Source organism: Electrophorus electricus, chromosome 6 (assembly GCF_041902795.1).
Source record: "Electrophorus electricus isolate QZ-2024a chromosome 6, ASM4190279v1, whole genome shotgun sequence".
Lineage (NCBI taxonomy): Eukaryota > Metazoa > Chordata > Actinopteri > Gymnotiformes > Gymnotidae > Electrophorus > Electrophorus electricus.
Window position 1 is genome coordinate 15719745 of NC_137502.1, and position 72089 is coordinate 15791833.

Genomic DNA, 72089 nt, shown 5'->3' on the forward strand with positions numbered 1-72089 from the left:
GCTGTCTACCAAAAAATCCTGAAGGAGAATGTCCAGCTATCCATTCGTGACCTCAAGCTGAAACGCACTTGGGTTCTGCAGCAGGACAATGATCCAAAACACACCAGCAAGTCCACCTCTGAATGGCTTAAGAAAAACAAAATGAAGACTCTGGAGTGGCCTAGTCAAAGTCCTGACCTGAATCCGATTGAGATGCTGTGGCATGACCTTAAAAAAGCGGTTCATGCTCAAAAACCCTCCAATAAGGCTGAATTACAACAACTCTGCAAAGATGAGTGGCCCAAAATTCCTCCATAGTGCTATAAAAGACTCATTGCCAATTATGATTGCATAACTGAAATGCTTGATTGCAGTTGTTGCTGCTAAGGGTGGCCCAACCAGTTATTAGGTTTGGGGGGCAATCATTTTTTCACACAGGGCCATGTAGGTTTAGATTTTTTCCCCATTAATAATAAAAACCTTCATTTAAAAACTGTATTTTGTGTTTACTTGTGTTGTCTTTGTCTAATATTTAAATTAGTTTGATGATCGGAAACATTAAGTGTGACAAACATGCAAAAAAAGATCAGAAGGGGGCAAACACTTTTTCACACCACTGTATATGTCTTAACCAAAGTCAGCTCCTGAGTTGTCAAACTTCATTCTACACACACTGACATATATATGTACACACTGCAAAGCATGCCCACATGCTAAACTACAGACGGCTGTAAAACACATTTTCCTCTAGCATTACATGCTAATGTTGCTAACACATAAGTGGAACACAACTGCAACCTTGTTACATTTACTCTCACATTATTCACCTGTTGATAAAGTTCATCTGTCACAAATTCAACTAATAAATTGATAGGATTTGTGTTATTGTGGATCCTGCAACAAATAACCCAAGAAACACCAATAATATCTTTAAAATTATATTTATAACCTCAGCGTTAAAGTTAGCTAGTGCTAAATGACCAAAGAAACACATAGCTAGAATAATAATTTTTTAAAATAAGTTACTTACATTTCCCTTATCTGCACTTTAGCTTTGCACAGTTGATATTGATCCCAAAACTTAGCCCTGTATTATACTAACCCAGGCAGGTAAAGCATTTTGACACAAAGTTGTTAGTACACACATACAGGTTTTTGTTGATGGTAGCTGGGACATTGCCATCAAAAATAAACTTTATCCACTCAGATCTTCTGTCCTCTGTTGCTGGGGGCCAGTGTAGCATTTTGTGTCAGCCTGTGTAACAAAGCAAGTCCCGTACTTAGCTCTTAATTTCAATATAATGATATTGGGTCTGGCGTGTGTGACAGAAAAAATGGCTACCTTTGTAAAAGTAGTTCTCAAACCATGGGTAGAGATACTCAGATTGGGGGCAGTATAATACTAATGACTGCCCTCTTGTTATAAAAACGGGAGCCAAATCTGAATGGCTGTTTTAGCCTGTTTTCTGATGTAGGCTGCCTGTAAAGTGGACTTGGTTGTCTTATCTCACAGTTTTTGGTTTGGTAGGCACTCAAAAGATACCCAAACGGATTGTTTAAACATTTTACAGTTTAAATGAAAGTTATTTCTTCATCATATACATTTTTCAAAACATATTATTAAAGATTAAAAAAAACCGTAAACCTCCCTTTTTAATGATCAAACTTTTATTTACTTTCACTTGATAGCATTTAATATGCATGTGGGGGGGGGGGGGGGTGCAATACAGTGACAGTGCTTGTCTATTTGGCCATGCTGGGATCAGACTGGTCATTCTATTTGACTTTTCTTCCTCCTTTCCTTAATTTATGGTGGGTTTCATTTTCTTCATCATTCTGCAGCTCCTTTTCTGCCTTTTTCTTTCTTTTTCATCATTTTCCCTGTTTTTTCAGCTAACCAACTCTTATATGATTTTTTTTTCTTTATTCGCTTTGTGATTTTCATTTGTTTCTCTTCCTCCTTTCTCTTTCTTTCAAGTTCTTTTTCTGCTCACTAAACCTCAGGACAAGTTCACAAAATTGCCTCTTTATCTGCTGAACAAAGTTCTTCTTTTTAAATGTTATCTCATACATCTCTTCTTTGTTCTTCTCTTTGGCCCTCATTATACTTTCATCAACTGTTCTTATTTCTTCTTTCTTCTGCTCCTTCTTACTTTGTATCAAAGCTTGCTTTTGCAATTTTAAGACATTTTCTTCTCTTTTCCCCTCATCCCAAACTGCTTCTTTTTGCTGGTTGTCATGAAGTGATGCATAGGATGTGGAAGGCTTTTCATGATCAATCACTGGGGCTGGGCCCTCTTTACAGTTTAGCAGTGCCCATAGCAAAAGGGAGGCCTTATGCTTTTCTTCTTGTGGTGTCCCAAGATGTAGTGAACTAAGTGAAGAAACACCCATCTTACACAGATTCCTTTTAGGGAGAGCTGAAGACTGATCAGTCTTGGCTTCAGCAGTCTTGGCTTCGACAACTACTTCAACATAATTTTCGCAAGCTGCTTTTTTTTGCTTATTGTCATGAAGTGATGCATAGGATGTGGAAGGCTTTTCATCATCAATTTCATCATCAGTCTTGGCTTCAACAACTGCTTCAACATAAGTTTCCTGTGTCAAATGAGACCAGTAGAGGAAATAATGGACCATTACATTTTCTGCAAGTCAATACAATCAATCAAGGTTTATGAACAAACTGGAAAAAGGTGCATCTATGAATTTGTCAAGGATAATAATAGTTATGTTGAAATAATAATAATAGTATTATTATTATTGCTGTTGTTGTTGTTGTTATTATTATTATTTATATTATTAACAACAACAACCTGAAAGGACACTTGTGAACAAACCACATTTTCTTGACACAGCCTGCTCAAATTAACATAACTGAAAACTTGAATAAGGTACACTAAAAATATTGATGTTATAAAAGGAACAAAAAGGACAAAATGTTGGCTTCGTCAAGTCATCATATGCTGAAAAATACAGGGAAAAAACAATGTTCAAATCAAAAATGACAGAAAAATTTCATGTTTGCACAACCTCTTCAATGGTGCTCAGCGATGTCCTAAACTTTCTCAGTTGATGAGCCGAATGCTTTCTATATTGTTTATGAATCCTCTGGAGAACTGCTCCTTGGTGTGGTGTCCCAATGTGTGAACGCTTTCGGAAGGTTGAAGGTTGACTCTTTATGACAGTTTCTTTGGACTTCATACTTTGGATCAACTTGTTCTTTTGTAACATTGAGTCGTCTTCCACCCAGCTTTTTTTCTGCTTAGTCTTGGCTTTTGCAGGCTTGGTTTCAACAACATTTTCAACATCATTCTCCTGTGTCAAATGAAACCATTAGAGTAAATAATGGAATGTTACATTTTCTGCAAGTCAATGCAATATATCAAAGTTTATGAACAAACTGGAAAAAGTGGCATCTCTTCATTTATCAAGGATAATAATAATTCTGCTGAAATAATAATAAAAAACTATAATAAGAATAATAAGAAGAAGAACAATAATTAGTAAGGGATACTTGTGAACAAACTACATTTTTTTTGACACAGTCTCGTCACATTAACATAACTCAAAACTTGAATAAGGTACACTAAAAATATTGATGTTATAACAAGAAAAAAATGACAAAATGTTGGCTTTGTCAAGTCATCATATGCTGAAGAAATACAGGGGAAATTAGATGTTCAAATAAAAAATGCTAGAAAAAAGTTCATGTTTGCAAAACCTCTTCTATGGTGCTCATCAGTGTCCTGAACTCTCTCAGCAGACCCTCCGAGTCCTTTCCATATTCTTTATAGATCCTCTGGAGAGCTGCCACAATCATCTGACTATGATGCAGTCTCTCTTGACAAGCCTTGAGCTCAGACTGCAGTGACTTCCTTTCTTTCTCCCACTGCTTAATTTGTTCAGTTTCATTTTCTACATTTGATATTTTACATGTATCCATGTTTCCAGTCTGTTCTTGTTACCTAGAGAGAGACATGTTTAAAAGTTTGATTTCAGTCTTTCTTTTTGTAAGAAAGGTCTTATGCATGTAAGAAGAATACAGATCATAAATGAAAACTATTATATTTAATTTGGCCCCTGCTAGCATGCCTGTCTCCCTGTCTCATGTTATTGTTTCATTTTCTGCATTCCTGTTCCAGTCTTGTTAACTGTTCTTTGTTAGCCCTCATGTATATGTGAATTAAAACCCTTGGTTTTCCCCTGTTAGTGCTAGTCTTTGTAATTCCTAGCCTCAGTCTCTTATCCATCCCTCTTTGTTCTCTGTAGTTGTATGTAATAAGCCCTGTCGTGCTTGTTCTGCTCGTGTTTCTTAGCCTGCTCGTGTAGTTTGTGTTCCTTATTGTGGCCTGTTTGCCTATTCTCTATCATGTGTTTTTTCTCGTTTGTTTACTATGTATTCCCGGACTCTCCGCACTGGCTCATTGACCCTGGACTGTGACTATGACTCTGATTATAGATTTGCCCTTAAAATATCTCGCTCTTCTCAGCGTACGCGTCCGCCTCGTGACCGCTCCACGTTACATAATTAAAAAGGTGTTGACCATATATATTATTCATAAATCTTTCTTATAATCATAATCGCTTTAACCGCTTATTGGTAATACATTTTTGTTAACCGAAAGGCTCGTGATAGGTATATTTATTCCTTTTAAATCCTTTTTGAAATGTAAAGAGTTTATGTCAGCATCGTTTGGAACGCTTCCGCACCAGCCGGCAATTTTAAAGACTTACCTTAAGATTCTCTTGAGATATTGTGGAGTCCCTTTTAACGCATTTCAGAAGAGTCTGTAATTGTATTGTTGTCTTCTCGCTAGGTTACATACTTCTTCGCAGCCCCAGTTTATTATCTACCTATTACGACGTAATAATATTGTTTGTTCCATTTAAAATCAGCTCCGCTTAATTCTTAGGCACAGTCCCAATGTTATTTCAAACACCTAGAAACGTTTCTCTTTCACCACGGTGTCTTCTGGTCAGATTTTAGAAAACTTTTTAAAGACTATTATGCTATTATAAATGTAATTTGAGACCATATTTGAGTTGAGAATATATAAAAAAGAAATTATTTTTGAATAACTGAAATATTATTTTGTAAACATGGTCTTTGAGTAACAGATATTTTCAGACTAATGCTGAAGACTCATCATTTTGAAGAATGGTATGTGAACACTGAATAAACTAAGTGGACACTGACACAAAAATCTGACCAAAAAATATAGCTAGCTAGCTAAATTAGGCAGACTCAAAAACACTGAAACAGCAGGGTCTTGAAAACTCACCAGAGCACTGCTATAATTTTTTTTAAATTATAGGCTATTTTTGTTGTTTTGCTTTTTTGTTTATATAGGCATGTGGTTTGGTCAGCCACATGCAGTGGGAGGACCTCCGTTTGTGGCACACACCTGTACCTCGTTTCGTCTGTGTGTATTTAAACTCATGTCAGTCATGTCATGTTTATATATTAATAAATATATATACGCGGACCACCACGCATTACAGAAATCGGCACTCGGGCCACCCCGCATTACAGAAATCATTTGGAAGCCACAAAAGCTAGCTCTTAGTGGTGAGATGAGCTGATTGAAAGCTTTTGTGGAAGCACTAGTTTCTAATGAAAAATACTATTTAAATTTCGAAGTGCAGTGAACCATTTTCTGCTTTCTCCCACATGTTGAATTTTTCTTCTCCATTCAGATGGTTTTTTTTTCACTTTGAAAAACATCCTATACACCTATACACACAGTAGCTATCACTATATATATCCATCCAACATGCATAGGAGCTATCACTTTTTTGCTTGCCCCAGTCTGAATTGACATATTTATTTAATTACAAAAAAACAGGGGTTAAACTACACTAAAATCACTAAACATAATTCAGTTCAAATCAAATCAAAGATAATTTGTCACATACATAGTCATACGCAGTATAACTGGCAGTGAAATGCCTTTGGTGACTGCTCTGCCCGTAAACCAAGAAGCGATACAGAAAAATATACAGATCAGTGTAATGTAAGGTTAAACTGAATAAATCCTAAAATGTATTTGTAAAGGAAGGAAAATAAAGCCTAAAATATAAAATAGATTTTGTCTGGGTAAAAAATAAACACGATTATGATTATATACAAATTACAATTTAAAAATTTTCCAGTTCAGTGTGAAGTTGTGCTATATAGCACAGTGCAAATAGCAAAATATGGGTGTGTAAGAGTGTGTATGATGTTATAGTGAACAATGGTCCAGTCCAGTGGGGGAATCCAGTGAATGAAGATTAGTCCCATCAGTTGCCCTGGTTCAGAGCCCGAAAGGCCTGTGGGAAGAAGCTCCTCCTCAGTCTCTCTGTGTTAGTCTTCAGGGAGCGAAAGCACTTCCCTGACCTCAACAGGGAGAAGAGCCTATTGTCAGGATGGGTGGGGTCCTTCATAATCCTCCTGGCCTTGGTCTGGCACCACTTGTAATAGATGGTCTAATTACTAATTGGTATAGATTCATATAATGGGCATTTTTAGAATCATATATATTTAAGAATAAATAATTTAACATCAACATAAATTTCATTTTTATTTGACCCTTAGATTAGGGGAGGCTCTAGGCAACTGCCTCAGTGTTATATTGTAGTGGGTAATGTTTCAGCCTCTCCAGTGTGGGACCGGGATTCAATCCCCATCCCAGCAAGTGCTCTATACTATACCAATTAGAGTTTTTGGACAAGAATACTAACACTACACTTACCTACCTCTGCAACATGATTGAAAATTGTAAATTGCTCTGGATAAAAGTGTCTGTCAAATGCTTAAAAAGTAAAAAAAATTAAATATCAGTAATCGTGATGCTTACTAAACATTCCACAAATTACCTAGAATAGGTTTATAATAGATACAAATGCTGCAAAATAATAATGGAGACCTATTATACCCCTTTATATTCCCTGGGGTCTTAATGAAATATGTATGACGTGATTGGCTAAATACTTCTAGGATCAATCACCACAGCACCCTTCTCAGCCTGTTAAAACAGCCCTGTTAGAACAACCAGTTTGAATGCCTGTGCCTTTAAATGTCAATAAGCCACTGCTCAAACCCACACCTTCCCCCCAGCCCCTCTTCTACTTGAACCCTGAGAGAAAGTCTGTATTCAAAATAGCCTACTGCATACTACTTGCATACTGACCCAAAAGATCTGGTCATGTCCTGGAATATTTGGCCCCAAATTAATATGGTGTATGAATTATGGGACCAAAATACATTTTCCAGTACGCGAAAGATACCTGGATGTCTAATTCCACCAAATATTCCAGGACATGACCAGATCTTTTGGGTGTACTGCATCCAGTCATGCAACAGTGGCGAAAAATCTTACCCAAGTGTATGGAACCATCATACATTAATGTAGCCTTGTAGTATGCTTTGCATTTCTTGCATACTGGATACTATACTGCTTACTACTACAGGGACCAGTATACAGTATATACTGAGTGCAGTATACAGCATGTTGTAGGCTCTTTTGAACAGAACCAAACATTACTGCAAGAGAAATTATAGGGGTGCAGCCATACAGTGATGTGAAAAAGTGTTTGCCCCCTTCCTGATATCTTATTTTTGTACACGTTTGTCACACTTACTGTTTCAGATCATCAAACAAGTTTAAATATTAGCCAAAGATAACACAAGTAAACAGAAAAGGCAGGTTTTAAATGAAGGCTTTTATTATTAAGGGGAAAAAAATCCAAATTTATCCACTGCACACCTCTCTTGCCTCAGTTAAGATCAGTGTTCATGACTCCACCATAAGAAAGAGACTGGGCAAAATGGCCTGCATGGCAGAGTTCCAAGACGAAAACCACTGCTGAGCAAAAAGAATATAAAGGTTTGTCTCAGTTTTGCCAGAAAACATCTTGATGATTGTGGAGGAGATCCCCAAGACTTTTGGGAAAATACTCTGTGGACTGACGAGACAAAAGTTGAACTTTTTGAAAGGTGTATGTCCCATTACATCTGGCGTAAAAGTAACACAGCATTTCAGAAATGGAACATCATACCAACAGTAAAATATGGTGGTGGTAGTGTGATGGTCTGGGGCTGTTTTGCTGCTTCAGGACCTGGAAGACTTGCTGTGGTAAATGGGACCATGAATTCTGCTGTCTACCAAAAAATCCTGAAGGAGAATGTCCAGCTATCCATTCGTGACCTCAAGCTGAAACGCACTTGGGTTCTGCAGCAGGACAATGATCCAAAACACACCAGCAAGTCCACCTCTGAATGGCTTAAGAAAAACAAAATGAAGATTCTGGAGTGGCCTAGTCAAAGTCCTGACCTGAATCCGATTGAGATGCTGTGGCATGACCTTAAAAAAGCGGTTCATGCTCAAAAACCCTCCAATAAGGCTGAATTACAACAACTCTGCAAAGATGAGTGGCCCAAAATTCCTCCATAGTGCTATAAAAGACTCATTGCCAATTATGATTGCATAACTGAAATGCTTGATTGCAGTTGTTGCTGCTAAGGGTGGCCCAACCAGTTATTAGGTTTGGGGGGCAATCATTTTTTCACACAGGGCCATGTAGGTTTAGATTTTTTCCCCATTAATAATAAAAACCTTCATTTAAAAACTGTATTTTGTGTTTACTTGTGTTGTCTTTGTCTAATATTTAAATTAGTTTGATGATCGGAAACATTAAGTGTGACAAACATGCAAAAAAAGATCAGAAGGGGGCAAACACTTTTTCACACCACTGTATATGTCTTAACCAAAGTCAGCTCCTGAGTTGTCAAACTTCATTCTACACACACTGACATATATATGTACACACTGCAAAGCATGCCCACATGCTAAACTACAGACGGCTGTAAAACACATTTTCCTCTAGCATTACATGCTAATGTTGCTAACACATAAGTGGAACACAACTGCAACCTTGTTACATTTACTCTCACATTATTCACCTGTTGATAAAGTTCATCTGTCACAAATTCAACTAATAAATTGATAGGATTTGTGTTATTGTGGATCCTGCAACAAATAACCCAAGAAACACCAATAATATCTTTAAAATTATATTTATAACCTCAGCGTTAAAGTTAGCTAGTGCTAAATGACCAAAGAAACACATAGCTAGAATAATAATTTTTTAAAATAAGTTACTTACATTTCCCTTATCTGCACTTTAGCTTTGCACAGTTGATATTGATCCCAAAACTTAGCCCTGTATTATACTAACCCAGGCAGGTAAAGCATTTTGACACAAAGTTGTTAGTACACACATACAGGTTTTTGTTGATGGTAGCTGGGACATTGCCATCAAAAATAAACTTTATCCACTCAGATCTTCTGTCCTCTGTTGCTGGGGGCCAGTGTAGCATTTTGTGTCAGCCTGTGTAACAAAGCAAGTCCCGTACTTAGCTCTTAATTTCAATATAATGATATTGGGTCTGGCGTGTGTGAGAGAAAAAATGGCTACCTTTGTAAAAGTAGTTCTCAAACCATGGGTAGAGATACTCAGATTGGGGGCAGTATAATACTAATGACTGCCCTCTTGTTATAAAAACGGGAGCCAAATCTGAATGGCTGTTTTAGCCTGTTTTCTGATGTAGGCTGCCTGTAAAGTGGACTTGGTTGTCTTATCTCACAGTTTTTGGTTTGGTAGGCACTCAAAAGATACCCAAACGGATTGTTTAAACATTTTACAGTTTAAATGAAAGTTATTTCTTCATCATATACATTTTTCAAAACATATTATTAAAGATTAAAAAAAACCGTAAACCTCCCTTTTTAATGATCAAACTTTTATTTACTTTCACTTGATAGCATTTAATATGCATGTGGGGGGGGGGGGGTGCAATACAGTGACAGTGCTTGTCTATTTGGCCATGCTGGGATCAGACTGGTCATTCTATTTGACTTTTCTTCCTCCTTTCCTTAATTTATGGTGGGTTTCATTTTCTTCATCATTCTGCAGCTCCTTTTCTGCCTTTTTCTTTCTTTTTCATCATTTTCCCTGTTTTTTCAGCTAACCAACTCTTATATGATTTTTTTTTCTTTATTCGCTTTGTGATTTTCATTTGTTTCTCTTCCTCCTTTCTCTTTCTTTCAAGTTCTTTTTCTGCTCACTAAACCTCAGGACAAGTTCACAAAATTGCCTCTTTATCTGCTGAACAAAGTTCTTCTTTTTAAATGTTATCTCATACATCTCTTCTTTGTTCTTCTCTTTGGCCCTCATTATACCTTCATCAACTGTTCTTATTTCTTCTTTCTTCTGCTCCTTCTTACTTTGTATCAAAGCTTGCTTTTGCAATTTTAAGACATTTTCTTCTCTTTTCCCCTCATCCCAAACTGCTTCTTTTTGCTGGTTGTCATGAAGTGATGCATAGGATGTGGAAGGCTTTTCATGATCAATCACTGGGGCTGGGCCCTCTTTACAGTTTAGCAGTGCCCATAGCAAAAGGGAGGCCTTATGCTTTTCTTCTTGTGGTGTCCCAAGATGTAGTGAACTAAGTGAAGAAACACCCATCTTACACAGATTCCTTTTAGGGAGAGCTGAAGACTGATCAGTCTTGGCTTCAGCAGTCTTGGCTTCGACAACTACTTCAACATAATTTTCGCAAGCTGCTTTTTTTTGCTTATTGTCATGAAGTGATGCATAGGATGTGGAAGGCTTTTCATCATCAATTTCATCATCAGTCTTGGCTTCAACAACTGCTTCAACATAAGTTTCCTGTGTCAAATGAGACTAGTAGAGGAAATAATGGACCATTACATTTTCTGCAAGTCAATACAATCAATCAAGGTTTATGAACAAACTGGAAAAAGGTGCATCTATGAATTTGTCAAGGATAATAATAGTTATGTTGAAATAATAATAATAGTATTATTATTATTGCTGTTGTTGTTGTTGTTATTATTATTATTTATATTATTAACAACAACAACCTGAAAGGACACTTGTGAACAAACCACATTTTCTTGACACAGCCTGCTCAAATTAACATAACTGAAAACTTGAATAAGGTACACTAAAAATATTGATGTTATAAAAGGAACAAAAAGGACAAAATGTTGGCTTCGTCAAGTCATCATATGCTGAAAAATACAGGGAAAAAACATAATGTTCAAATCAAAAATGACAGAAAAATTTCATGTTTGCACAACCTCTTCAATGGTGCTCAGCGATGTCCTAAACTTTCTCAGTTGATGAGCCGAATGCTTTCTATATTGTTTATGAATCCTCTGGAGAACTGCTCCTTGGTGTGGTGTCCCAATGTGTGAACGCTTTCGGAAGGTTGAAGGTTGACTCTTTATGACAGTTTCTTTGGACTTCATACTTTGGGTCAACTTGTTCTTTTGTAACACTGAGTCGTCTTCCACCCAGCTTTTTTTCTGCTTAGTCTTGGCTTTTGCAGGCTTGGTTTCAACAACATTTTCAACATCATTCTCCTGTGTCAAATGAAACCATTAGAGTAAATAATGGAATGTTACATTTTCTGCAAGTCAATGCAATATATCAAAGTTTATGAACAAACTGGAAAAAGTGGCATCTCTTCATTTATCAAGGATAATAATAATTCTGCTGAAATAATAATAAAAAACTATAATAAGAATAATAAGAAGAAGAACAATAATTAGTAAGGGATACTTGTGAACAAACTACATTTTTTTTGACACAGTCTCGTCACATTAACATAACTCAAAACTTGAATAAGGTACACTAAAAATATTGATGTTATAACAAGAAAAAAATGATAAAATGTTGGCTTTGTCAAGTCATCATATGCTGAAGAAATACAGGGGAAATTAGATGTTCAAATAAAAAATGCTAGAAAAAAGTTCATGTTTGCAAAACCTCTTCTATGGTGCTCATCAGTGTCCTGAACTCTCTCAGCAGACCCTCCGAGTCCTTTCCATATTCTTTATAGATCCTCTGGAGAGCTGCCACAATCATCTGACTATGATGCAGTCTCTCTTGACAAGCCTTGAGCTCAGACTGCAGTGACTTCCTTTCTTTCTCCCACTGCTTAATTTGTTCAGTTTCATTTTCTACATTTGATATTTTACATGTATCCATGTTTCCAGTCTGTTCTTGTTACCTAGAGAGAGACATGTTTAAAAGTTTGATTTCAGTCTTTCTTTTTGTAAGAAAGGTCTTATGCATGTAAGAAGAATACAGATCATAAATGAAAACTATTATATTTAATTTGGCCCCTGCTAGCATGCCTGTCTCCCTGTCTCATGTTATTGTTTCATTTTCTGCATTCCTGTTCCAGTCTTGTTAACTGTTCTTTGTTAGCCCTCATGTATATGTGAATTAAAACCCTTGGTTTTCCCCTGTTAGTGCTAGTCTTTGTAATTCCTAGCCTCAGTCTCTTATCCATCCCTCTTTGTTCTCTGTAGTTGTATGTAATAAGCCCTGTCGTGCTTGTTCTGCTCGTGTTTCTTAGCCTGCTCGTGTAGTTTGTGTTCCTTATTGTGGCCTGTTTGCCTATTCTCTATCGTGTGTTTTTTCTCGTTTGTTTACTATGTATTCCCGGACTCTCCGCACTGGCTCATTGACCCTGGACTGTGACTATGACTCTGATTATAGATTTGCCCTTAAAATATCTCGCTCTTCTCAGCGTACGCGTCCGCCTCGTGACCGCTCCACGTTACATAATTAAATAGGTGTTGACCATATATATTATTCATAAATCTTTCTTATAATCGTAATCGCTTTAACCGCTTATTGGTAATACATTTTTGTTAACCGAAAGGCTCGTGATAGGTATATTTATTCCTTTTAAATCCTTTTTGAAATGTAAAGAGTTTATGTCAGCATCGTTTGGAACGCTTCCGCACCAGCCGGCAATTTTAAAGACTTACCTTAAGATTCTCTTGAGATATTGTGGAGTCCCTTTTAACGCATTTCAGAAGAGTTGCATTTCAGAAGAGTCTGTAATTGTATTGTTGTCTTCTCGCTAGGTTACATACTTCTTCGCAGCCCCAGTTTATTATCTACCTATTATGACGTAATAATATTGTTTGTTCCATTTAAAATCAGCTCCGCTTAATTCTTAGGCACAGTCCCAATGTTATTTCAAACACCTAGAAACGTTTCTCTTTCACCACGGTGTCTTCTGGTCAGATTTTAGAAAACTTTTTAAAGACTATTATGCTATTTTAAATGTAATTTGAGACCATATTTGAGTTGAGAATATATAAAAAAGAAATTATTTTTGAATAACTGAAATATTATTTTGTAAACATGGTCTTTGAGTAACAGATATTTTCAGACTAATGCTGAAGGCTCATCATTTTGAAGAATGGTATGTGAACACTGAATAAACTAAGTGGACACTGACACAAAAATCTGACCAAAAAATATAGCTAGCTAGCTAAATTAGGCAGACTCAAAGACACTGAAACAGCAGGGTCTTCAAAACTCACCAGAGCACTGCTATAATTTTTTTTAAATTATAGGCTATTTTTGTTGTTTTGCTTTTTTGTTTATATAGGCATGTGGTTTGGCCAGCCACATGCAGTGGGAGGACCTTCGTTTTTGGCACACACCTGTACTTCGTTTCGTCTGTGTGTATTTAAACTCATGTCAATCATGTCACGTTTATATATATATATATATATATATATATATATATGCGGACTACCTCGCATTAAAATAAATCGGCACTCGGGCCACCCCGATTTGGAAGCCACAAAAGCTAGCTCTTAGTGGTGAGATGAGCTGATTGAAAGCTTTTGTGGAAGCACTAGTTTCTAATGAAAAATACTATTTCAATTTCGAAGTGCAGTGAACCATTTTCTGCTTTCTCCCACATGTTGAATTTTTCTTCTCCATTCAGATGGGTTTTTTTTTCACTTTGAAAAACATCCTATACACCTATACACACAGTAGCTATCACTATATATATATATCCGTCCAACATGCATAGGAGCTATCACTTTTTTGCTTGCCCCAGTCTGAATTGACATATTTATATAATTACAAAAAAACAGCGGTTACACTACACTAAAATCACTAAACATAATTCAGTTCAAATCAAATCAAAGATAATTTGTCACATACATAGTCATACGCAGTATAACTGGCAGTGAAATGCCTTTGGTGACTGCTCTGCCCGTAAACCAAGGAGCGATACAGAAAAATATACAGATCAGTGTAATGTAAGGTTAAACTGAAATAAATCCTAAAATGTATTTGTAAAGGAAGGAAAATAAAGCCTAAAATATAAAATAGAATTTGTCTGGGTAAAAAATAAACACGATTATGATTATATACAAATTACAATTTAAAAATTTTCCAGTTCAGTGTGAAGTTGTGCTATATAGCGCAGTGCAAATAGCAAAATATGGGTGTGTAAGAGTGTGTATGATGTTATAGTGAACAATGGTCCAGTCCAGTGGGGGAATCCAGTGAATGAAGATTAGTCCCATCAGTTGCCCTGGTTCAGAGCCCGAAAGGCCTGTGGGAAGAAGCTCCTCCTCAGTCTCTCTGTGTTAGTCTTCAGGGAGCGAAAGCACTTCCCTGACCTCAACAGGGAGAAGAGCCTATTGTCAGGATGGGTGGGGTCCTTCATAATCCTCCTGGCCTTGGTCTGGCACCACTTGTAATAGATGGTCTAATTACTAATTGGTATAGATTCATATAATGGGCATTTTTAAAATCATATACATTTAAGAATAAATAATTTAACATCAACATAAATTTCATTTTTATTTGACCCTTAGATTAGGGGAGACTCTAGGCAACTGCCTCAGTGTTATATTGTAGTGGGTAATGTTTCAGCCTCTCCAGTGTGGGACCGGGATTCAATCCCCATCCCAGCAAGTGCTCTATACTATACCAATTAGAGTTTTTGGACAAGAATACTAACACTACACTTACCTACCTCTGCAACATGATTGAAAATTGTAAATTGCTCTGGATAAAAGTGTCTGTCAAATGCTTAAAAAGTAAAAAAAAATTAAATATCAGTAATCGTGATGCTTACAAAACATTCCACAAATTACCTAGAATAGGTTTATAATAGATACAAACGCTGCAAAATAATAATGGAGACCTATTATACCCCTTTATATTCCCTGGGGTCTTAATGAAATATGTATGACGTGATTGGCTTAATACTTCTAGGATCAATCACCAAAGCACCCTTCTCAGCCGGTTAAAACAGCCCTGTTAGAACAACCAGTTTGAATGCCTGTGCCTTTAAATGACAATAAGCCACTGCTCAAACCCACCCCTTCCCCCCAGCCCCTCTTCTACTTGAACCCTGAGAGAAAGTCTGTATTCAAAATAGCCTACTGCATACTACTTGCATACTGACCCAAAAGATCTGGTCATGTCCTGGAATATTTGGCCCCAAATTAATATGGTGTATGAATTATGGGACCAAAATACATTTTCCAGTACGCGAAAGATACCTGGATGTTGTAAAGGAAATACTATGTGCTTCAGTGATTCACATACATTCAGCAGTATCCTGTTCCCTAGGAAAAATGTTTATGTAAGCAAAGAACTTTAAGGGAGTGAGACCGTAGATCAGATAAGCAGGAAGATGTCTCTCGTTTTATTGCCTGCAATTGCTTTACTGCCTGCCATTGCTTTATTGCCTGCAATTAAGGGATGACAGTCAAGCAAGATTCTTACCAGCTGGCCTGAAAGAGATAAGCAACGCTTAAAGCTGAATGGTATATGAGCCATAGCAACAAGAGGCAGGAAGTCTGTGATTGGTCTAGGCATACAGTTAGAATTGTATATCAAGCAATGCTCTGTATGACTCGGGGCTTCTCTTGGTAGTGAGCCCCACACTCTGTGGAATCTTTCTTTTCTATTAAAACCTTTTTTACTTATTATCCACATCTGACTCCCCGTTTCATTGAATTTCCACCACAGAATTTGGCGTTGTCGGCAGGATCAGCGAGAGGCACCATGCGGAGCAGCGGTGACTAAACTTCGAGGACGCTCCTCAGAGAGAGAACTGAGCTGGAGAAAGAGGGAAACCCACAAGAATATGGGAAAGTACCTAACCAGGGAGTGACGTCCCGCTTGACTCCGGTGGTGTGCTCCGCCTGATCTAACGAACAGAAAGTAAGTGGTGAAGTTCAGTAATTTAATCCTAGAAGAAAGTGACATAGTGATCCGCCTGAGTCTACCCTGGGGTGGGTCTGTAAAGTAGCATAGTACATGAGATACTAGGGCTTAAAAATAGGGTCTAGAGGATTCCGGAGTCTGGGACTCCGCCAGCCTAAGAGAATAGGCACACTGAGTAGACGTACTAGTGTAAGAAATAGGCCCGGGTCGAAAGAACACCCCGTAGGGAAAGGAGTGGACTCAGTATACTAGCACGATTTGCTGGAGCGGAACTAATCCATATCGGGGGTAGATGGTGTGGATAATAAGATAAGAATAGGAAAATTGTAGAGAGTAGGTAAGTTTCCTTTGTTCTTTTGTTGCCTGGATCCAAAAAAAAAAAAAAAAATTGTTGTTGTTGTTGTTATTATTATTATTATTATTATTATTGTTATTATTATTATTATTATTATTATTATTATGGGTGCGGGCAACAGTAAGGAGTATGAGTTCAGTAAGGACAAGTTCTCCTGTAGCCTACTCTTTCAAATGAATAAGGACTATGGGGAACATGTAAACAAACATCCCATTTTGGATTAAATATTACGGTTTTAATGTCTCAGGGACTCTAAGTGTTGCATACCTGTTAAAATTAATTGAAAGAGTTAAGGTTAAGCCTAGGGAAGCTGATAAGAAAGCGCGGAAATATTTTGATGAGAACAGTGAAGACATGCTGGAAAAGGCAAAAATGTGGTTAGAAGAAGCTGAGAAAAGGCAGAAGCAGCAGGTAGGACATAGAAAAGGTAATAATGAAGTCTCAGTGTGTTTCTTTAGCTGATCCTGACCTCGATGCCGCCCCGCCGAGAGCCCCCCAGCTGATTCAGCAACCACAAGCGCTAGCAAATCCACCTCCTTATCCGCAACCAGGAACTTCATTAACACCAAAGCCGTCTCCATATGACGAATTAAGACGACAACTGGAGGCAATAACCTCACCAGTGGCTCATCGCACTCGAAGTCACACCACTATAAAGGCATCTGCAGAGCCTGAGGTAGGCTATGCCCCACAGTTCCCGATGGTGGAAGTGTCAGGACCTGAGGGAGTGATTATGGTCCACCGTCACTGGACTGCAGACGACATCATGAAAGCGGCCGATGGCCTGAGCAAGCCAGGTGACATCGGCGGACGACGCTTCGGACAAGAACTGATGGCATTCGTGCAGTCCTGCAGACCAACACAGGCTGAACTGAGACGGTTGTTGATGATTCGACTCGGACCACAGTATAACCGCATTGATAGAAACTGGGTGGATGGAGATGTCCGTCTCCACCTGCCTGAGTGGAATGCACCGCCCCAAGGCCAACCTGACCTGAATGGCCCATACAGAGAGATGATAAGAGGACTCATCGAAAGGGTGGAAACAGCCTATCCAACCACCATCAACACCGATGTGATAGCATCATGCAAACAGAAAGATGACGAACCCGTCGCTGACTTTCTCGTCCGTCTGACGCGTGTCCACACTGACCATTGTGGAATTGACACACCAGCACAACGAGCAGCAGGACCTGGAGAAGTAGGTGCATGGGAAGCTCATTTGAGAAACAGCTTCCTAATGAATATGAGAAAAGACATCAGCGATCTCATTAGAAAAAACTGCATAGGCTACAGCAGAGCTCCCCTATCTACTATTGAGGAGCATGCCAAGCATCATGAGACAATCCTGGGGAAGAAAGACGCCAGACGAGAGCGTCAACGAGCAGATACCACACACCAAGCGATGCTGACAATGCTCCAGACGGTGGGAGATCAAGGAGAAGGCCGCCGACGAGGAAGTAGTCGTGGCAGGGGACGTGGTCGCGGAAGAGGCAGAGGCAGAGGAAGAGGAAAAGGAGGAAAAATTGATTGGATGAAAGAGCAGGAATGCTACAACTGTGGAAAGCTTGGACATTTTGCCAGAAACTGTCCGGAGGAGGATAACTCGTATGACGGGGGCACAGATCAGGATCCCACAATCCACGAGTGACGGGCAGTGGAGAGGCAGGACAGCAGCGGACCACTGAGTGAAGACAGCAAAAGGGAAGTGACAAATTTAAATTACCAACTATTACAGCAGATTAGTAAAGGGCCAAGAGGCCTCCCCGAGGTAACTGTGAAAGTAGAGGGAAAAAATGTTAGGTTTTTGGTTGACAGTGGTGCCACCCACTCAGTGTTAAAAGAAGGATTAATAGAATGTAGAATGAGACAAGGATATGGGATAACAGTAATTGGAGTGGGAGGTCATCCCATTGATGAAAGGATGTCCGAGCCTCTCCGATGTAGTTTAGGGAAAAGCCAATTTAAACAGTTTTTTGATATCAGAAACCTGTCCAATTAATTTGTTAGCTAGAGATTTAATGTGTAAACTTGGGTGCACAATTAGCAGCAACCCAGAGGGGTTGTTTGTTACGTGGGAAACACCTACACAGGGAGTCCAGCTAGAGGCAGGAGCCCCTTTGTACGTGTATGAATTGCAGTGCACTGCGGGGGAAGTACTAACACATTTTATGACTGAAGTTACTAACACGCTACCTGGTGAGCTGACAGTTAAACAAAGTGATTCTATTCACTGTACAATGAAGGTCCATGAGGGATGTGACGTTGATTTTGAACAGAAATTTGACTTAGGGGGCAGTGACAGTTTGATTATCACAGCCATAGCGTGGGACTGCGAGTGGGCTGCGGGAGTGGTGCAGCTCTCAGCTAAACAGAAATCTTTATATTCAATCTCACATGCCACACCTCATGTGTCGCTGGCTAGTGCACATGTTGACCCAGACTGGCAGAGAGTAGGGTTGTGGACAAAACGCGTGTTGAGCGCAACTGATTGGATAAAAGAACCCCAGTGTAAAATTATGTACAGCCCAAGCATAGACGTGTGGAAAATGCCAACCCCGTATAGGCTAAATTGCAGAAGGGGGGTCGAGCTTGTAAGTCCAAATATAGTAATTATGGTATCCTCTGTTACCCTCTCAGAGGAAGAGGAAGAGGAACTGAAAACAGTTCCTGCAGGGTTATGGGCACAGGGAAAAAATGATGTGTGCTTAATAAAAGGATGTGAGCCTGTCCACATCACCCCAAAATCTGATTACAGACCACACCAGCACCAATACCCTCTAAAACCAGAGGCAGTGGAGGGCATCAGGCCTGTGTTCCAATCATTAAAACAAGCAGGAGTTATCGTACCATGCCCAGACTCACCAGTACGTACTCCAATTTTCCCAGTTAAGAAGCCAGGGAGAGATGAATGGAGATTTGTGCAGGATTTGCAGGCTGTCAACGCGGCAGTACACCCTAGAGCCCCAGAAGTTCCAAACCCGCACACCATTCTCTCTCAGATCCCACCAGACAGTAAGTGGTTCAGTGTAGTTGATTTGGCCAACGCTTTCTTTAGCGTACCTGTGCACAAGGATAGCCAATTTTGGTTTGCTTTCACTTTTGAAGGAAAGCCATACACATTCACGAGATTGTGTCAAGGGTATTGTGAATCACCAACCATTTACAATGCCGCCTTACATCGAAGCCTAGAGGCTTTAGAACTCCCTAAGGGAATAGCCTTGCTGCAATATGTTGATGATCTTTTGATTTGTGGGAGAACACGAGAAGCGTGTAAACAAGCCACGGTGGCACTGCTACATCATTTAGCAGGGGAAGGCCATAAGGCATCCAAATCCAAATTACAGTTCTGTAAGCAGCAAGTGCATTTTTTAGGACATGACATCACTGAGCAAACGCGCATGCTGACTAAAGACCGAGTGAATGCCATTTTGACTATACCAAAGCCCATGACGAAAAAACAACTGTTGTCCTTTTTAGGAATGTGTTCCTATTGTAGGACATTCATACCATCCTATGCAGAACATGAGGGACCACTCAGAGATATAATACCGACCAAAGGGTCAAATTCCTCACAGCCGGAATGGACACCGGAAGCTGAGGCGGCCTTCACAACACTGAAACAGCTGTTACAAGTCATGCCAGCGTTAGGCATTCCCGACCCAAACAAACCATTTGAACAGACAGTGGATGTTAAAGGGCAATATATGACAAGTGTATTGACACAAAAACATGGGGACAAACAAAGGCCGGTGGCCTACTTCTCAGGAAAATTAGACAGTCGCAGCAGGCCTACCTTTATGTGTAAGAGCTGTGGCAGCCGCCGAGAAGGCACTAGTGGCTTCCAGAGATATAGTAGGCTACGCCAAGCTTACCCTACATGTGCCTCATGCAGTGTCAAGAATACTGCAAGATCAAAAAGTGGCACATTTGTCCACTCAGCGATGGCTTAGGTACCACACTGCCTTATTAGACATGCCAAATGTTACTGTGAAACGATGCACAACTCTAAACCCCTCCACTCTATTGCCTACAGAGGAGGAAGGAGAGCCCCATGACTGCCAACAGGTGTTAGAAATTGCAACATCTCCCAGAATAGATTTAAAGGAGGAACCAATATTTAATGCGGACCTGGAATTTTTTGTGGACGGTTCAGCTAAACGTGACTCTCAAGGCACTAATCGAGCAGCATATGCTGTTGTGTCACACACAGAAGTGGTGAAAGCAGAACCACTCCCATCTAATTACTCAGCGCAGGCAGCTGAACTTGCTGCACTCATATATGCGTGTAAACTAGCACAAGACAAGACCGTGAACGTCTGGACCGATTCCCGGTACGCGTGGGGAGTAGCACATGACTTTGGGGCCATTTGGAGACATCGCAACTTTCTCACCAGCTCAGGAGCAAAGATAAAGAATCACCACCTAGTAGCAGAGCTGTTGGAAGCAATTCAACTACCAAAGGAAGTAGCAATTATAAAGTGCGCTGCACACACTAAGGCGGATGACGCCGTATCAAAAGGGAATGCTTATGCGGATAAAGTAGCTCAACTCACAGCGTTACAACCGCTCCATACACAAATGGCACAAGCAGATACCGAAACCAGAATATCTACTAAAGATATCCAAAAACAAGCCACTCCACGAGATTGTGAAATGGAAAAAAGGGGGGTGTAAACAAATAGGCGGGATATGGGTACACCCAGATATGAACAAACCCTGTCTCCCCACAGCTTATATGAAAGGACTAATTGAGATTGCTCATGGGAGGAGTCACATGAGCAAAGGGGGGATAGTGGAGAGTATAACGAGACATTGGTATGCACCAGGAATAAACACACACACCCAAAATTTTTGTTCCCGATGCTTGGTATGTGCACAAAACACACCACACCGAGACAATCATACCAAACACGCACCCGCCGGACACCTGCCGCCTAGTGAGCCATTTCAACATTGGCAAATAGATTTTGTAGAACTAACACCAGCTGAAGGAAAGAGGTACATGCTTGTGTGTGTGTGCATGTTTAGCAAGTGGGTGGAGGCCTTCCCAATGGGAAAACAAGATAGTGATGCAGTAGCAAAAGCGCTACTGAGAGAAATTATTCCCCGGTGGGGGTTACCACGACGAGTTTCCAGTGACAATGGGACACCCTTCGTACACGAAGGACTAAAAGCTCTGACTAAATACCTAGGGGTAGATATGAGAAAACACTGCAGCTATCACCCTGCTAGTGCAGGGGCAGTAGAACGGACAAACGGCACCATTAAAGGAGGTCTAGCTAAATTAACGCAGGAAACAGGCATGAATTGGGTAAAATGCCTTCCCCTCGTCCTATGGCAATGCCGAACCAGACCGCAGGCACGAACAGGCTTATCAGCTTTTGAGATAGTGTTTGGACGGCCTCCCAACACGGGGATAGGACCGCCCGACTGGGATACTAACCTGATCAATGAATCACTTTTGCAGTATTGTGTGTCTCTGCACAAATCTCTCTCCCATGTGTCTAAGCAGGTGAAGGCAGTCCTTCCCGAGGTGACGAATACTCCACTCCACACCCACCAACCAGGTGATTGGGTGCTGATAAAGGACTTCAGAAGGAAGCGGTGGAACCAGCCCAGGTGGAGAGGACCATTCCAAGTGCTACTGACGACTAACACCGCCGTCAAGACCGACGGAAGAGCGACATGGGTGCATCACACGCATTGTAAAAAGGCACCAGAAACGCCACCGCAGGACTAGCAAGATGCAGCACCTCCTGTGGATCAGCCTGATACTATCACGCATCAGTGTCATTACATCTAAAGATTGGTGTATACAAAAGTATGGAGGAGTAGAATTGGACTATATGGTGGGCAGTTCTACTGCATGGACTTTTGACTTATGTGACGTAATTAATTGTGCAGGAAAGAATTCATCATATCACAGATATGATACATACTTATGTTGGGATAAGGATAACTTCCATGTTTTTGCCATAACTGAAGATTTTAGTTAATGATTGTATGAGAATCAAAGGGGGGAAATGTAAAGGAAATACTATGTGCTTCAGTGATTCACATACATTCAGCAGTATCCTGTTCCCTAGGAAAAATGTTTATGTAAGCAAAGAACTTTAAGGGAGTGAGACCGTAGATCAGATAAGCAGGAAGATGTCTCTCGTTTTATTGCCTGCAATTGCTTTACTGCCTGCCATTGCTTTATTGCCTGCAATTAAGGGATGACAGTCAAGCAAGATTCTTACCAGCCGGCCTGAAAGAGATAAGCAACGCTTAAAGCTGAATGGTATATGAGCCATAGCAACAAGAGGCAGGAAGTCTGTGATTGGTCAAGGCATACAGTTAGAATTGTATATCAAGCAATGCTCTGTATGACTCGGGGCTTCTCTTGGTAGTGAGCCCCACACTCTGTGGAATCTTTCTTTTCTATTAAAACCTTTTTTACTTATTATCCACATCTGACTCCCCGTTTCATTGAATTTCCACCACAATGTCTAATTCCACCAAATATTCCAGGACATGACCAGATCTTTTGGGTGTACTGTATCCAGTCATGCAACAGTGGCGAAAAATCTTACCCAAGTGTATGGAACCATCATACATTAATGTAGCCTTGTAGTATGCTTTGCATTTCTTGCATACTGGATACTATACTGCTTACTACTACAGGGACCAGTATACAGTATATACTGAGTGCAGTATACAGCATGTTGTAGGCTCTTTTGAACAGAACCAAACATTACTGCAAGAGAAATTATAGGGGTGCAGCCATACAGTGATGTGAAAAAGTGTTTGCCCCCTTCCTGATATCTTATTTTTGTACACGTTTGTCACACTTACTGTTTCAGATCATCAAACAAGTTTAAATATTAGCCAAAGATAACACAAGTAAACAGAAAAGGCAGGTTTTAAATGAAGGCTTTTATTATTAAGGGGAAAAAAATCCAAATTTATCCACTGCACACCTCTCTTGCCTCAGTTAAGATCAGTGTTCATGACTCCACCATAAGAAAGAGACTGGGCAAAATGGCCTGCATGGCAGAGTTCCAAGACGAAAACCACTGCTGAGCAAAAAGAATATAAAGGCTTGTCTCAGTTTTGCCAGAAAACATCTTGATGATTGTGGAGGAGATCCCCAAGACTTTTGGGAAAATACTCTGTGGACTGACGAGACAAAAGTTGAACTTTTTGAAAGGTGTATGTCCCATTACATCTGGCGTAAAAGTAACACAGCATTTCAGAAATGGAACATCATACCAACAGTAAAATATGGTGGTGGTAGTGTGATGGTCTGGGGCTGTTTTGCTGCTTCAGGACCTGGAAGACTTGCTGTGGTAAATGGGACCATGAATTCTGCTGTCTACCAAAAAATCCTGAAGGAGAATGTCCAGCTATCCATTCGTGACCTCAAGCTGAAACGCACTTGGGTTCTGCAGCAGGACAATGATCCAAAACACACCAGCAAGTCCACCTCTGAATGGCTTAAGAAAAACAAAATGAAGACTCTGGAGTGGCCTAGTCAAAGTCCTGACCTGAATCCGATTGAGATGCTGTGGCATGACCTTAAAAAAGCGGTTCATGCTCAAAAACCCTCCAATAAGGCTGAATTACAACAACTCTGCAAAGATGAGTGGCCCAAAATTCCTCCACAGTGCTATAAAAGACTCATTGCCAATTATGATTGCATAACTGAAATGCTTGATTGCAGTTGTTGCTGCTAAGGGTGGCCCAACCAGTTATTAGGTTTGGGGGGCAATCATTTTTTCACACAGGGCCATGTAGGTTTGGATTTTTTCCCCATTAATAATAAAAACCTTCATTTAAAAACTGTATTTTGTGTTTACTTGTGTTATCTTTGTCTAATATTTAAATTTGTTTGATGATCGGAAACATTAAGTGTGACAAACATGCAAAAAAAGATCAGAAGGGGGCAAACACTTTTTCACACCACTGTATATGTCTTAACCAAAGTCAGCTCCTGAGTTGTCAAACTTCATTCTACACACACTGACATATATATATGTACACACTGCAAAGCATGCCCACATGCTAAATTACAGACAGCTGTAAAACACATTTTCCTCTAGCATTACATGCTAATGTTGCTAACACATAATTGGAACACAACTGCAACCTTGTTACATTTACTCTCACATTATTCACCTGTTGATAAAGTTCATCTGTCACAAATTCAACTAATAAATTGATAGGATTTGTTTTATTGTGGATCCTGCAACAAATAACCCAAGAAACACCAATAATATCTTTAAAATTATATTTATAACCTCAGGGTTAAAGTTAGCTAGTGCTAAATGACCAAAGAAACACATAGCTAGAATAATAATTTTTTAAAATAAGTTACTTACATTTCCCTTATCTGCACTTTAGCTTTGCACAGTTGATATTCATCCCAAAACTTAGCCCTGTATTATACTAACCCAGGCAGGTAAAGCATTTTGACACAAAGTTGTTAGTACACACATACAGGTTTTTGTTGATGGTAGCTGGGACATTGCCATCAAAAATAAACTTTATCCACTCAGATCTTCTGTCCTCTGTTGCTGGGGGCCAGTGTAGCATTTTGTGTCAGCCTGTGTAACAGAGCAATTCCCGTACTTAGCTCTTAATTTCAATATAATGATATTGGGTCTGGCGTGTGTGAGAGAAAAAATGGCTACCTTTGTAAAAGTAGTTCTCAAACCATGGGTAGAGATACTCAGATTGGGGGCAGTATAATGCTAATGACTGCCCTCTTGTTATAAAAACGGGAGCCAAATCTGAATGGCTGTTTTAGCCTGTTTTCTGATGTAGGCTGCCTGTAAAGTGGACTTGGTTGTCTTATCTCACAATTTGTGGTTTGGTAGGCACTCAAAAGATACCCAAACGGATCGTTTAAACATTTTACAGTTTAAATGAAAGTTATTTCTTCATCATATACATTTTTCAAAACATATTATTAAAGATAAAAAAAAAACCATAAACCTCCCTTTGTTATGATCAAACTTTTATTTACTTTCACTTGATAGCATTTAATATGCATGTGGGGGGGGTGGGTGCAATACAGTGACAGTGCTTGTCTATTTGGCCATGCTGGGATCAGACTGGTCATTCTATTTGACTTTTCTTCCTCCTTTCCTTAATTTATGGTGGGTTTCATTTTCTTCATCATTCTGCAGCTCCTTTTCTGCCTTTTTCTTTCTTTTTCATCATTTTCCCTGTTTTTTCAGCTAACCAACTCATATATGATTTTTTTTTCTTTATTCGCTTTGTGATTTTCATTTGTTTCTCTTCCTCCTTTCTCTTTCTTTCAAGTTCTTTTTCTGCTCACTAAACCTCAGGACAAGTTCACAAAATTGCCTCTTTATCTGCTGAACAAAGTTCTTCTTTTTAAATGTTATCTCATACATCTCTTCTTTGTTCTTCTCTTTGGCCCTCATTATACCTTCATCAACTGTTCTTATTTCTTCTTTCTTCTGCTCCTTCTTACTTTGTATCAAAGCTTGCTTTTGCAATTTTAAGACATTTTCTTCTCTTTTTCTCTCATCCCAAACTGCTTCTTTTTGCTGGTTGTCATGAAGTGATGCATAGGATGTGGAAGGCTTTTCATCATCAATCACTGGGGCTGGGCCCTCTTTACAGTTAAGCAGTGCCCATAGCAAAAGGGAGGCCTTATGCTTTTCTTCTTGTGGTGTCCCAAGATGTAGTGAACTAAGTGAAGAAACACCCATCTTACACAGATTCCTTTTAGGGAGAGCTGAAGACTGATCAATCTTGGCTTCAGCAGTCTTGGCTTCAACAACTGCTTCAACATCAGTTTCCTGTGTCAAATGAGACCAGTAGAGGAAATAATGGACCATTACATTTTCTGCAAGTCAATACAATCAATCAAGGTTTATGAACAAACTGGAAAAAGGTGCATCTATGAATTTGTCAAGGATAATAATAATTATGTTGAAATAATATTAATAGTATTATTATTGTTGTTGTTGTTGTTGTTATTATTTATATTATTAACAACAACAACCTGAAAGGACACTTGTGAACAAACCACATTTTCTTGACACAGCCTGCTCAAATTAACATAACTGAAAACTTGAATAAGGTACACTAAAAATATTGATGTTATAAAAGGAACAAAAAGGATAAAATGTTGGCTTTGTCAAGTCATCATATGCTGAAAAATACAGGGAAAAAACATAATGTTCAAATCAAAAATGACAGAAAAAGTTCATGTTTGCACAACCTCTTCAATGGTGCTCAGCGATGTCCTAAACTTTCTCAGTTGATGAGCCGAATGCTTTCTATATTGTTTACGAATCCTCTGGAGAACTGCTCCTTGGTGTGGTGTCCCAATTTGTGAATGCTTTTGGAAGGTTGAAGGTTGACTCTTTATGACAGTTTCTTTGGACTTCATACTTTGGATCAACTTGTTCTTTTGTAACACTGAGTCGTCTTCCACCCAGCTTTTTTTCTGCTTAGTCTTGGCTTTTGCAGGCTTGGTTTCAACAACATTTTCAACATCATTCTCCTGTGTCAAATGAAACCAGTAGAGTAAATAATGGAATGTTACATTTTCTGCAAGTCAATGCAATATATCAAGGTTTATGAACAAACTGGAAAAAGTGGCATCTCTTCATTTATCAAGGATAATAATAATTCTGCTGAAATAATAATAAAAAACTATAATAAGAATAATAAGAAGAAGAACAATAATTAGTAAGGGATACTTGTGAACAAACTACATTTTTTTTGACACAGTCTCGTCACATTAACATAACTCAAAACTTGAATAAGGTACACTAAAAATATTGATGTTATAACAAGAAGAAAAATGACAAAATGTTGGCTTTGTCAAGTCATCATATGCTGAAGAAATACAGGGGAAATTAGATGTTCAAATAAAAAATGCTAGAAAAAAGTTCACGTTTGCAAAACCTCTTCTATGGTGCTCATCAGTGTCCTGAACTCTCTCAGCAGACCCTCCGAGTCCTTTCCATATTCTTTATAGATCCTCTGGAGAGCTGCCACAATCATCTGACTATGATGCAGTCTCTCTTGACAAGCCTTGAGCTCAGACTGCAGTGACTTCCTTTCTTTCTCCCACTGCTTAATTTGTTCAGTTTCATTTTCTACATTTGATATTTTACATGTATCCATGTTTCCAGTCTGTTCTTGTTACCTAGAGAGAGACATGTTTAAAAGTTTGATTTCAGTCTTTATTTTTGTAAGAAAGGTCTTATGCATGTAAGAATACAGATCATAAATGAAAACTATTATATTTAATTTGGCCCCTGCTAGCATGCCTGTCTCCATCGATTCCCTGTCTCATGTTATTGTTTCATTTTCTGCATTCCTGTTCCAGTCTTGTTAACTGTTCTTTGTTAGCCCTCATGTATATGTGAATTAAAACCCTTGGTTTTCCCCTGTTAGTGCTAGTCTTTGTAATTCCTAGCCTCAGTCTCTTATCCATCCCTCTTTGTTCTCTGTAGTTGTATGTAATAAGCCCTGTCGTGCTTGTTCTGCTCGTATTTCTTAGCCTGCTCGTGTAGTTTGTGTTCCTTATTGTGGCCTGTTTGCCTATTCTCTATCGTGTGTTTTTTCTCGTTTGTTTACTATGTATTCCCGGACTCTCCGCACTGGCTCATTGACCCTGGACTGTGACTATGACTCTGATTATAGATTTGCCCTTAATAAATCTCGCTCTTCTCAGCGTACGCGTCCGCCTCGTGACCGCTCCACGTTACATAATTAAAAAGGTGTTGACCATATGTATTATTCATAAATCTTTCGTATAATCGTAATCACTTTAACCGCCTATTGGTAATACATTTTTGTTAACCGAAAGGCTCGTGATAGGTATATTTATTCCTTTTAAATCCTTTTTGAAATGTAGAGTTTATGTCAGCATCGTTTGGAACGCTTTCGCACCAGCCGGCAATTTTAAAGACTTACCTTAAGATTCTCTTGAGATATTGTGGAGTAACTTTTAACGCATTTCAGAAGAGTTGCATTTCAGAAGAGTCTGTAATTGTATTGTTGTCTTCTCGCTAGGTTACATACTTCTTCGCAGCCCCAGTTTATTATCTACCTATTACGACATAATACTATTGTTTGTTCCATTTAAAATCAGCTCCGCTTAATTCTTAGGCACAGTCCCAATGTTATTTCAAACACCTAGAAACGTTTCCCTTTCACCACGGTGTCTTCTGGTCAGATTTTAGAAAACTTTTTAAAGACTATTATGCTATTTTAAATGTAATTTGAGACCATATTTGAGTTGAGAATATACAAAAAGGAAATTATTTTTGAATAACAAATATTATTTTGTAAACATGGTCTTTGAGTAACAGATATTTTCAGACTAATGCTGAAGACTCATCATTTTGAAGAATGGTATGTGAACACTGAATAAACTAAGTGGACACTGACACAAAAATCTGACCAAAAAATACATCTAGCTAGCTAAATTAGGCAGACTCAAAAACACTGAAACAGCAGGGTCTTGAAAACTCACCAGAGCACTGCTATAATTTTTTTTAAATTATAGGCTATTTTTGTTGTTTTGCTTTTTTGTTTATATAGGCATGTGGTTTGGCCAGCCACATGCAGTGGGAGGACCTCCGTTTGTGGCACACACCTGTACCTCGTTTCGTCTGTGTGTATTTAAACTCATGTCAGTCATGTCATGTTTATATATTAATAAATATATATACGCGGACCACCACGCATTACAGAAATCGGCACTCGGGCCACCCCGCATTACAGAAATCATTTGGAAGCCACAAAAGCTAGCTCTTAGTGGTGAGATGAGCTGATTGAAAGCTTTTGTGGAAGCACTAGTTTCTAATGAAAAATACTATTTAAATTTCGAAGTGCAGTGAACCATTTTCTGCTTTCTCCCACATGTTGAATTTTTCTTCTCCATTCAGATGTTTTTTTTTTTTCACTTTGAAAAACATCCTATACACCTATACACACAGTAGCTATCACTATATATATATATATATATATATATATATATATATATCCATCCAACATGCATAGGAGCTATCACTTTTTTGCTTGCCCCAGTCTGAATTGACATATTTATATAATTACAAAAAAACAGGGGTTACACTACACTAAAATCACTAAACATAATTCAGTTCAAATCAAATCAAAGATAATTTGTCACATTTATAGTCATACGCAGTATAACTGGCAGTGAAATGCCTTTGTTGACTGCTCTGCCCGTAAACCAAGGAGCGATACAGAAAAATATACAGATCAGTGTAATGTAAGGTTAAACTGAAATAAATCCTAAAATGTATTTGTAAAGGAAAGAAAATAAAGCCTAAAATATAAAATAGAATTTGTCTGGGTAAAAAATAAACACGATTATGATTATATACAAATTACAATTTAAAAATTTTCCAGTTCAGTGTGAAGTTGTGCTATATAGCGCAGTGCAAATAGCAAAATATGGGTGTGTAAGAGTGTGTATGATGTTATAGTGAACAATGGTCCAGTCCAGTGGGGGAATCCAGTGAATGAAGATTAGTCCCATCAGTTGCCCTGGTTCAGAGCCCGAAAGGCCTGTGGGAAGAAGCTCCTCCTAAGTCTCTCTGTGTTAGTCTTCAGGGAGGGAAAGCACTTCCCTGACCTCAACAGGGAGAAAAGCCTATTGTCAGGATGGGTGGGGTCCTTCACAATCCTCCTGGCCTTGGTCTGGCACCACTTGTAATAGATGGTCTACTTACTAATTGCTATAGATTCATTAGTGAATTACGGATCAAGGCCAAAAGTTGCTATTTTGGAGACTTGACTGATGAGCTAATGTGTGAGCGAATCGTGTGTGGCATAAGTAGTGACTCACTGTGAAAATCTCTGCTGGGAGATAATGAGTTGATGCTCGCAAATGCCATTTCTCTCTGTCGCATTCACGAGATGACTGAACAAAATAACAAGATGCTAGCCACACAAGCTACCAGTGTTGATGCAGTAATGCCCATTTTGAATAGAAAACATCAGTCAAAACCCCGGTCTTTCGTCCAGAACATCTCGAACTGCAATAACTGTGGGCACAGTCATGTAGCTAGATGAGATAAGTGTCCAGCCTTCGGACAACAGTGTCGTAACTGCGGAAAACTTTCAAAAGCTGTTGCAAGTCTAGACTATGGAGTCACAGAACTCTACCCAGTAAAGCTCTCAAACCACGTGTGCATGAAGTGGAAGTAGAACAGCCCACAGAGTGCGGAGATGTAATGTTTTATGTAGATGGCATCGAGGTCACCAACTGCGTCGACTGTCTCAACTATACGGCTTCTGAAAAAGATGAAGGATTCGTCACAATACCCATAAATGGCAAGATCACCGAAATGAAAGTCGACACAGGAGCAAAATGCAACGTAATGTCGCTAGGGACTTTTAACTAACTAACGGGGAACAATTAGTAAGGCTAAAGGAAACAGCCAGCCTCGTAGCTTACGGAGGCACCACGATTAAGATCGATGGCATGGTCGTACTGTCATGCTGCTTAAACGGGCAATACCATTCCCTGCCCTCCTTCATAGTCAATAAAGAAGTGCAACCGATACTAGGTTTTTGTGCATGTATGAGCATGGGTATAGTCAAAATGAGCCCAAAAGTCCATCAGGTCAGCATGGACAGCAACGCAGATTTTAACAAATTTTCACCAAATATAAAGACCTATTCAGTGATGAGCTTGGAAAACTCCCAGTCACATACTTTATGACAGTAGACCCCAGTATACAGTCTGTTATCTGACCAGTGCACTGCATGCCTGTCATGATGCAAGATAGAGTCAAAGCGGAACTAGAACACTTGCGGAGTATTGGTATCATAACTCTAGTCACCGAGCCTACAGACTGTGTCTCCTCAATGGTGACAGTACATAAGAAGGGCAAGCAGGAAATTGGACCAAAAGACCTCAACACAGCACTGAAGAGACCCCATCACCCTGTGCATAGTGTTGAAGAAGTAGCAGCCCAGATGGCGGGAGCAACAGTATTTTCTGTCCTAGATGCTAAAAACTCCTTCTGGCAGATCCATCTAAACAAAAAGTCTTCAATGTTAACCACATTTAGTACTCCGTTTGGGCGCTACAGGTTCCTGCGAATGCCGTTTGGCATCAGCTCTGCTAGTGAAGTGTTTCAGCGCTCCATTGAACATCTGTTCACGGGCCAGCCATGTTCTGTCATTGTCGACGACATCATCATCGGAGGCCGAGGAATAGCTGAACATGATGCCAACTTGAAGAAAGTACTCAATCGTGCAAGAGAAGTCAACCTCAAGCTGAATCCAGATAAGTGCAAGTTTTGTCTGGACCCAGTAAGCTATGTAGGCCACATCTTCACAAGTGACGATTTAAAAGCTGATCCTTCCAAGACTGCAGCAATCGTCAACATGCCAGTCCCCACAGATGTCTTGTCACTATAACGCTTCCTAGGCATGGTCAATTACCTTGCCAAGTATATACCAAATTTCAGTGACATCGCAGTGCCCCTGAGGAAACTAACCCACAAAGAGACTGCAGGGTGCTGGTTCCAGCAGCATCAGGAGGCATTCGACTGCCTCAAGGCATGTCTGTCCAGTCCAACAGTATTGGCGTACTATGATGTCAGACAGTCAGTCACACTCATGTGCGATGCTTTATGCTACGGACTCAGAGCTGCATGTTTGGAAAATGGCAGACCAGTACCATTTGCATCACGTGTCCTCACAGACACAGAGACACAGTATGCTCAAATAGAAAAGGAGCTCCTGGCTGTTTGCCTGCACAAAATTCAGACACTACATAGGTGGCAAAGCAACAATTGTTGAGACAGACCACCAACCTTTAGTGACTGTCATGAAGAAGCCCATTCACGCAGCCCCTGCTCATCTTCAGAGGATGCTGCGCAAGCTACAGAACTATGACCTCAATCTGGTGTACAAAAAGGGAAAGTACATGTATCTAGCAGATACACTTTCAAGAGCTCCAAACATGCAAACCCCGTCAAGTCCTGCCGAGGACGATGCCTTCGAATTTATGTCAGTTTGTTACATCTCCACAGCTCGTCTCGAGGAGCTTAGAAAGCACACAACAAAGGATGACACACTACAAGACCTCAGTGCAGTTATTCAGCAGGGATGGCCTGTCAGAGAGCACCAACTTCTACCAGCCGCTGGTCCTTTCTTCCCGTACAGGGATGAACGCACAGTGGTGGACAACATCATAATGAAAGGCCACAAAGCAGTCATTCCGCAATCCCTGCACAAAGAGTATATCAACATTGTACACAGGGGGCACCCAGTTATCGAAGCGACCAAGCGCAGGGCTAGGAGTGTAGTCTTCTGGCCAACAATGTCAAAAGACATCATAGAGAATTTACACTCATGCACAGTATGCAACAGCACCAAGTCTCACAAACAAAGAGAACCTCTCCACCTCCAACCCATCCTAAGTCTTCCATGGTCCACAGTGGCTGCGGACATCTTTGATTGGTGTGGGAAACATTACCAAGTGCTCGTGGACTCGTACTCTGGTTGATGCGAAATTGACCTTCTCTACAACATGATATCGCATACAATCATCTCTAAACTGAAAAGACATTTCTCAGTCCACGGTACGCCCCACACCCTTTTCACTGATAATGCTAGACAATACACTAGTCAACATCTCAAAGATTTTGCTGAACAATGGGATTTTGTCCACATCACCAGCAGTCCTGAGTTTCCCAGGTCAAATGGTCTTGCAGAAAGGGCAGTCCGCAGTGCAAAACAACTCATGGAGAAATCACACAGAGACGGTACTGATGTCTTTCTCAATCTTCTAAACCTCATGAATATCCCCCGTGATCCTATACTAGGGTCTCCTGCTGAGCTGTTGATGTCACGGCAGACACGCGCAGCCATTTCAGTAAGTACCAGACTCCTAGAGCCTGTCTGCAAGATCACCCAGCAAGTCAGTGCGCAACTTCTCAACAAAAGACTCACTTTGAAACGCCACTATGATAAGTCAAGCCGCCCACTATTGCCGCTAACTACAGGTCAAGTGGTTCACATGCAAACACTTAAAGGGTATGACCAGCTTGGAATGGTGATAAAGCCCTGCGAGGAGCCATGTTCATATGCCATTCAATCCAACTGAAGAACATACAGACGGAATCGCCCAACACATCCTCCCTGTCAGAGAGCCACCGACCCAACTTCATGAAGATGACCCAGACTCATACAACACCAGCATACAACAATACAACAATGGACTGTGTTCCCATTGCGTGATTCCCCACTGGGAATGCTGTTACACCTTATACAACGCGCTCGGGTCGTGTCTGCAGACCCGACCCAAAATACATGCAATGACGTAGTTTGATGTTAAAAAAAAAAAAAAGGAAAAAAAAGAGTGCGATCTTATTTTGTTCATAGTGGTTTGAGTAATAGGTTACTTATGCAACTAGCTCAATTGTTCTGCCTTCTTCAGGAGGTACATGTACTAAAGGGAAGGGATGTAGAGCATTTGAAAAAATGTCCTGCTACAGGCTGGACCAATGAGCATGCAGGAGTCTGCCTGTGGCCAGATAGATATAACGTATTTGTAAGACATGACTGGTGTGCTCACATGTTCTCTTGCAAGGTTGTTAATTAAAAGTTAATACAACGGTCTATGTGGAGTTGCATCGTCATTTGGTACAATGACTTTACAGCTATCTCAGTTGACTGAGTGAATTTCTCTTCTAGCTCTCTTGTGCAGATGCAGTGAATCGAGTGTGAGTTTTTTCCACTGATCTAACATGGATATTATTTCCACTGATATAACAAGGAAACAAACTGAAATATAACCGTGTTAACCAAAGGAATTTCATTTCTGACATTTGAATGGGCTGACAGCACAGACACATGTCTGAAGCATAAAAGTTTAGACCACACAATTTCAAATTCAAGACAATTTAAGACTTATTAATCGTATTAATAATATACAATTTCAAATCAGTAAATTAAATATTTCCCCTAACAGTACCAAAACAGTAAAGTTGTAAAATGTTAAATACTTACAATAACACAACGTTAAAGCAATTATTTTTAATAGGCCTATTCAGGAAATTAAAAAGCCAGGAATGGGATTTAACAATACAGTACCATAATACCAAGATTTAGCAATAGTCATAGAGGTGCAGCCCTACATGTTTGAACCGGAGTCAGACCCTGGGCTGCTCTGATGTCACACCTCTGATTATTCTACACACACAAACATACATACCTACACAATACAAAGCGTACTGTAACCCTTAGACGTATGCAGGTGCTCCAATAATGTGGAGGTGAGAAATTAAAATTAGCACATTATTCGCCTTTTAACTTGAGACGTGAATAGAGAAAACTAGATAAATGAATAAGGAAATAAATTCCCCTTTGAAATTTAATTTTATAATTGTCCAACATAAAAGGTAGGGGTTTTCCTTTTTTAACTTCCCATTCTTTTCATTTTTCCTTTTCTTTTGACCCCTCTGTGTGTGTGACACTTTCCCGAAGAGAACGCCTTAGCAGCTACATGAAGCACATGGAGTGGCTTGAGATAGCGAGCCATCCAGTATGTCTACGAACCTGTGATTCGCGAACCCGTAAGAAGAGATTTTTCATTGTGCATGCATCATTGGGGTAGGACAGAACAGTTATACACGTACTGTGTTTTTTCCTAGGATTATTTTTCGTAAGGATTTTCAATTTTCAGTTTTCATTTTTGAGCCTCGCCATTCAAACAGAACTTTGCGATATATGTATAGGTGTGCATATAGTACTGTTATTGGTATTGTGTGTATTTGTAGTGTGTATTTCCTTCTTTCATTGAAATTGATTGTCAAAATGTATGTATTTTTTGTTTACATTTTTCATGGGTAGAGTGAATTAAGTGTAGGTAAACCAACTGATATCGATGGTAATACATTATTAGTCAAAAATAATTGAAATGAAAAATTAAACCACTCCACTTTTTAGAAGATTTTCGATCAGAGAAATAGAAAAACTACAACAGGAAATTAATTTCTTTCTACCACCACCACCCTTTCTCTTTGGTTCATACTTAAGGTACTTAGCCATAGTCTCCATTACCTGCGTATGTGTTGTTTTGTATGTATTGATGAGAGTATCTAAAGAGAAACAACAAACCATAAATTAGATTACTGTCTGAAATGCTGTACACTTTAGCTCATGCATGGCAAATCCTGTGTACATTGCAAACCATTTTCCAGAGCTGTAGTTGTTTAAGTAGGGTCACATTTTACATCAAACCTTGAATGTTAGGGAAAGCAAAGTGCACAAAGTTTAATTTGTTAAGCCAGAAAACCCACTTAGATGTGGCAATGGATTTATTGTTGCGTGAGTATCACTGTTACAGCCTCTTAGAGATTCTGCATAAATTGCTATTCAATCTACTGATGGGCTGGCATTTCAGATGAAACTGTGTGTTTAAATGTATGAACTAATTAACACAAAACCAGACACAGGTGAAAGTAATAACAGGTGTGGAAAAAACGGATGAGGGGGCGGAGAAAACTAAACCAAGAAACGGAGCAACCAGGAAGCAAAGGAAACAGGGAAGTCAGGAGGGTGGCCATTCGTGACAATAATCACTTGAAAGAAAAGAAACTGGCCATACCAGTAAGCACCAGTACTGTCAACCTAGCAGGTTTATCTTACTGACCAGTTGAATTTATTTGATTTGGACATATTTTCAAAAAATGATGGCTGTGTAATCAGTACTCTTAAATGTGCACCCTTTGTACAAATATCTCTCAACAACAGTAAATATTTTTGTCAAATGTACTTGGGCTAAATTTGTTATTGTTTAGCCAAAATATTACATTGAATACTTTAAATATATTTGTGCTTTTCCAGGACTCAAATGCCATGATGGCTAGGAGGAGTCTAAAGTGCAAATGTTAGAAGCTGCAATTTTCCCAGTCTCTGTTTTGTCGTTTTTTGTTTGTTTGTTTGTTTTGTTTTTTAAATAAGTTTTAAAAAGTAGTGATAATTCAGACTGTGTTTATCCAAATGTAGAAAATTTCACAATTTTTACTAAGCAGTCCCAAATTGTAATTTCCCATTAGTAACTTCAACATAAAATTGGTTGTTCCAATTAATCTATCTTCCAATTCAGTTTTTGACACTTTGACTTCTAGTGGACAAACATCTTATTGAAACATGAACATTTTGTTGAAAAGCATTACTCTAGCATAATAGATGTAGCAATACATATATACAACTTGCTATTTGCTGGTCGTCCTTTAAGAGCAATCAGACCTAAAACTATATCTAGATGTATCTTTAGCTTAAGCTTCTTCACGTGGCTGCTATGGCTCAGTACTTAAAATGCAGGTAGATTTTTGGCATATGTGTTCCTAAGGACAGGCTCACCTCTTTCTGTATTGATCATGGGCAGCCACTTTGCGGGGTCTGTTTTTGCTGCAAGACTGGGAGTCTGAGGAACTCCACTGTCTACATGAGAAGGACTCAGAGGGACTCCAATTGCTGTGAGAGGACCTACCCCTCTGGCTGCATGACAGGGACTCACTGGTGCTCCTTTTCCTCCTCCTCTGCCTATGTGAGAGGAACTCATACAGGCTCCTCCTCCTCCAGCTGTGTGAGAGGGATTCACTGGGGCTTCTCTTCTGGCTGTGTGAAAGGGTCTCATTGGGGCTCCTCCGGCTGTGAGAGAGGGACTCATTGGGACAACTCCTTTGGCTCTGTGAAAACGACTCAGAGGGATACCTTGGATTCTATGAGAAAGTTCCAGAGGGGCTAATTTGGATTGAGGGGATGTCATTTGTAACCCCATTCTCTGCTCATTAAAGAAAAAATATGACATAACATTACGTGCAGCAGAATGTGTTAATCTGTCCACTTTATTTCACCTTAAAACAGTGTATATTTTTAGCATGCAATTCAAGCATACTAAATAGGTCTGACAGTCAACAATGGATTGAAAACATGAGAGACCAAATACCAAAATCTTTTTTGCAACATGCAAGACAACAAAGAAAGCAAGCAAATGTCATCATCTTTCATGAGAAATATACCAATACTACACTTATATAAATGCATAAACAGGATTCCTGTTTAGTAGCAAAAATGGCTGAACATATCCACCTACTAAACTGGGAAGAACACAGGGAAGAAGAAGGTGACCATCTATGATAGAACAGGCAACAGCCAATATGAAGACTCATATCACTACTTTAATAATGATAAAAAAAATATAAAAAAAATATAATTATTTGAAGTGTCTTAGAGTCCTGCTTATGTTATCAGCCTCAAACATTCCAGGATCCATGTGTGGGGCACTGAATCACAGGCTTTCTTGTAATCAATCCAGGCAGTGCACAGGTTGGTCTGTCTGGTCAACTAGCCTCAGAACTGTTGAACTGTTATGAGACTCTCTCTTTATAAATAGATGTTTACTTTTCCCTATGCCTTATGTCAGTTATTCAAGCAAATCTTATACCTATGTCTTAACCCTCTCATAGTATTTACAGTCTAAACTTTAACTGTGTGCTTAATGACATACATACAGGTAGCAGTCTACTGGCACCATTATTCTATGAAAAGTATGATAAGCCATGACCTATATATCAGTACTCCTTAAACGTGCTCAGACACACACATACATTATCTCTCCCAGCCTTTTCATTTGCTTTTCATGTTTACGTTTACATTTAGTACTTTTAATTTTAAAAAATTACATGAAATGTATATGCTAGTTCTCTCTCTCTCTCTCTCTCTCTCTCTCTCACATACACACGCACACATGCACACACACACATCCTTAGCTTATGTGCTTGCATGTCTGCCAATTCAGGAAAACACCCCAGCCAGGAGAAAAAGCATTGAGCCTGGAAGAAGAGGATTTGCCCATATAGCCTGGTCTCCTCATTGCAGATAAGAAGTGAATGACATAATTAAAAAGGTGTTGACCATATGTATTATTCATAAATCTTTCTTATAATCGTAATCGCTTTAACCGCTTATTGGTAATACATTTTTGTTAACCTAAAGGCTCGTGATAGGTATATTTATTCCTTTTAAATCCTTTTTGAAATGTAAAGAGTTTATGTCAGCATCGTGAATACCGGGGCTAGTTGATCTGCGCAGGCTTTGAGGACCCTCCCGCAGATACCGTCTGGTCCCATCGCCTTCCTGGTATTCACCCTTTTAAACACTCTGCTCACGTCACTCTCCGTGATGATGAGAGGGCGCTGTTCTATGGTGGGCCCCGCGCATGTGCCATCGACTGCGCCGATAGTGCCATTAGCACTAGCGCCGTTAGCATTTGTGCTGCTAGCATTAGCGCTGCTAGATGTAGCCTCGAAGCGAGCAAAGAATGTATTCAGCTCGTTCGCCAGAGACTCATCCGCACTCATCAGTCCAGAGGGTGGGCTCCTGTAGTCCGTGATCATCCGTAGCCCTGCCACAGGGATCTAGAGCCACTCTGCTGGAACTGTGTCTCTCAACCATACTAAGTGCAGCGTCCCGGTGCTGTGCCTGAAACTGTGTGAGAGCCTCATGAAGTTCACACAGTGCAGTGTCCATGTTAGCCTGAGGTGAGATGTACACGGTGTTGATGATGACCGAAGTGAACTCCCGGGGAAGGTAGAAAGGACGAAGCTTGAGGGCGAGCAGCTCCAGGTTGGGTGAGCAGGAGCAGGCGAGAGTAACAACATTGGCATTGTTACACCAGCTGTTGTTTACCATCACACACACTCCGCCGCCTCTCGACTTCCCCGAACGTGCCGTCCTGTCCATGCGGTGAACCGAGAAGAACTCGGCCGGCTGAATAGCGTGGTTTGGTACCGCTGGGTTCAGCCACGACTCGGTGAAGCAGAGGAGATTGCAGTCCCGAATGTCCCTCTGGAACTTTATCCTGGCCCGGAGGTCATCGAGCTTGTTATCCAGAGACTGGACGTTGGCTAGCAGGATGCTGGGTAAGGGAGCTCGGTGTGCCTGAGCCCTCAGCCTGTTCCTGACGCCGGCTCGCTTCCCTCGAGGCCTTTTCCTCGCGCCGCGTCTTTTGTTTTCCCTCGCGCCGCGTCTTTTGTTTTCCCTCAGGATCTCCGTCGGCCATTTTGGGTCCAGGGTTACAGACGGCTTGAGGTGAGTGCTATGTAGATTAAGAGAAATAAGGTCGTCTCTGCTGTACGAGATACGTGCCGTGGTGTGTAGAGAAGGGCTGCGGAGAAATAAGGGGTAGCGAAAAGGATAGTGAAAAGAGCGAAAAAAGTGCCAGGTGTGGACGGAGCAGTCGTGACGGAAGCCGACCTCACCGGCGCCATCTTACAAAAGGTAAAATAGATGGGCTAATTACTAATTGGTATAGATTCAGATAATGGGCATTTTTAAAATCATATATATTTAAGAATAAATAATTTAACATCAACATAAATTTCATTTTTATTTGACCCTTAGATTAGGGGAGGCTCTAGGCAACTGCCTCAGTGTTATATTGTAGTGGGTAATGTTTCAGCCTCTCCAGTGTGGGACCGGGATTCAATCCCCATCCCAGCAAGTGCTCTATACTATACCAATTAGAGTTTTTGGACAAGAATACTAACACTACACTTACCTACCTCTGCAACATGATTGAAAATTGTAAATTGCTCTGGATAAAAGTGTCTGTCAAATGCTTAAAAAGTAAAAAAAATTAAATATCAGTAATCGTGATGCTTACAAAACATTCCACAAATTACCTAGAATAGGTTTATAATAGATACAAACGCTGCAAAATAATAATGGAGACCTATTATACCCCTTTATATTCCCTGGGGTCTTAATGAAATATGTATGACGTGATTGGCTAAATACTTCTAGGATCAATCACCACAGCACCCTTCTCAGGCTGTTAAAACAGCCCTGTTAGAACAACCAGTTTGAATGCCTGTGCCTTTAAATGACAATAAGCCACTGCTCAAACCCACCCCTTCCCCCCAGCCCCTCTTCTACTTGAACCCTGAGAGAAAGTCTGTATTCAAAATAGCCTACTGCATACTACTTGCATACTGACCCAAAAGATCTGGTCATGTCCTGGAATATTTGGCCCCAAATTAATATGGTGTATGAATTATGGGACCAAAATACATTTTCCAGTACGCTAAAGATACCTGGTTGTCTAATTCCACCAAATATTCCAGGACATGACCAGATCTTTTGGGTGTACTGCATCCAGTCATGCAACAGTGGCGAAAAATCTTACCCAAGTGTATGGAACCATCATACATTAATGTAGCCTTGTAGTATGCATTGCATTTCTTGCATACTGGATACTATACTGCTTACTACTACAGGGACCAGTATACAGTATATACTGGCTTGTCTCAGTTTTGCCAGAAAACATCTTGATGATTGTGGAGGAGATCCCCAAGACTTTTGGGAAAATACTCTGTGGACTGACGAGACAAAAGTTGAACTTTTTGAAAGGTGTATGTCCCATTACATCTGGCGTAAAAGTAACACAGCATTTCAGAAATGGAACATCATACCAACAGTAAAATATGGTGGTGGTAGTGTGATGGTCTGGGGCTGTTTTGCTGCTTCAGGGCCTGGAAGACTTGCTGTGGTAAATGGGACCATGAATTCTGCTGTCTACCAAAAAATCCTGAAGGAGAATGTCCAGCTATCCATTCGTGACCTCAAGCTGAAACGCACTTGGGTTCTGCAGCAGGACAATGATCCAAAACACACCAGCAAGTCCACCTCTGAATGGCTTAAGAAAAACAAAATGAAGACTCTGGAGTGGCCTAGTCAAAGTCCTGACCTGAATCCGATTGAGATGCTGTGGCATGACCTTAAAAAAGCGGTTCATGCTCAAAAACGCTCCAATAAGGCTGAATTACAACAACTCTGCAAAGATGAGTGGCCCAAAATTCCTCCACAGTGCTATAAAAGACTCATTGCCAATTATGATTGCATAACTGAAATGCTTGATTGCAGTTGTTGCTGCTAAGGGTGGCCCAACCAGTTATTAGGTTTGGGGGGCAATCATTTTTTCACACAGGGCCATGTAGGTTTGGATTTTTTCCCCATTAATAATAAAAACCTTCATTTAAAAACTGTATTTTGTGTTTACTTGTGTTATCTTTGTCTAATATTTAAATTTGTTTGATGATCGGAAACATTAAGTGTGACAAACATGCAAAAAAAGATCAGAAGGGGGCAAACACTTTTTCACACCACTGTATATGTCTTAACCAAAGTCAGCTCCTGAGTTGTCAAACTTCATTCTACACACACTGACATATATATGTACACACTGCAAAGCATGCCCACATGCTAAATTACAGACGGTTGTAAAACACATTTTCCTCTAGCATTACATGCTAATGTTGCTAACACATAAGTGGAACACAACTGCAACCTTGTTACATTTACTCTCACATTATTCACCTGTTGATAAAGTTCATCTGTCACAAATTCAACTAATAAATTGATAGGATTTGTGTTATTGTGGATCCTGCAACAAATAACCCAAGAAACACCAATAATATCTTTAAAATTATATTTATAACCTCAGCGTTAAAGTTAGCTAGTGCTAAATGACCAAAGAAACACATAGCTAGAATAATAATTTTTAAAAATAAGTTACTTACATTTCCCTTATCTGCACTTTAGCTTTGCACAGTTGATATTGATCCCAAAACTTAGCCCTGTATTATACTAACCCAGGCAGGTAAAGCATTTTGACACAAAGTTGTTAGTACACACATACAGGTTTTTGTTGATGGTAGCTGGGACATTGCCATCAAAAATAAACTTTATCCACTCAGATCTTCTGTCCTCTGTTGCTGGGGGCCAGTGTAGCATTTTGTGTCAGCCTGTGTAACAGAGCAATTCCCGTACTTAGCTCTTAATTTCAATATAATGATATTGGGTCTGGCGTGTGTGAGAGAAAAAATGGCTACCTTTGTAAAAGTAGTTCTCAAACCATGGGTAGAGATACTCAGATTGGGGGCAGTATAATGCTAATGACTGCCCTCTTGTTATAAAAACGGGAGCCAAATCTGAATGGCTGTTTTAGCCTGTTTTCTGATGTAGGCTGCCTGTAAAGTGGACTTGGTTGTCTTATCTCACAATTTGTGGTTTGGTAGGCACTCAAAAGATACCCAAATGGATTGTTTAAACATTTTACAGTTTAAATGAAAGTTATTTCTTCATCATATACATTTTTCAAAACATATTATTAAAGATTAAAAAAAACCCGTAAACCTCCCTTTTTAATGATCAAACTTTTATTTACTTTCACTTGATAGCATTTAATATGCATGTGGGGGGGGGTGGGGGGAGCAATACAGTGACAGTGCTTGTCTATTTGGCCATGCTGGGATCAGACTGGTCATTCTATTTGACTTTTCTTCCTCCTTTCCTTAATTTGTGGTGGGTTTCATTTTCTTCATCATTCTGCAGCTCCTTTTCTGCCTTTTTCTTTCTTTTTCATCATTTTCCCTGTTTTTTCAGCTAACCAACTCTTATATGATTTTTTTTCTTTATTCGCTTTGTGATTTTCATTTGTTTCTCTTCCTCCTTTCTCTTTCTTTCAAGTTCTTTTTCTGCTCACTAAACCTCAGGACAAGTTCAGAAAATTGCCTCTTTATCTGCTGAACAAAGTTCTTCTTTTTAAATGTTATCTCATACATCTCTTCTTTGTTCTTCTCTTTGGCCCTCATTATACCTTCATCAACTGTTCTTATTTCTTCTTTCTTCTGCTCCTTCTTACTTTGTATCAAAGCTTGCTTTTGCAATTTTAAGACATTTTCTTCTCTTTTTCTCTCATCCCAAACTGCTTCTTTTTGCTGGTTGTCATGAAGTGATGCATAGGATGTGGAAGGCTTTTCATCATCAATCACTGGGGCTGGGCCCTCTTTACAGTTAAGCAGTGCCCATAGCAAAAGGGAGGCCTTATGCTTTTCTTCTTGTGGTGTCCCAAGATGTAGTGAACTAAGTGAAGAAACACCCATCTTACACAGATTCCTTTTAGGGAGAGCTGAAGACTGATCAGTCTTGGCTTCAGCAGGCTTGGCTTCAACAACTGCTTCAACATCAGTTTCCTGTGTCAAATGAGACCAGTAGAGGAAATAATGGACCATTACATTTTCTGCAAGTCAATACAATCAATCAAGGTTTATGAACAAACTGGAAAAAGGTGCATCTATTAATTTGTCAAGGATAATAATAATAATGTTGAAATAATACTATTAATATTATTATTGTTGTTGTTGTTGTTATTATTTATATTATTAACAACAACAACCTGAAAGGACACTTGTGAACAAACCACATTTTCTTGACACAGCCTGCTCAAATTAACATAACTGAAAACTTGAATAAGGTACACTAAAAATATTGATGTTATAAAAGGAACAAAAAGGACAAAATGTTGGCTTCGTCAAGTCATCATATGCTGAAAAATACAGGGAAAAAACATAATGTTCAAATCAAAAATGACAGAAAAAGTTCATGTTTGCACAACCTCTTCAATGGTGCTCAGCGATGTCCTAAACTTTCTCAGTTGATGAGCCGAATGCTTTCTATATTGTTTACGAATCCTCTGGAGAACTGCTCCTTGGTGTGGTGTCCCAATTTGTGAATGCTTTTGGAAGGTTGAAGGTTGACTCTTTATGACAGTTTCTTTGGACTTCATACTTTGGATCAACTTGTTCTTTTGTAACACTGAGTCGTCTTCCACCCAGCTTTTTTTCTGCTTAGTCTTGGCTTTTGCAGGCTTGGTTTCAACAACATTTTCAACATCATTCTCCTGTGTCAAATGAAACCAGTAGAGTAAATAATGGAATGTTACATTTTCTGCAAGTCAATGCAATATATCAAGGTTTATGAACAAACTGGAAAAAGTGGCATCTCTTCATTTATCAAGGATAATAATAATTCTGCTGAAATAATAATAATAAACTATAATAAGAATAATAATAAGAAGAACAATAATTAGTAAGGGATACTTGTGAACAAACTACATTTTTTTTGACACAGTCTCGTCACATTAACATAACTCAAAACTTGAATAAGCTACACTAAAAATATTGATGTTATAACGAAGAAAAATGACAAAATGTTGGCTTTGTCAAGTCATCATATGCTGAAGAAATACAGGGGAAATTAGATGTTCAAATAAAAAATGCTAGAAAAAAGTTCATGTTTGCAAAACCTCTTCTATGGTGCTCATCAGTGTCCTGAACTCTCTCAGCAGACCCTCCGAGTCCTTTCCATATTCTTTATAGATCCTCTGGAGAGCTGCCACAATCATCTGACTATGATGCAGTCTCTCTTGACAAGCCTTGAGCTCAGACTGCAGTGACTTCCTTTCTTTCTCCCACTGCTTAATTTGTTCAGTTTCATTTTCTACATTTGATATTTTACATGTATCCATGTTTCCAGTCTGTTCTTGTTACCTAGAGAGAGACATGTTTAAAAGTTTGATTTCAGTCTTTCTTTTTGTAAGAAAGGTCTTATGCATGTAAGAAGAATACAGATCATAAATGAAAACTATTATATTTAATTTGGCCCCTGCTAGCATGCCTGTCTCCATCGATTCCCTGTCTCATGTTATTGTTTCATTTTCTGCATTCCTGTTCCAGTCTTGTTAACTGTTCTTTGTTAGCCCTCATGTATATGTGAATTAAAACCCTTGGTTTTCCCCTGTTAGTGCTAGTCTTTGTAATTCCTAGCCTCAGTCTCTTATCCATCCCTCTTTGTTCTCTGTAGTTGTATGTAATAAGCCCTGTCGTGCTTGTTCTGCTCGTGTTTCTTAGCCTGCTCGTGTAGTTTGTGTTCCTTATTGTGGCCTGTTTGCCTATTCTCTATCGTGTGTTTTTTCTCGTTTGTTTACTATGTATTCCCGGACTCTCCGCACTGGCTCATTGACCCTGGACTGTGACTATGACTCTGATTATAGATTTGCCCTTAATAAATCTCGCTCTTCTCAGCGTACGCGTCCGCCTCGTGACCGCTCCACGTTACATAATTAAAAAGGTGTTGACCATATGTATTATTCATAAATCTTTCTTATAATCGTAATCACTTTAACCGCTTATTGGTAATACATTTTTGTTAACCGAAAGGCTCGTGATAGGTATATTTATTCCTTTTAAATCCTTTTTGAAATGTAAAGAGTTTATGTCAGCATCGTTTGGAACGCTTCCGCACCAGCCGGCAATTTTAAAGACTTACCTTAAGATTCTCTTGAGATATTGTGGAGTAACTTTTAACGCATTTCAGAAGAGTTGCATTTCAGAAGAGTCTGTAATTGTATTGTTGTCTTCTCGCTAGGTTACATACTTCTTCGCAGCCCCAGTTTATTATCTACCTATTACGACGTAATAATAGTTTGTTCCATTTAAAATCAGCTCCGCTTAATTCTTAGGCACAGTCCCAATGTTATTTCAAACACCTAGAAACGTTTCCCTTTCACCACGGTGTCTTCTGGTCAGATTTTAGAAAACTTTTTAAAGACTATTATGCTATTTTAAATGTAATTTGAGACCATATTTGAGTTGAGAATATACAAAAAGGAAATTATTTTTGAATAACAAATATTATTTTGTAAACATGGTCTTTGAGTAACAGATATTTTCAGACTAATGCTGAAGACTCATCATTTTGAAGAATGGTATGTGAACACTGAATAAACTAAGTGGACACTGACACAAAAATCTGACCAAAAAATATAGCTAGCTAGCTAAATTAGGCAGACTCAAAAACACTGAAACAGCAGGGTCTTGAAAACTCACCAGAGCACTGCTATAATTTTTTTTTAAATTATAGGCTATTTTTGTTGTTTTGCTTTTTTGTTTATATAGGCATGTGGTTTGGCCAGCCACATGCAGTGGGAGGACCTCCGTTTGTGGCACACACCTGTACCTCGTTTCGTCTGTGTGTATTTAAACTCATGTCAGTCATGTCATGTTTATATATTAATAAATATATATATGCGGACCACCACGCATTACAGAAATCGGCACTCGGGCCACCCCGCATTACAGAAATCATTTGGAAGCCACAAAAGCTAGCTCTTAGTGGTGAGATGAGCTGATTGAAAGCTTTTGTGGAAGCACTAGTTTCTAATGAAAAATACTATTTAAATTTCGAAGTGCAGTGAACCATTTTCTACTTTCTCCCACATGTTGAATTTTTCTTCTCCAGATGGTTTTTTTTTCACTTTGAAAAACATCCTATACACCTATACACACAGTAGCTATCACTATATATATATATATATATATATATATATATATATATATATATATATATATATATATATATATATATATATATATATATATATATATATATCTCCATCCAACATGCATAGGAGCTATCACTTTTTTGCTTGCCCCAGTCTGAATTGACATATTTATATAATTACAAAAAAACAGGGGTTACACTACACTAAAATCACTAAACATAATTCAGTTCAAATCAAATCAAAGATAATTTGTCACATACATAGTCATACGCAGTATAACTGGCAGTGAAATGCCTTTGGTGACTGCTCTGCCCGTAAACCAAGGAGCGATACAGAAAAATATACAGATCAGTGTAATGTAAGGTTAAACTGAATAAATCCTAAAATGTATTTGTAAAGGAAGGAAAATAAAGCCTAAAATATAAAATAGAATTTGTCTGGGTAAAAAATAAACACGATTATGATTATATACAAATTACAATTTAAAAATTTTCCAGTTCAGTGTGAAGTTGTGCTATATAGCGCAGTGCAAATAGCAAAATATGGGTGTGTAAGAGTGTGTATGATGTTATAGTGAACAATGGTCCAGTCCAGTGGGGGAATCCAGTGAATGAAGATTAGTCCCATCAGTTGCCCTGGTTCAGAGCCCGAAAGGCCTGTGTGAAGAAGCTCCTCCTCAGTCTCTCTGTGTTAGTCTTCAGGGAGCGAAAGCACTTCCCTGACCTCAACAGGGAGAAGAGCCTATTGTCAGGATGGGTGGGGTCCTTCATAATCCTCCTGGCCTTGGTCTGGCACCACTTGTAATAGATGGTCTAATTACTAATTGGTATAGATTCATATAATGGGCATTTTTAAAATCATATATATTTAAGAATAAATAATTTAACATCAACATAAATGTCATTTTTATTTGACCCTTAGATTAGGGGAGGCTCTAGGCAACTGCCTCAGTGTTATATTGTAGTGGGTAATGTTTCAGCCTCTCCAGTGTGGGACCGGGATTCAATCCCCATCCCAGCAAGTGCTCTATACTATACCAATTAGAGTTTTTGGACAAGAATACTAACACTACACTTACCTACCTCTGCAACATGATTGAAAATTGTAAATTGCTCTGGATAAAAGTGTCTGTCAAATGCTTAAAAAGTAAAAAAAAAAATTAAATATCAGTAATCGTGATGCTTACAAAACATTCCACAAATTACCTAGAATAGGTTTATAATAGATACAAACGCTGCAAAATAATAATGGAGACCTATTATACCCCTTTATATTCCCTGGGGTCTTAATGAAATATGTATGACGTGATTGGCTAAATACTTCTAGGATCAATCACCACAGCACCCTTCTCAGCCTGTTAAAACAGCCCTGTTAGAACAACCAGTTTGAATGCCTGTGCCTTTAAATGTCAATAAGCCACTGCTCAAACCCACCCCTTCCCCCCAGCCCCTCTTCTACTTGAACCCTGAGAGAAAGTCTGTATTCAAAATAGCCTACTGCATACTACTTGCATACTGACCCAAAAGATCTGGTCATGTCCTGGAATATTTGGCCCCAAATTAATATGGTGTATGAATTATGGGACCAAAATACATTTTCCAGTACGCGAAAGATACCTGGTTGTCTAATTCCACCAAATATTCCAGGACATGACCAGATCTTTTGGGTGTACTGCATCCAGTCATGCAACAGTGGCGAAAAATCTTACCCAAGTGTATGGAACCATCATACATTAATGTAGCCTTGTAGTATGCTTTGCATTTCTTGCATACTGGATACTATACTGCTTACTACTACAGGGACCAGTATACAGTATATACTGAGTGCAGTATACAGCATGTTGTAGGCTCTTTTGAACAGAACCAAACATTACTGCAAGAGAAATTATAGGGGTGCAGCCATACAGTGATGTGAAAAAGTGTTTGCCCCCTTCCTGATATCTTATTTTTGTACACGTTTGTCACACTTACTGTTTCAGATCATCAAACAAGTTTAAATATTAGCCAAAGATAACACAAGTAAACAGAAAAGGCAGGTTTTAAATGAAGGCTTTTATTATTAAGGGGAAAAAAATCCAAATTTATCCACTGCACACCTCTCTTGCCTCAGTTAAGATCAGTGTTCATGACTCCACCATAAGAAAGAGACTGGGCAAAATGGCCTGCATGGCAGAGTTCCAAGACGAAAACCACTGCTGAGCAAAAAGAATATAAAGGTTTGTCTCAGTTTTGCCAGAAAACATCTTGATGATTGTGGAGGAGATCCCCAAGACTTTTGGGAAAATACTCTGTGGACTGACGAGACAAAAGTTGAACTTTTTGAAAGGTGTATGTCCGATTACATCTGGCGTAAAAGTAACACAGCATTTCAGAAATGGAACATCATACCAACAGTAAAATATGGTGGTGGTAGTGTGATGGTCTGGGGCTGTTTTGCTGCTTCAGGACCTGGAAGACTTGCTGTGGTAAATGGGACCATGAATTCTGCTGTCTACCAAAAAATCCTGAAGGAGAATGTCCAGCTATCCATTCGTGACCTCAAGCTGAAACGCACTTGGGTTCTGCAGCAGGACAATGATCCAAAACACACCAGCAAGTCCACCTCTGAATGGCTTAAGAAAAACAAAATGAAGACTCTGGAGTGGCCTAGTCAAAGTCCTGACCTGAATCTGATTGAGATGCTGTGGCATGACTTTAAAAAAGCGGTTCATGCTCAAAAACGCTCCAATAAGGCTGAATTACAACAACTCTGCAAAGATGAGTGGCCCAAAATTCCTCCACAGTGCTATAAAAGACTCATTGCCAATTATGATTGCATAACTGAAATGCTTGATTGCAGTTGTTGCTGCTAAGGGTGGCCCAACCAGTTATTAGGTTTGGGGGGCAATCATTTTTTCACACAGGGCCATGTAGGTTTGGATTTTTTCCCCATTAATAATAAAAACCTTCATTTAAAAACTGTATTTTGTGTTTACTTGTGTTATCTTTGTCTAATATTTAAATTTGTTTGATGATCGGAAACATTAAGTGTGACAAACATGCAAAAAAAGATCAGAAGGGGGCAAACACTTTTTCACACCACTGTATATGTCTTAACCAAAGTCAGCTCCTGAGTTGTCAAACTTCATTCTACACACACTGACATATATATGTACACACTGCAAAGCATGCCCACATGCTAAATTACAGACGGTTGTAAAACACATTTTCCTCTAGCATTACATGCTAATGTTGCTAACACATAAGTGGAACACAACTGCAACCTTGTTACATTTACTCTCACATTATTCACCTGTTGATAAAGTTCATCTGTCACAAATTCAACTAATAAATTGATAGGATTTGTGTTATTGTGGATCCTGCAACAAATAACCCAAGAAACACCAATAATATCTTTAAAATTATATTTATAACCTCAGCGTTAAAGTTAGCTAGTGCTAAATGACCAAAGAAACACATAGCTAGAATAATAAATTTTTAAAATAAGTTACTTACATTTCCCTTATCTGCACTTTAGCTTTGCACAGTTGATATTGATCCCAAAACTTAGCCCTGTATTATACTAACCCAGGCAGGTAAAGCATTTTGACACAAAGTTGTTAGTACACACATACAGGTTTTTGTTGATGGTAGCTGGGACATTGCCATCAAAAATAAACTTTATCCACTCAGATCTTCTGTCCTCTGTTGCTGGGGGCCAGTGTAGCATTTTGTGTCAGCCTGTGTAACAGAGCAATTCCCGTACTTAGCTCTTAATTTCAATATAATGATATTGGGTCTGGCGTGTGTGAGAGAAAAAATGGCTACCTTTGTAAAAGTAGTTCTCAAACCATGGGTAGAGATACTCAGATTGGGGGCAGTATAATGCTAATGACTGCCCTCTTGTTATAAAAACGGGAGCCAAATCTGAATGGCTGTTTTAGCCTGTTTTCTGATGTAGGCTGCCTGTAAAGTGGACTTGGTTGTCTTATCTCACAATTTGTGGCTTGGTAGGCACTCAAAAGATACCAAAACGGATTGTTTAAACATTTTACAGTTTAAATGAAAGTTATTTCTTCATCATATACATTTTTCAAAACATATTATTAAAGATTAAAAAAAACCCGTAAACCTCTCTTTTTAATGATCAAACTTTTATTTACTTTCACTTGATAGCATTTAATATGCATGTGGGGGGGGGGGGGGGGGGAGCAATACAGTGACAGTGCTTGTCTATTTGGCCATGCTGGGATCAGACTGGTCATTCTATTTGACTTTTCTTCCTCCTTTCCTTAATTTGTGGTGGGTTTCATTTTCTTCATCATTCTGCAGCTCCTTTTCTGCCTTTTTCTTTCTTTTTCATCATTTTCCCTGTTTTTTCAGCTAACCAACTCTTATATGATTTTTTTTTCTTTATTCGCTTTGTGATTTTCATTTGTTTCTCTTCCTCCTTTCTCTTTCTTTCAAGTTCTTTTTCTGCTCACTAAACCTCAGGACAAGATCACAAAATTGCCTCTTTATCTGCTGAACAAAGTTCTTCTTTTTAAATGTTATCTCATACATCTCTTCTTTGTTCTTCTCTTTGGCCCTCATTATACCTTCATCAACTGTTCTTATTTCTTCTTTCTTCTGCTCCTTCTTACTTTGTATCAAAGCTTGCTTTTGCAATTTTAAGACATTTTCTTCTCTTTTTCTCTCATCCCAAACTGCTTCTTTTTGCTGGTTGTCATGAAGTGATGCATAGGATGTGGAAGGCTTTTCATCATCAATCACTGGGGCTGGGCCCTCTTTACAGTTAAGCAGTGCCCATAGCAAAAGGGAGGCCTTATGCTTTTCTTCTTGTGGTGTCCCAAGATGTAGTGAACTAAGTGAAGAAACACCCATCTTACACAGATTCCTTTTAGGGAGAGCTGAAGACTGATCAGTCTTGGCTTCAGCAGTCTTGGCTTCGACAACTACTTCAACATCATTTTCGCAAGCTGCTTTTTTTTGCTTATTGTCATGAAGTGATGCATAGGATGTGGAAGGCTTTTCATCATCAATTTCATCATCAGTCTTGGCTTCAACAACTGCTTCAACATCAGTTTCCTGTGTCAAATGAGACCAGTAGAGGAAATAATGGACCATTACATTTTCTGCAAGTCAATACAATCAATCAAGGTTTATGAACAAACTGGAAAAAGGTGCATCTATTAATTTGTCAAGGATAATAATAATTATGTTGAAATAATAATAATAGTATTATTATTGTTGTTGTTGTTGTTGTTGTTGTTATTATTTATATTATTAACAACAACAACCTGAAAGGACACTTGTGAACAAACCACATTTTCTTGACACAGCCTGCTCAAATTAACATAACTGAAAACTTGAATAAGGTACACTAAAAATATTGATGTTATAAAAGGAACAAAAAGGACAAAATGTTGGCTTCGTCAGGTCATCATATGCTGAAAAATACAGGGAAAAAACATAATGTTCAAATCAAAAATGACAGAAAAATTTCATGTTTGCACAACCTCTTCAATGGTGCTCAGCGATGTCCTAAACTTTCTCAGTTGATGAGCCGAATGCTTTCTATATTGTTTATGAATCCTCTGGAGAACTGCTCCTTGGTGTGGTGTCCCAATGTGTGAACGCTTTCGGAAGGTTGAAGGTTGACTCTTTATGACAGTTTCTTTGGACTTCATACTTTGGGTCAACTTGTTCTTTTGTAACACTGAGTCGTCTTCCACCCAGCTTTTTTTCTGCTTAGTCTTGGCTTTTGCAGGCTTGGTTTCAACAACATTTTCAACATCATTCTCCTGTGTCAAATGAAACCATTAGAGTAAATAATGGAATGTTACATTTTCTGCAAGTCAATGCAATATATCAAGGTTTATGAACAAACTGGAAAAAGTGGCATCTCTTCATTTATCAAGGATAATAATAATTCTGCTGAAATAATAATAAAAAACTATAATAATAATAATAAGAAGAAGAAGAACAATAATTAGTAAGGGATACTTGTGAACAAACTACATTTTTTTGACACAGTCTCGTCACATTAACATAACTCAAAACTTGAATAAGGTACACTAAAAATATTGATGTTATAACAAGAAAAAAATGACAAAATGTTGGCTTTGTCAAGTCATCATATGCTGAAGAAATACAGGGGAAATTAGATGTTCAAATAAAAAATGCTAGAAAAAAGTTCATGTTTGCAAAACCTCTTCTATGGTGCTCATCAGTGTCCTGAACTCTCTCAGCAGACCCTCCGAGTCCTTTCCATATTCTTTATAGATCCTCTGGAGAGCTGCCACAATCATCTGGCTATGATGCAGTCTCTCTTGACAAGCCTTGAGGTCAGACTGCAGTGACTTCCTTTCTTTCTCCCACTGCTTAATTTGTTCAGTTTCATTTTCTACATTTGATATTTTACATGTATCCATGTTTCCAGTCTGTTCTTGTTACCTAGAGAGAGACATGTTTAAAAGTTTGATTTCAGTCTTTCTTTTTGTAAGAAAGGTCTTATGCATGTAAGAAGAATACAGATCATAAATGAAAACTATTATATTTAATTTGGCCCCTGCTAGCATGCCTGTCTCCCTGTTTCATGTTATTGTTTCATTTTCTGCATTCCTGTTCCAGTCTTGTTAACTGTTCTTTGTTAGCCCTCATGTATATGTGAATTAAAACCCTTGGTTTTCCCCTGTTAGTGCTAGTCTTTGTAATTCCTAGCCTCAGTCTCTTATCCATCCCTCTTTGTTCTCTGTAGTTGTATGTAATAAGCCCTGTCGTGCTTGTTCTGCTCGTGTTTCTTAGCCTGCTCGTGTAGTTTGTGTTCCTTATTGTGGCCTGTTTGCCTATTCTCTATCGTGTGTTTTTTCTCGTTTGTTTACTATGTATTCCCGGACTCTCCGCACTGGCTCATTGACCCTGGACTGTGACTATGACTCTGATTATAGATTTGCCCTTAAAATATCTCGCTCTTCTCAGCGTACGCGTCCGCCTCGTGACCGCTCCACGTTACATAATTAAAAAGGTGTTGACCATATATATTATTCATAAATCTTTCTTATAATCATAATCGCTTTAACCGCTTATTGGTAATACATTTTTGTTAACCGAAAGGCTCGTGATAGGTATATTTATTCCTTTTAAATCCTTTTTGAAATGTAAAGAGTTTATGTCAGCATCGTTTGGAACGCTTCCGCACCAGCCGGCAATTTTAAAGACTTACCTTAAGATTCTCTTGAGATATTGTGGAGTCCCTTTTAACGCATTTCAGAAGAGTCTGTAATTGTATTGTTGTCTTCTCGCTAGGTTACATACTTCTTCGCAGCCCCAGTTTATTATCTACCTATTACGACGTAATAATATTGTTTGTTCCATTTAAAATCAGCTCCGCTTAATTCTTAGGCACAGTCCCAATGTTATTTCAAACACCTAGAAACGTTTCTCTTTCACCACGGTGTCTTCTGGTCAGATTTTAGAAAACTTTTTAAAGACTATTATGCTATTATAAATGTAATTTGAGACCATATTTGAGTTGAGAATATATAAAAAAGAAATTATTTTTGAATAACTGAAATATTATTTTGTAAACATGGTCTTTGAGTAACAGATATTTTCAGACTAATGCTGAAGACTCATCATTTTGAAGAATGGTATGTGAACACTGAATAAACTAAGTGGACACTGACACAAAAATCTGACCAAAAAATATAGCTAGCTAGCTAAATTAGGCAGACTCAAAAACACTGAAACAGCAGGGTCTTGAAAACTCACCAGAGCACTGCTATAATTTTTTTAAAATTATAGGCTATTTTTGTTGTTTTGCTTTTTTGTTTATATAGGCATGTGGTTTGGCCAGCCACATGCAGTGGGAGGACCTCCGTTTGTGGCACACACCTGTACCTCGTTTCGTCTGTGTGTATTTAAACTCATGTCAGTCATGTCATGTTTATATATTAATAAATATATATACGCGGACCACCAAGCATTACAGAAATCGGCACTCGGGCCACCCCGCATTACAGAAATCATTTGGAAGCCACAAAAGCTAGCTCTTAGTGGTGAGATGAGCTGACTGAAAGCTTTTGTGGAAGCACTAGTTTCTAATGAAAAATACTATTTAAATTTCGAAGTGCAGTGAACCATTTTCTGCTTTCTCCCACATGTTGAATTTTTCTTCTCCATTCAGATGGTTTTTTTTTCACTTTGAAAAACATCCTATACACCTATACACACAGTAGCTATCACTATATATATCCATCCAACATGCATAGGAGCTATCACTTTTTTGCTTGCCCCAGTCTGAATTGACATATTTATATAATTACAAAAAAACAGGGGTTAAACTACACTAAAATCACTAAACATAATTCAGTTCAAATCAAATCAAAGATAATTTGTCACATACATAGTCATACGCAGTATAACTGGCAGTGAAATGCCTTTGGTGACTGCTCTGCCCGTAAACCAAGAAGCGATACAGAAAAATATACAGATCAGTGTAATGTAAGGTTAAACTGAATAAATCCTAAAATGTATTTGTAAAGGAAGGAAAATAAAGCCTAAAATATAAAATAGATTTTGTCTGGGTAAAAAATAAACACGATTATGATTATATACAAATTACAATTTAAAAATTTTCCAGTTCAGTGTGAAGTTGTGCTATATAGCACAGTGCAAATAGCAAAATATGGGTGTGTAAGAGTGTGTATGATGTTATAGTGAACAATGGTCCAGTCCAGTGGGGGAATCCAGTGAATGAAGATTAGTCCCATCAGTTGCCCTGGTTCAGAGCCCGAAAGGCCTGTGGGAAGAAGCTCCTCCTCAGTCTCTCTGTGTTAGTCTTCAGGGAGCGAAAGCACTTCCCTGACCTCAACAGGGAGAAGAGCCTATTGTCAGGATGGGTGGGGTCCTTCATAATCCTCCTGGCCTTGGTCTGGCACCACTTGTAATAGATGGTCTAATTACTAATTGGTATAGATTCATATAATGGGCATTTTTAAAATCATATATATTTAAGAATAAATAATTTAACATCAACATAAATTTCATTTTTATTTGACCCTTAGATTAGGGGAGGCTCTAGGCAACTGCCTCAGTGTTATATTGTAGTGGGTAATGTTTCAGCCTCTCCAGTGTGGGACCGGGATTCAATCCCCATCCCAGCAAGTGCTCTATACTATACCAATTAGAGTTTTTGGACAAGAATAGTAACACTACACTTACCTACCTCTGCAACATGATTGAAAATTGTAAATTGCTCTGGATAAAAGTGTCTGTCAAATGCTTAAAAAGTAAAAAAAATTAAATATCAGTAATCGTGATGCTTACAAAACATTCCACAAATTACCTAGAATAGGTTTATAATAGATACAAATGCTGCAAAATAATAATGGAGACCTATTATACCCCTTTATATTCCCTGGGGTCTTAATGAAATATGTATGACGTGATTGGCTAAATACTTCTAGGATCAATCACCACAGCACCCTTCTCAGCCTGTTAAAACAGCCCTGTTAGAACAACCAGTTTGAATGCCTGTGCCTTTAAATGTCAATAAGCCACTGCTCAAACCCACCCCTTCCCCCCAGCCCCTCTTCTACTTGAACCCTGAGAGAAAGTCTGTATTCAAAATAGCCTACTGCATACTACTTGCATACTGACCCAAAAGATCTGGTCATGTCCTGGAATATTTGGCCCCAAATTAATATGGTGTATGAATTATGGGACCAAAATACATTTTCTAGTACGCGAAAGATACCTGGATGTCTAATTCCACCAAATATTCCAGGACATGACCAGATCTTTTGGGTGTACTGCATCCAGTCATGCAACAGTGGCGAAAAATCTTACCCAAGTGTATGGAACCATCATACATTAATGTAGCCTTGTAGTATGCTTTGCATTTCTTGCATACTGGATACTATACTGCTTACTACTACAGGGACCAGTATACAGTATATACTGAGTGCAGTATACAGCATGTTGTAGGCTCTTTTGAACAGAACCAAACATTACTGCAAGAGAAATTATAGGGGTGCAGCCATACAGTGATGTGAAAAAGTGTTTGCCCCCTTCCTGATATCTTATTTTTGTACACGTTTGTCACACTTACTGTTTCAGATCATCAAACAAGTTTAAATATTAGCCAAAGATAACACAAGTAAACAGAAAAGGCAGGTTTTAAATGAAGGCTTTTATTATTAAGGGGAAAAAAATCCAAATTTATCCACTGCACACCTCTCTTGCCTCAGTTAAGATCAGTGTTCATGACTCCACCATAAGAAAGAGACTGGGCAAAATGGCCTGCATGGCAGAGTTCCAAGACGAAAACCACTGCTGAGCAAAAAGAATATAAAGGTTTGTCTCAGTTTTGCCAGAAAACATCTTGATGATTGTGGAGGAGATCCCCAAGACTTTTGGGAAAATACTCTGTGGACTGACGAGACAAAAGTTGAACTTTTTGAAAGGTGTATGTCCCATTACATCTGGCGTAAAAGTAACACAGCATTTCAGAAATGGAACATCATACCAACAGTAAAATATGGTGGTGGTAGTGTGATGGTCTGGGGCTGTTTTGCTGCTTCAGGACCTGGAAGACTTGCTGTGGTAAATGGGACCATGAATTCTGCTGTCTACCAAAAAATCCTGAAGGAGAATGTCCAGCTATCCATTCGTGACCTCAAGCTGAAACGCACTTGGGTTCTGCAGCAGGACAATGATCCAAAACACACCAGCAAGTCCACCTCTGAATGGCTTAAGAAAAACAAAATGAAGACTCTGGAGTGGCCTATTCAAAGTCCTGAAATGAATCCGATTGAGATGCTGTGGCATGACCTTAAAAAAGCGGTTCATGCTCAAAAACCCTCCAATAAGGCTGAATTACAACAACTCTGCAAAGATGAGTGGCCCAAAATTCCTCCACAGTGCTATAAAAGACTCATTGCCAATTATGATTGCATAACTGAAATGCTTGATTGCAGTTGTTGCTGCTAAGGGTGGCCCAACCAGTTATTAGGTTTGGGGGGCAATCATTTTTTCACACAGGGCCATGTAGGTTTGGATTTTTTCCCCATTAATAATAAAAACCTTCATTTAAAAACTGTATTTTGTGTTTACTTGTGTTATCTTTGTCTAATATTTAAATTTGTTTGATGATCGGAAACATTAAGTGTGACAAACATGCAAAAAAAGATCAGAAGGGGGCAAACACTTTTTCACACCACTGTATATGTCTTAACCAAAGTCAGCTCCTGAGTTGTCAAACTTCATTCTACACACACTGACATATATATGTACACACTGCAAAGCATGCCCACATGCTAAATTACAGATGGCTGTAAAACACATTTTCCTCTAGCACTACATGCTAATGTTGCTAACACATAAGTGGAACACAACTGCAACCTTGTTACATTTACTCTCACATTATTCACCTGTTGATAAAGTTCATCTGTCACAAATTCAACTAATAAATTGATAGGATTTGTGTTATTGTGGATCCTGCAACAAATAACCCAAGAAACACCAATAATATCTTTAAAATTATATTTATAACCTCAGCGTTAAAGTTAGCTAGTGCTAAATGACCAAAGAAACACATAGCTAGAATAATAATTTTTTAAAATAAGTTACTTACATTTCCATTATCTGCACTTTAGCTTTGCACAGTTGATATTGATCCCAAAACTTAGCCCTGTATTATACTAACCCAGGCAGGTAAAGCATTTTGACACAAAGTTGTTAGTACACACATACAGGTTTTTGTTGATGGTAGCTGGGACATTGCCATCAAAAATAAACTTTATCCACTCAGATCTTCTGTCCTCTGTTGCTGGGGGCCAGTGTAGCATTTTGTGTCAGCCTGTGTAACAGAGCAATTCCCGTACTTAGCTTTTAATTTCAATATAATGATATTGGGTCTGGCGTGTGTGAGAGAAAAAATGGCTACCTTTGTAAAAGTAGTTCTCAAACCATGGGTAGAGATACTCAGATTGGGGGCAGTATAATGCTAATGACTGCCCTCTTGTTATAAAAACGGGAGCCAAATCTGAATGGCTGTTTTAGCCTGTTTTCTGATGTAGGCTGCCTGTAAAGTGGACTTGGTTGTCTTATCTCACAATTTGTGGTTTGGTAGGCACTCAAAAGATACCCAAACGGATTGCTTAAACATTTTACAGTTTAAATGAAAGTTATTTCTTCATCATATACATTTTTCAAAACATATTATTAAAGATTAAAAAACCCCGTAAACATCCCTTTTTAATGATCAAACTTTTATTTACTTTCACTTGATAGCATTTAATATGTATGTGGGGGGGGGGGGTGCAATACAGTGACAGTGCTTGTCTATTTGGCCATGCTGGTATCAGACTGGTCATTCTATTTGACTTTTCTTCCTCCTTTCCTTAATTTATGGTGGGTTTCATTTTCTTCATCATTCTGCAGCTCCTTTTCTGCCTTTTTCTTTCTTTTTCATCATTTTCCCTGTTTTTTCAGCTAACCAACTCTTATATGATTTTTTTTTCTTTATTTGCTTTGTGATTTTCATTTGTTTCTCTTCCTCCTTTCTCTTTCTTTCAAGTTCTTTTTCTGCTCACTAAACCTCAGGACAAGTTCACAAAATTGCCTCTTTATCTGCTGAACAAAGTTCTTTTTAAATGTTATCTCATACATCTCTTCTTTGTTCTCCTCTTTGGCCCTCATTATACCTTCATCAACTGTTCTTATTTCTTCTTTCTTCTGCTCCTTCTTACTTTGTATCAAAGCTTGCTTTTGCAATTTTAAGACATTTTCTTCTCTTTTTCTCTCATCCCAAACTGCTTCTTTTTGCTGGTTGTCATGAAGTGATGCATAGGATGTGGAAGGCTTTTCATCATCAATCACTGGGGCTGGGCCCTCTTTACAGTTAAGCAGTGCCCATAGCAAAAGGGAGGCCTTATGCTTTTCTTCTTGTGGTGTCCCAAGATGTAGTGAACTAAGTGAAGAAACACCCATCTTACACAGATTCCTTTTAGGGAGAGCTGAAGACTGATCAGTCTTGGCTTCAGCAGTCTTGGCTTCAACAACTGCTTCAACATCAGTTTCCTGTGTCAAATGAGACCAGTAGAGGAAATAATGGACCATTACATTTTCTGCAAGTCAATACAATCAATCAAGGTTTATGAACAAACTGGAAAAAGGTGCATCTATTAATTTGTCAAGGATAATAATAATTATGTTGAAATAATATTAATAGTATTATTATTGTTGTTGTTGTTGTTATTATTTATATTATTAACAACAACAACCTGAAAGGACACTTGTGAACAAACCACATTTTCTTGACACAGCCTGCTCAAATTAACATAACTGAAAACTTGAATAAGGTACACTAAAAATATTGATGTTATAAAAGGAATAAAAAGGACAAAATGTTGGCTTCGTCAAGTCATCATATGCTGAAAAATACAGGGAAAAAACATAATGTTCAAATCAAAAATGACAGAAAAAGTTCATGTTTGCACAACCTCTTCAATGGTGCTCAGCGATGTCCTAAACTTTCTCAGTTGATGAGCCGAATGCTTTCTATATTGTTTACGAATCCTCTGGAGAACTGCTCCTTGGTGTGGTGTCCCAATTTGTGAATGCTTTTGGAAGGTTGAAGGTTGACTCTTTATGACAGTTTCTTTGGACTTCATACTTTGGATCAACTTGTTCTTTTGTAACACTGAGTCGTCTTCCACCCAGCTTTTTTTCTGCTTAGTCTTGGCTTTTGCAGGCTTGGTTTCAACAACATTTTCAACATCATTCTCCTGTGTCAAATGAAACCAGTAGAGTAAATAATGGAATGTTACATTTTCTGCAAGTCAATGCAATATATCAAGGTTCATGAACAAACTGGAAAAAGTGGCATCTCTTCATTTATCAAGGATAATAATAATTCTGCTGAAATAATAATAATAAACTATAATAAGAATAATAATAAGAAGAACAATAATTAGTAAGGGATACTTGTGAACAAACTACATTTTTTTTGACACAGTCTCGTCACATTAACATAACTCAAAACTTGAATAAGCTACACTAAAAATATTGATGTTATAACGAAGAAAAATGACAAAATGTTGGCTTTGTCAAGTCATCATATGCTGAAGAAATACAGGGGAAATTAGATGTTCAAATAAAAAATGCTAGAAAAAAGTTCATGTTTGCAAAACCTCTTCTATGGTGCTCATCAGTGTCCTGAACTCTCTCAGCAGACCCTCCGAGTCCTTTCCATATTCTTTATAGATCCTCTGGAGAGCTGCCACAATCATCTGACTATGATGCAGTCTCTCTTGACAAGCCTTGAGCTCAGACTGCAGTGACTTCCTTTCTTTCTCCCACTGCTTAATTTGTTCAGTTTCATTTTCTACATTTGATATTTTACATGTATCCATGTTTCCAGTCTGTTCTTGTTACCTAGAGAGAGACATGTTTAAAAGTTTGATTTCAGTCTTTCTTTTTGTAAGAAAGGTCTTATGCATGTAAGAAGAATACAGATCATAAATGAAAACTATTATATTTAATTTGGCCCCTGCTAGCATGCCTGTCTCCATCGATTCCCTGTCTCATGTTATTGTTTCATTTTCTGCATTCCTGTTCCAGTCTTGTTAACTGTTCTTTGTTAGCCCTCATGTATATGTGAATTAAAACCCTTGGTTTTCCCCTGTTAGTGCTAGTCTTTGTAATTCCTAGCCTCAGTCTCTTATCCATCCCTCTTTGTTCTCTGTAGTTGTATATAATAAGCCCTGTCGTGCTTGTTCTGCTCGTATTTCTTAGCCTGCTCGTGTAGTTTGTGTTCCTTATTGTGGCCTGTTTGCCTATTATTCATAAATCTTTCGTATAATCGTAATCACTTTAACCGCCTATTGGTAATATATTTTTGTTAACCGAAAGGCTCGTGATAGGTATATTTATTCCTTTTAAATCCTTTTTGAAATGTAAAGAGTTTATGTCAGCATCGTTTGGAACGCTTTCGCACCAGCCGGCAATTTTAAAGACTTACCTTAAGATTCTCTTGAGATATTGTGGAGTAACTTTTAACGCATTTCAGAAGAGTTGCATTTCAGAAGAGTCTGTAATTGTATTGTTGTCTTCTCGCTAGGTTACATACTTCTTCGCAGCCCCAGTTTATTATCTACCTATTACGACATAATAATATTGTTTGTTCCATTTAAAATCAGCTCCGCTTAATTCTTAGGCACAGTCCCAATGTTATTTCAAACACCTAGAAACGTTTCCCTTTCACCACGGTGTCTTCTGGTCAGATTTTAGAAAACTTTTTAAAGACTATTATGCTATTTTAAATGTAATTTGAGATCATATTTGAGTTGAGAATATACAAAAAGGAAATTATTTTTGAATAATAAATATTATTTTGTAAACATGGTCTTTGAGTAACAGATATTTTCAGACTAATGCTGAAGACTCATCATTTTGAAGAATGGTATGTGAACACTGAATAAACTAAGTGGACACTGACACAAAAATCTGACCAAAAAATATAGCTAGCTAGCTAAATTAGGCAGACTCAAAAACACTGAAACAGCAGGGTCTTGAAAACTCACCAGAGCACTGCTATAATTTTTTTTAAATTATAGGCTATTTTTGTTGTTTTGCTTTTTTGTTTATATAGGCATGTGGTTTGGCCAGCCACATGCAGTGGGAGGACCTCCGTTTGTGGCACACACCTGTACCTCGTTTCGTCTGTGTGTATTAAACTCATGTCAGTCATGTCATGTTTATATATTAATAAATATATATATGCGGACCACCAAGCATTACAGAAATCGGCACTCGGGCCACCCCGCATTACAGAAATCATTTGGAAGCCACAAAAGCTAGCTCTTAGTGGTGAGATGAGCTGATTGAAAGCTTTTGTGGAAGCACTAGTTTCTAATGAAAAATACTATTTAAATTTCGAAGTGCAGTGAACCATTTTCTGCTTTCTCCCACATGTTGAATTTTTCTTCTCCATTCAGATGTTTTTTTTTTTCACTTTGAAAAACATCCTATACACCTATACACACAGTAGCTATCACTATATATATATATATATATATATATATATATATATATATATATATATATATATATATCCATCCAACATGCATAGGAGCTATCACTTTTTTGCTTGCCCCAGTCTGAATTGACATATTTATATAATTACAAAAAAACAGGGGTTACACTACACTAAAATCACTAAACATAATTCAGTTCAAATCAAATCAAAGATAATTTGTCACATACATAGTCATACGCAGTATAACTGGCAGTGAAATGCCTTTGTTGACTGCTCTGCCCGTAAACCAAGGAGCGATACAGAAAAATATACAGATCAGTGTAATGTAAGGTTAAACTGAAATAAATCTTAAAATGTATTTGTAAAGGAAAGAAAATAAAGCCTAAAATATAAAATAGAATTTGTCTGGGTAAAAAATAAACACGATTATGATTATATACAAATTACAATTTAAAAATTTTCCAGTTCAGTGTGAAGTTGTGCTATATAGCGCAGTGCAAATAGCAAAATATGGGTGTGTAAGAGTGTGTATGATGTTATAGTGAACAATGGTCCAGTCCAGTGGGGGAATCCAGTGAATGAAGATTAGTCCCATCAGTTGCCCTGGTTCAGAGCCCGAAAGGCCTGTGGGAAGAAGCTCCTCCTAAGTCTCTCTGTGTTAGTCTTCAGGGAGGGAAAGCACTTCCCTGACCTCAACAGGGAGAAAAGCCTATTGTCAGGATGGGTGGGGTCCTTCACAATCCTCCTGGCCTTGGTCTGGCACCACTTGTAATAGATGGTCTACTTACTAATTGCTATAGATTCATTAGTGAATTACGGATCAAGGCCAAAAGTTGCTATTTTGGAGACTTGACTGATGAGCTAATGTGTGAGCGAATCGTGTGTGGCATAAGTAGTGACTCACTGTGAAAATCTCTGCTGGGAGATAATGAGTTGATGCTCGCAAATGCCATTTCTCTCTGTCGCATTCACGAGATGACTGAACAAAATAACAAGATGCTAGCCACACAAGCTACCAGTGTTGATGCAGTAATGCCCATTTTGAATAGAAAACATCAGTCAAAACCCCGGTCTTTCGTCCAGAACATCTCGAACTGCAATAACTGTGGGCACAGTCATGTAGCTAGATGAGATAAGTGTCCAGCCTTCGGACAACAGTGTCGTAACTGCGGAAAACTTTCAAAAGCTGTTGCAAGTCTAGACTATGGAGTCACAGAACTCTACCCAGTAAAGCTCTCAAACCACGTGTGCATGAAGTGGAAGTAGAACAGCCCACAGAGTGCGGAGATGTAATGTTTTATGTAGATGGCATCGAGGTCACCAACTGCGTCGACTGTCTCAACTATACGGCTTCTGAAAAAGATGAAGGATTCGTCACAATACCCATAAATGGCAAGATCACCGAAATGAAAGTCGACACAGGAGCAAAATGCAACGTAATGTCGCTAGGGACTTTTAACTAACTAACGGGGAACAATTAGTAAGGCTAAAGGAAACAGCCAGCCTCGTAGCTTACGGAGGCACCACGATTAAGATCGATGGCATGGTCGTACTGTCATGCTGCTTAAACGGGCAATACCATTCCCTGCCCTCCTTCATAGTCAATAAAGAAGTGCAACCGATACTAGGTTTTTGTGCATGTATGAGCATGGGTATAGTCAAAATGAGCCCAAAAGTCCATCAGGTCAGCATGGACAGCAACGCAGATTTTAACAAATTTTCACCAAATATAAAGACCTATTCAGTGATGAGCTTGGAAAACTCCCAGTCACATACTTTATGACAGTAGACCCCAGTATACAGTCTGTTATCTGACCAGTGCACTGCATGCCTGTCATGATGCAAGATAGAGTCAAAGCGGAACTAGAACACTTGCGGAGTATTGGTATCATAACTCTAGTCACCGAGCCTACAGACTGTGTCTCCTCAATGGTGACAGTACATAAGAAGGGCAAGCAGGAAATTGGACCAAAAGACCTCAACACAGCACTGAAGAGACCCCATCACCCTGTGCATAGTGTTGAAGAAGTAGCAGCCCAGATGGCGGGAGCAACAGTATTTTCTGTCCTAGATGCTAAAAACTCCTTCTGGCAGATCCATCTAAACAAAAAGTCTTCAATGTTAACCACATTTAGTACTCCGTTTGGGCGCTACAGGTTCCTGCGAATGCCGTTTGGCATCAGCTCTGCTAGTGAAGTGTTTCAGCGCTCCATTGAACATCTGTTCACGGGCCAGCCATGTTCTGTCATTGTCGACGACATCATCATCGGAGGCCGAGGAATAGCTGAACATGATGCCAACTTGAAGAAAGTACTCAATCGTGCAAGAGAAGTCAACCTCAAGCTGAATCCAGATAAGTGCAAGTTTTGTCTGGACCCAGTAAGCTATGTAGGCCACATCTTCACAAGTGACGATTTAAAAGCTGATCCTTCCAAGACTGCAGCAATCGTCAACATGCCAGTCCCCACAGATGTCTTGTCACTATAACGCTTCCTAGGCATGGTCAATTACCTTGCCAAGTATATACCAAATTTCAGTGACATCGCAGTGCCCCTGAGGAAACTAACCCACAAAGAGACTGCAGGGTGCTGGTTCCAGCAGCATCAGGAGGCATTCGACTGCCTCAAGGCATGTCTGTCCAGTCCAACAGTATTGGCGTACTATGATGTCAGACAGTCAGTCACACTCATGTGCGATGCTTTATGCTACGGACTCAGAGCTGCATGTTTGGAAAATGGCAGACCAGTACCATTTGCATCACGTGTCCTCACAGACACAGAGACACAGTATGCTCAAATAGAAAAGGAGCTCCTGGCTGTTTGCCTGCACAAAATTCAGACACTACATAGGTGGCAAAGCAACAATTGTTGAGACAGACCACCAACCTTTAGTGACTGTCATGAAGAAGCCCATTCACGCAGCCCCTGCTCATCTTCAGAGGATGCTGCGCAAGCTACAGAACTATGACCTCAATCTGGTGTACAAAAAGGGAAAGTACATGTATCTAGCAGATACACTTTCAAGAGCTCCAAACATGCAAACCCCGTCAAGTCCTGCCGAGGACGATGCCTTCGAATTTATGTCAGTTTGTTACATCTCCACAGCTCGTCTCGAGGAGCTTAGAAAGCACACAACAAAGGATGACACACTACAAGACCTCAGTGCAGTTATTCAGCAGGGATGGCCTGTCAGAGAGCACCAACTTCTACCAGCCGCTGGTCCTTTCTTCCCGTACAGGGATGAACGCACAGTGGTGGACAACATCATAATGAAAGGCCACAAAGCAGTCATTCCGCAATCCCTGCACAAAGAGTATATCAACATTGTACACAGGGGGCACCCAGTTATCGAAGCGACCAAGCGCAGGGCTAGGAGTGTAGTTTTCTGGCCAACAATGTCAAAAGACATCATAGAGAATTTACACTCATGCACAGTATGCAACAGCACCAAGTCTCACAAACAAAGAGAACCTCTCCACCTCCAACCCATCCTAAGTCTTCCATGGTCCACAGTGGCTGCGGACATCTTTGATTGGTGTGGGAAACATTACCAAGTGCTCGTGGACTCGTACTCTGGTTGATGCGAAATTGACCTTCTCTACAACATGATATCGCATACAATCATCTCTAAACTGAAAAGACATTTCTCAGTCCACGGTACGCCCCACACCCTTTTCACTGATAATGCTAGACAATACACTAGTCAACATCTCAAAGATTTTGCTGAACAATGGGATTTTGTCCACATCACCAGCAGTCCTGAGTTTCCCAGGTCAAATGGTCTTGCAGAAAGGGCAGTCCGCAGTGCAAAACAACTCATGGAGAAATCACACAGAGACGGTACTGATGTCTTTCTCAATCTTCTAAACCTCATGAATATCCCCCGTGATCCTATACTAGGGTCTCCTGCTGAGCTGTTGATGTCACGGCAGACACGCGCAGCCATTTCAGTAAGTACCAGACTCCTAGAGCCTGTCTGCAAGATCACCCAGCAAGTCAGTGCGCAACTTCTCAACAAAAGACTCACTTTGAAACGCCACTATGATAAGTCAAGCCGCCCACTATTGCCGCTAACTACAGGTCAAGTGGTTCACATGCAAACACTTAAAGGGTATGACCAGCTTGGAATGGTGATAAAGCCCTGCGAGGAGCCATGTTCATATGCCATTCAATCCAACTGAAGAACATACAGACGGAATCGCCCAACACATCCTCCCTGTCAGAGAGCCACCGACCCAACTTCATGAAGATGACCCAGACTCATACAACACCAGCATACAACAATACAACAATGGACTGTGTTCCCATTGCGTGATTCCCCACTGGGAATGCTGTTACACCTTATACAACGCGCTCGGGTCGTGTCTGCAGACCCGACCCAAAATACATGCAATGACGTAGTTTGATGTTAAAAAAAAAAAAAAGGAAAAAAAAGAGTGCGATCTTATTTTGTTCATAGTGGTTTGAGTAATAGGTTACTTATGCAACTAGCTCAATTGTTCTGCCTTCTTCAGGAGGTACATGTACTAAAGGGAAGGGATGTAGAGCATTTGAAAAAATGTCCTGCTACAGGCTGGACCAATGAGCATGCAGGAGTCTGCCTGTGGCCAGATAGATATAACATATTTGTAAGACATGACTGGTGTGCTCACATGTTCTCTTGCAAGGTTGTTAATTAAAAGTTAATACAACGGTCTATGTGGAGTTGCATCGTCATTTGGTACAATGACTTTACAGCTATCTCAGTTGACTGAGTGAATTTCTCTTCTAGCTCTCTTGTGCAGATGCAGTGAATCGAGTGTGAGTTTTTTCCACTGATCTAACATGGATATTATTTCCACTGATATAACAAGGAAACAAACTGAAATATAACCGTGTTAACCAAAGGAATTTCATTTCTGACATTTGAATGGGCTGACAGCACAGACACATGTCTGAAGCATAAAAGTTTAGACCACACAATTTCAAATTCAAGACAATTTAAGACTTATTAATCGTATTAATAATATACAATTTCAAATCAGTAAATTAAATATTTCCCCTAACAGTACCAAAACAGTAAAGTTGTAAAATGTTAAATACTTACAATAATACAACGTTAAAGCAATTATTTTTAATAGGCCTATTCAGGAAATTAAAAAGCCAGGAATGGGATTTAACAATACAGTACCATAATACCAAGATTTAGCAATAGTCATAGAGGTGCAGCCCTACATGTTTGAACCGGAGTCAGACCCTGGGCTGCTCTGATGTCACACCTCTGATTATTCTACACACACAAACATACATACCTACACAATACAAAGCGTACTGTAACCCTTAGACGTATGCAGGTGCTCCAATAATGTGGAGGTGAGAAATTAAAATTAGCACATTATTCGCCTTTTAACTTGAGACGTGAATAGAGAAAACTAGATAAATGAATAAGGAAATAAATTCCCCTTTGAAATTTAATTTTATAATTGTCCAACATAAAAGGTAGGGGTTTTCCTTTTTTAACTTCCCATTCTTTTCATTTTTCCTTTTCTTTTGACCCCTCTGTGTGTGTGACACTTTCCCGAAGAGAACGCCTTAGCAGCTACATGAAGCACATGGAGTGGCTTGAGATAGCGAGCCATCCAGTATGTCTACGAACCTGTGATTCGCGAACCCGTAAGAAGAGATTTTTCATTGTGCATGCATCATTGGGGTAGGACAGAACAGTTATACACGTACTGTGTTTTTTCCTAGGATTATTTTTCGTAAGGATTTTCAATTTTCAGTTTTCATTTTTGAGCCTCGCCATTCAAACAGAACTTTGCGATATATGTATAGGTGTGCATATAGTACTGTTATTGGTATTGTGTGTATTTGTAGTGTGTATTTCCTTCTTTCATTGAAATTGATTGTCAAAATGTATGTATTTTTTGTTTACATTTTTCATGGGTAGAGTGAATTAAGTGTAGGTAAACCAACTGATATCGATGGTAATACATTATTAGTCAAAAATAATTGAAATGAAAAATTAAACCACTCCACTTTTTAGAAGATTTTCGATCAGAGAAATAGAAAAACTACAACAGGAAATTAATTTCTTTCTACCACCACCACCCTTTCTCTTTGGTTCATACTTAAGGTACTTAGCCATAGTCTCCATTACCTGTGTATGTGTTGTTTTGTATGTATTGATGAGAGTATCTAAAGAGAAACAACAAACCATAAATTAGATTACTGTCTGAAATGCTGTACACTTTAGCTCATGCATGGCAAATCCTGTGTACATTGCAAACCATTTTCCAGAGCTGTAGTTGTTTAAGTAGGGTCACATTTTACATCAAACCTTGAATGTTAGGGAAAGCAAAGTGCGCAAAGTTTAATTTGTTAAGCCAGAAAACCCACTTAGATGTGGCAATGGATTTATTGTTGCGTGAGTATCACTGTTACAGCCTCTTAGAGATTCTGCATAAATTGCTATTCAATCTACTGATGGGCTGGCATTTCAGATGAAACTGTGTGTTTAAATGTATGAACTAATTAACACAAAACCAGACACAGGTGAAAGTAATAACAGGTGTGGAAAAAACAGATGAGGGGGCGGAGAAAACTAAACCAAGAAACGGAGCAACCAGGAAGCAAAGGAAACAGGGAAGTCAGGAGGGTGGCCATTCGTGACAATAATCACTTGAAAGAAAAGAAACTGGCCATACCAGTAAGCACCAGTACTGTCAACCTAGCAGGTTTATCTTACTGACCAGTTGAATTTATTTGATTTGGACATATTTTTAAAAAATGATGGCTGTGTAATCAGTACTCTTAAATGTGCACCCTTTGTACAAATATCTCTCAACAACAGTAAATATTTTTGTCAAATGTACTTGGGCTAAATTTGTTATTGTTTAGCCAAAATATTATATTGAATACTTTAAATATATTTGTGCTTTTCCAGGACTCAAATGCCATGATGGCTAGGAGGAGTCTAAAGTGCAAATGTTAGAAGCTGCAATTTTCCCAGTCTCTGTTTTGTCATTTTTTGTTTGTTTGTTTGTTTTGTTTTTTAAATAAGTTTTAAAAAGTAGTGATAATTCAGACTGTGTTTATCCAAATGTAGAAAATTTCACAATTTTTACTAAGCAGTCCCAAATTGTAATTTCCCATTAGTAACTTCAACATAAAATTGGTTGTTCCAATTAATCTATCTTCCAATTCAGTTTTTGACACTTTGACTTCTAGTGGACAAACATCTTATTGAAACATGAACATTTTGTTGAAAAGCATTACTCTAGCATAATAGATGTAGCAATACATATATACAACTTGCTATTTGCTGGTCGTCCTTTAAGAGCAATCAGACCTAAAACTATATCTAGATGTATCTTTAGCTTAAGCTTCTTCACGTGGCTGCTATGGCTCAGTACTTAAAATGCAGGTAGATTTTTGGCATATGTGTTCCTAAGGACAGGCTCACCTCTTTCTGTATTGATCATGGGCAGCCACTTTGCGGGGTCTGTTTTTGCTGCAAGACTGGGAGTCTGAGGAACTCCACTGTCTACATGAGAAGGACTCAGAGGGACTCCAATTGCTGTGAGAGGACCTACCCCTCTGGCTGCATGACAGGGACTCACTGGTGCTCCTTTTCCTCCTCCTCTGCCTATGTGAGAGGAACTCATACAGGCTCCTCCTCCTCCAGCTGTGTGAGAGGGATTCACTGGGGCTTCTCTTCTGGCTGTGTGAAAGGGTCTCATTGGGGCTCCTCCGGCTGTGAGAGAGGGACTCATTGGGACAACTCCTTTGGCTCTGTGAAAACGACTCAGAGGGATACCTTGGATTCTATGAGAAAGTTCCAGAGGGGCTAATTTGGATTGAGGGGATGTCATTTGTAACCCCATTCTCTGCTCATTAAAGAAAAAATATGACATAACATTACGTGCAGCAGAATGTGTTAATCTGTCCACTTTATTTCACCTTAAAACAGTGTATATTTTTAGCATGCAATTCAAGCATACTAAATAGGTCTGACAGTCAACAATGGATTGAAAACATGAGAGACCAAATACCAAAATCTTTTTTGCAACATGCAAGACAACAAAGAAAGCAAGCAAATGTCATCATCTTTCATGAGAAATATACCAATACTACACTTATATAAATGCATAAACAGGATTCCTGTTTAGTAGCAAAAATGGCTGAACATATCCACCTACTAAACTGGGAAGAACACAGGGAAGAAGAAGGTGACCATCTATGATAGAACAGGCAACAGCCAATATGAAGACTCATATCACTACTTTAATAATGATAATTATATTTTTTTTATATTTTTTTTATTTGAAGTGTCTTAGAGTCCTGCTTATGTTATCAGCCTCAAACATTCCAGGATCCATGTGTGGGGCACTGAATCACAGGCTTTCTTGTAATCAATCCAGGCAGTGCACAGGTTGGTCTGTCTGGTCAACTAGCCTCAGAACTGTTGAACTGTTATGAGACTCTCTCTTTATAAATAGATGTTTACTTTTCCCTATGCCTTATGTCAGTTATTCAAGCAAATCTTATACCTATGTCTTAACCCTCTCATAGTATTTACAGTCTAAACTTTAACTGTGTGCTTAATGACATACATACAGGTAGCAGTCTACTGGCACCATTATTCTATGAAAAGTATGATAAGCCATGACCTATATATCAGTAATAAAACGTGCTCAGACACACACATACATTATCTCTCCCAGCCTTTTCATTTGCTTTTCATGTTTACGTTTACATTTAGTACTTTTAATTTTAAAAAATTACATGAAATGTATATGCTAGTTCTCTCTCTCTCTCTCTCTCTCTCTCTCTCTCTCTCACATACACACGCACACATGCACACACACACATCCTTAGCTTATGTGCTTGCATGTCTGCCAATTCAGGAAAACACCCCAGCCAGGAGAAAAAGCATTGAGCCTGGAAGAAGAGGATTTGCCCATATAGCCTGGTCTCCTCATTGCAGATAAGAAGTGAATGACATAATTAAAAAGGTGTTGACCATATGTATTATTCATAAATCTTTCTTATAATCGTAATCGCTTTAACCGCTTATTGGTAATACATTTTTGTTAACCTAAAGGCTCGTGATAGGTATATTTATTCCTTTTAAATCCTTTTTGAAATGTAAAGAGTTTATGTCAGCATCGTGAATACCGGGGCTAGTTGATCTGCGCAGGCTTTGAGGACCCTCCCGCAGATACCGTCTGGTCCCATCGCCTTCCTGGTATTCACCCTTTTAAACACTCTGCTCACGTCACTCTCCGTGATGATGAGAGGGCGCTGTTCTATGGTGGGCCCCGCGCATGTGCCATCGACTGCGCCGATAGTGCCATTAGCACTAGCGCCGTTAGCATTGGCGCTGTTAGCACTAGCGCCGTTAGCATTTGTGCTGCTAGCATTAGCGCTGCTAGATGTAGCCTCGAAGCGAGCA

At 39.0% G+C, this 72089-nt stretch overlaps 1 long non-coding RNA gene across 1 annotated transcript; it reads left to right on the forward strand.

Moving 5' to 3' along the window:
• Positions 1 to 16059: 16059 nt before the first annotated feature.
• Positions 16060 to 22548, forward strand: LOC145658538 (uncharacterized). The gene is made up of 2 exons (XR_014124121.1): positions 16060 to 16393; positions 21924 to 22548. It is a non-coding gene; the product is annotated as an uncharacterized LOC145658538 (long non-coding RNA).
• Positions 22549 to 72089: the final 49541 nt, after the last annotated feature.